At 44.6% G+C, this 52276-nt stretch overlaps 5 protein-coding genes and 3 non-coding genes across 11 annotated transcripts; 1 reads left to right on the forward strand and 7 right to left on the reverse strand.

The window, feature by feature from the left end:
• Positions 1-14875: 14875 nt before the first annotated feature.
• kansl2 (KAT8 regulatory NSL complex subunit 2) lies at positions 14876-21717 on the reverse strand. The gene is given in 10 exon segments (XM_053424887.1): positions 14876-15211; positions 16118-16246; positions 16248-16372; positions 17013-17109; positions 17276-17439; positions 17555-17718; positions 19314-19428; positions 19546-19718; positions 19810-20067; positions 21649-21717. Coding segments are annotated over 9 exon segments (1437 nt in total). The 5' UTR covers positions 20061-20067; positions 21649-21717; the 3' UTR covers positions 14876-14992.
• Positions 16814-16948, reverse strand: LOC128443228 (small nucleolar RNA SNORA2/SNORA34 family). Its single transcript, XR_008339014.1, has one exon. It is a non-coding gene; the product is annotated as a small nucleolar RNA SNORA2/SNORA34 family (small nucleolar RNA).
• Positions 18269-18403, reverse strand: LOC128443226 (small nucleolar RNA SNORA2/SNORA34 family). Its single transcript, XR_008339012.1, has one exon. It is a non-coding gene; the product is annotated as a small nucleolar RNA SNORA2/SNORA34 family (small nucleolar RNA).
• Positions 20299-20433, reverse strand: LOC128443227 (small nucleolar RNA SNORA2/SNORA34 family). The gene has a single exon (XR_008339013.1). It is a non-coding gene; the product is annotated as a small nucleolar RNA SNORA2/SNORA34 family (small nucleolar RNA).
• Positions 21718-21841: 124 nt separating the features above from the next.
• ccnt1 (cyclin T1) lies at positions 21842-29638 on the reverse strand. 4 transcript variants are annotated; one of them, XM_053424869.1, is made up of 9 exons: positions 29455-29638; positions 28749-28830; positions 28518-28646; positions 27792-27852; positions 27065-27127; positions 26895-26940; positions 26583-26746; positions 26379-26449; positions 21842-25856 (listed from the first exon to the last, which is right to left on the reverse strand). In XM_053424869.1, exons 1-9 carry the CDS (start codon positions 29625-29627, stop codon positions 24588-24590), a joined length of 2058 nt encoding a protein of 685 aa, XP_053280844.1. In that variant the 5' UTR covers positions 29628-29638; the 3' UTR covers positions 21842-24587. The 4 variants fall into 4 exon arrangements, with proteins under 4 accessions (XP_053280844.1, XP_053280843.1, XP_053280846.1 ...); XM_053424868.1 differs by having other exon boundaries at positions 26895-26949; XM_053424871.1 differs by lacking the exons at positions 27792-27852; positions 29455-29638.
• Positions 29639-30934: 1296 nt separating this feature from the next.
• Positions 30935-35670, reverse strand: sarnp (SAP domain containing ribonucleoprotein). The gene is made up of 11 exons (XM_053424938.1): positions 35565-35670; positions 34278-34377; positions 34087-34130; positions 33922-33992; positions 33734-33785; positions 32877-32950; positions 32656-32693; positions 32539-32564; positions 32380-32448; positions 32067-32153; positions 30935-31951 (listed from the first exon to the last, which is right to left on the reverse strand). The coding sequence occupies exons 1-11, from the start codon at positions 35595-35597 to the stop codon at positions 31910-31912; spliced, it is 636 nt and encodes a 211-aa protein (XP_053280913.1). The 5' UTR covers positions 35598-35670; the 3' UTR covers positions 30935-31909.
• Positions 35671-38604: 2934 nt separating this feature from the next.
• Positions 38605-44340, forward strand: pmelb (premelanosome protein b). Its single transcript, XM_053424877.1, has 12 exons — positions 38605-38662; positions 40114-40209; positions 40446-40592; positions 41348-41476; positions 41731-41892; positions 42044-42376; positions 42533-42781; positions 43247-43366; positions 43459-43561; positions 43639-43844; positions 43923-44013; positions 44178-44340. Exons 1-12 carry the CDS (start codon positions 38605-38607, stop codon positions 44338-44340), a joined length of 1857 nt encoding a protein of 618 aa, XP_053280852.1.
• Positions 44341-46377: 2037 nt separating this feature from the next.
• LOC128442438 (tubulin alpha chain) lies at positions 46378-49386 on the reverse strand. The gene is made up of 4 exons (XM_053424897.1): positions 49261-49386; positions 47874-48096; positions 47636-47784; positions 46378-47528 (listed from the first exon to the last, which is right to left on the reverse strand). Exons 1-4 carry the CDS (start codon positions 49261-49263, stop codon positions 46548-46550), a joined length of 1356 nt encoding a protein of 451 aa, XP_053280872.1. The 5' UTR covers positions 49264-49386; the 3' UTR covers positions 46378-46547.
• Between the last annotated feature and the right edge of the window lie 2890 nt (positions 49387-52276).

Raw genomic sequence — 52276 nt, forward strand, 5'->3', positions numbered from 1 at the left:
AGACAGAATCAGGCTGGAAGAGGCTCCCTCGCTGCCGCTTCCTGTCTGATGTTCGGCTGCAGGAGCCGAGACCAATCGTACACAAGCAATATTTGGGGATGAGGAGCGAGGGGAGGTGGGGGAGGGGACGTCCGAGGGGGGTGGGGGGGTGGGGGGGGGAGCTCCCCATTCCCAAAAGGCCTGAAAGGTTGGATGTGCGCCACGAACGTCTGGGAGCAAATCAAACACGACGCAGGGATCCTTCTGAAATCGGTGCCAGGCGGCCTCCACACCCAGGAAACACACCCCTGCCCCCCACCCCCCCCCCCCCCCCCTACCCAGCTGCAACACAAATTGTGTTCACGACCACAGAACAACATTCAGGCGGCGCTGAACCCACAACCAGCGTGTGACAGATTTATGACACTTTGTTTGGCTGCGACCGAAACAAGCCTCCGTGAAGCTGCGTGTGTTCGAGACCAAGATCCAGATGAGAACACGCGGAAACAGCCTGGTGATGAATGAGCCTTACGTGTGAAGATGTTAATGCTAACACACACACAGACACACACACAGACACACACACAGAGCAAGCACTGCCCTGAGAGGCACTACATCCATTCAAGTCAAAAGCATAAAACCAAAGCAAGCCTCCTCCTTCGCTGACACATCACTTCATTCTGAGAGAAGAGCTGCTTCAGTTTGTCACAGAGTCACAACACAGATCCAGAGGTAGAGGACAAATCAGTATTTACACCCCCCCATCAAACACACAGATCCTGGGTCAGCTCACCTTCCTGTTGCCTCAGTCATCCAGTGACCACATCACAGATCCCTCAGCTCAGGAAACGTAAGGCACCAGAGAGAGGAGGAAAAAGAGGGAGAGAGAGAGAGAGAGAGAGAGAGAGCGACACAGAGGCCACCACCTCACATTTCTGTTTTCCGGCGGCGGAGGAGATTATTTTCTCCGCTGGTAGAAGTGGCGTCACCCTGTGTGGCGAGGAAGCCGGTTTCCTCTCGGCTCCAGCTAGAAGAGGCCCGTCCTTGGGCATGTGCATTGTGTGTGTGTGTGTCTGCTGCCTGCAGAGGCTGCCATGTCTCCCATTGTTCCAGGGCGAGTGAGGCAGGCTTCCTCCTCCAATAGACCCTGCCTCCTACAACAGCTGTGGACCAGCCCCCACCTCCCTGCTGCACTCCTCCTCCTCCTCCTACAACTCCTGCCTCCCTGGCTGCATGCTCCTCTGCTGCTGCTGCTGAACATTAACCCTGCAGCTGCCGGCTCGGGCCGTAAAGAGGAGGCGAGGGGGGTTGTGTTTGAAAAGAGACCCAACCAGCAGCGGACAAAGGAACTTAACAGGGAGAGGATATCCGACAGCCAGGCTGAACTGACAGGACTTCTGCACTCAGCCATTCGGTGGCCTAGAAAGAAAACCGGCTCTGAGCTAAGAGGATTGTCTTCTCGATCACGTTGGCAGCGAGAGTTGGACCAGCTCCTGAGGAAAGTCCCTGCAGAGCAGGATCAGGTCACAACAGCAGAAATGCTCCAAAAGCATAAGCATTACTTTCCATGTGCAGATTATTCTCTAAATAAATCAACTCGGCTTGTCCTTAAAAAGCAAGAGATGAAAAAATGAAAACAACAGAACCAGAGAATCCACATGATCCCATGTGACAGGTTGAGCTACGTCCAGATATTAATGTTATATGTAATAATACTGAATTTACAGATAATTAAAAAGTAATTACAGGACTGAAGCGGCAAAGCAGTTACCCAGAGCACCTGATTCTTTAGTATATATAATACCACACTTAACACGACAATATGTGTGTGTTAAACAAATAAGTGATATGTATTTATTAATATGACAAATATTTAAAACTAACTGTTTAAAAATATTTTGTCTGTGTCAATAATCTAATGGGAGGCTCTGGTAGAACTGGTTTCACACATTCTTCTCATAGATCGTCTGGAAACCTTTATTTCAGCTCTTGGCCCCGCCTCCTGATAAGCCCACTCTGCTGTGATTGGCCGACCGCTTAGTGCATGAGTCAGAAATGTTACACCCCTTCATTCCAACACTACCATTAGGAAACAACTGCACCAGTGGCGTCGACTGGGATGGAACCACTCTGGCCAAACTGACTTTAGGTGAGTGTGTTGATGGATATATGACGTAGAAAAAAAACGTAACACAATATAAACATTTGTATATTTCCCAGAGCTTCACACCATTTATTTAAATGTGTAATAAAACAAAACCCCCAAATATTCAAGTCCCTGTTATAAGACAAAGAAAAGCAGCTTCTCTTCAAAGTTAAGAAACAGAGAATATTTAGCTTTTTGCTGAAAAGATTAAACTCAGTTCCTGTTCCACATTGAGTCTGTTGATGTCTGTTGATGTCTGTGAATCTCTCTCTCTCTCTATCTCTCTCTCACTGTGGTTTATCTGCAGGTTTTCACCCTGCGTGACTCATCAGCTCTTCTGGTTAATGAAGCCACATCATCCTCACCCCCCTGACATGCCAGACACGCTAAACCCCGTCTGGTGACAAAATGACTACTAACAAGAAAACACAGATTCCTTGGACAGAATGTGGAAAGTCAACTGGGCAGAGACCAGTGCGACCAGTAAGACCTCACAGCCACGGAATCTGCAAACTGTTGAACCCAGTAGAAAACATCCACATACATGAGCGAGTCCTTCTTTTTAGGTTTGACCCTAATTGAGTCGACAAGAGTCGTGACCTGAATCGACTTCGCCCCACACCAGACTTCCTCTGGTCGGAATCAGGTGCCCGGAGCGGGGGGGGGGGGGGGGGGGGGGGGGGGGGGGGAGCTATTGTCATTCAGATTTGACCACAACAGTCCAGCCAGTGTGGCGAGGACAGAGCTGCTCCAGACCCACGGCTGAATTTCAGGTTCTGTGAGCGATGAAAGAATTCAAACTATGCTTTCAAGATAAATATCAAACAGGAGGACGCCAGCATCAGAGGATGGACCGTGAGACACAATGTGAGACACCGTGAGACGAGCTCAGCCACCTGGAGACAAACTGCACAAGTCGTCAGGAATCAACCACAACAAAGAGGAAACACATCAAACAGAAACACACCCTGATCCAATGAGCCCGAGGCCAGTGAGTCACTCAGGTCTGTGTCCGCCTAGTGGTGAGAGAGGAGCACAACTGGTCATCAACTGGGATCTGAGGATATGAACAAATCAAATCTGATCAATCAATCAAACTAAACCTCATTTTAAAGTAGAACCTCATCCAGTGGAGCTCGAACCTCCACAGCTCCACACATCCACTTCACACACGCTGATGTGTTCTGCCATTAATATTCATCGATTCGCTTTTCATCCAGTTTTGAGAAACGTTTTAAAAATACAGTTTATATATCGTCTGATTTTCTAACCCTATCCCAAAATGATTAAATGTCGGTGGCAGCTCAGGTTCCTCCTCCAGGACGTCGTGTGTCGCAGAAACTACTCTGATCTGGAACCAGTAACGCTGAAGGAATCAAACCCACGGAGAAGCTGGGTGGTCGAGACTACAACTCCCATGATCCCACTGCTACTTCATGACGTCATCAAACTGCTTCTTCTGCTACTGTTTTGATTGAGAGGCTCAGCAACAGAAAATTACACATCAATATGTAACATGACATAAAGTTTATCTGAAGTTACCACCAAGCTTCAGCCGTCAAGTGAAGTGAAGCGAAGTCTGAGCAGAAATTAAAGGAATTAAAATGTTTTTATGTTTGATGAGGTGGCAAAGTGGCTTCATCGATAAAACCATGATGTGACCGAGTCCAACGAGCTGAACGAGGACGAACGTGAGACGAATCTGTCCCGTCTGCCTGGAGACACATTCACACACGAGGCCAAAACAAATAAATACAATGATTTAAATGTCATGAAAGCTTGTAGAGAATTAACGAGGTGAGATAAGTTGTTTGAAAAAAGGTTCGTTAACGTCAGAGCTTTTAAAAGTCGGGTACTTTGCCGACAGGGAATCGAACCCAGAACTTTAACGGGCCGTCTGGTCCAGTGAAACACAAAGACAAGAACCACAGGAGGGTTTTTTTAACGAACAGACTTTATCAAAGTAAACAAAGAGCAAACCGCTGGTGTCCCTGGAGGTCGTCCCCTCAGAGGACGGTCGTCCCCTCAGAGGACGGTCGTCCCTGTGGCTCTCTGGGACACGGACGCTCAGAGACGTCTCTGTGGGACGGACGGGACATTGAGGGAGAAGCTTCCCTCCTAAGAGGGTCAAAGGCTGAACAGGCCGACATGACCTGAATGAGCCGGTCACATGGTCCCCTTGGGCTAACACAAGGGAATGAGGATAACTCTGCACATAAAAGACCTATTGTCACCCCCCCCCCCCCCACACACACACACACACACACACTCCCCCCCGAGCGAGGAGCTTCCCTGAGTGCTGGAGAAACTCAACGTGAGGATAACGAGTCGGATGAAACGTGTCCTCACGAAGCTTCTCCCACAAACTGTCACGTGACTGAGTTTGAATTCAAAGGACATGTAAAGCAGGACGTGTCCCAGCGTCCCACAGACAATCAGTCTTCCTCTTCCTCTTCCTCTTCTTCTTCTTCTTCTTCTTCTTCACACACCCGCAGATCCACGTGCACCAGAGAGATGGAGTTCAGCAGGAAACACGTGACCGGAGATTGATCCAATGATCAGAAGAAATAAACAAATATATGAACCTGAACCTTAAACATCTAAAAACATCTGTCCCTCCATTAAGATCCATTATTCTCTATTCAAAATGTCCTACCACACAAACTAGTTAATGGGTTCCTCCCTGACCCGGGTCCCGTCCCTGGAGTTCCTGTTTCAGATGTGAAGAACACGGTAGGAGATCAGACTCCTTCACAACAACGTGTTGACCTGACGTAGAGCTTCTGCTTCTGGGATCACGTGACTCTGTCTCCAGAAGTTCTACGATCCTGCTGACTTCTAGATTTTGAATTCTTTGCTTTTCAGTCGAGCGTCTGTGGAGTGAAACGTCATCAACACCCCCGACCGCCTGCTCCTGCTGTCCTCACTCAGTCGGAGGTTCTCCAGAGCTTCAACACGTGGAACTACTTCACCTTCTGGATCATTCCAGAGCCGATCTAATAGAGAAGAAGGTTGAGACGTTCCTGGTTGCAGCTTCTCGACTTCTTCAGGTGGAAGAACCAGATTTAGCTCCAGAGTTTCCACTTTGTTTTCCAGGAGAAGTTAACTGACTTTCTGTTGCAGATCATAATAAAAGTCCAACCTCAGCTGTGGGATAATTTCCTCAGTTCTGACACTTTATGGACTTTTTAACGATTAATCAATAAACATTTGGACGATCACTCACAAATGATGGTCTGAGGCAGGAAGCTACAGACACACAGAGCGGGGAGCGGGGAGCAGATGGCGCTCTGTGACTGTTCACTGGTTCTCAGATGGCGGCGGCAGCGAGGGCCGTGTCGGAGCGATCCTGAATCCAGAGCAGTAAATCAGACTGGAGGACACAAACCCCCATTGAGGAGCGGACAGTTTAATGGGGGAGCAATGTGAACGGGTGAGGACGGAGGGCGTCCACCAGGAGGACGTGTGACGCTCGGGCCTCAGCGAGGGGACGTGAAGGGTCTGCAGCTGGAACCAGAACCCCCCCCCGCTCCACTGATTTGCATGAAGCCGTGGCTCATTAGGAAGTCAGGGGTTGTGGGCAGTGCTCCCATTACCAGCGGCTGCTACATACTGGTTCTGTGATAACTTGTGTGACCGACACGAAGCCGAGAGGAGGAACTCCCATCACTCCCAGTGCCGAACGCTGCATTCATCAAGCAAGAGGAAAACCACAAGCAAGGAAGAACCGGCTAATCAGAAAATTAAGCATTTATCAGTTACTGTTTTTAGTGATAATTCAAGATCTTCTCTGGTTTCAGCTTCTTAAATGTGACCATTTTCTTTTCTCATGTGAAAAACTAAAAGGTTTTGGGCCATTTTGTCTTTTTGTTTCTATGTTATTGTTATTTTTCATCAGTGTTGTTTTCAGACATCGACTCAGGAAAATAAAGGCTTGTTTACCTTTGTTTACCTTTTTAACTGTCATCTGTAAAGTGAATTTAAAATAGTTTTTTACTAAATGTAGTAAAACAATCACTGGTTTTCATCTCAGACTTGCTTTCGATGAAACTAAACTAAATTCATTGAGTTTTGCAACGTGTCAAATTGAGCTTTGTGAAATAATTTTTACTGTTTAAAAAGCCAATTAATGAATTATTAATAAAACAATCAGGAGATTCCTTGATGCTGGAATCACTCATTAGCACGTCTCACACCTTTAGAGGCTTTTCTCACGTCTCCCTGCAGAGCGGCCACGACCTAATAAATCCACAACACGTGAAAGAATTCAGATTTTGCTCCGAGGTTCATTCCTACGATCATAAAAGCTCCGTAATGAAAACCGTTTGTCACGGCGCCGGAGAAGACCGGTTTCATTCCACTGTAAATACTCCAAAGAGGGGCGGGGCCTCCGCAGCGGGGCGGGGCCTCCGCAGAGGGGCGGGGCCTCCTCCAGCCAGACGTTGAGGAGCAGCTGCGTTTCCCTGTGTGTCAGCAGAACCTCCACTACCGGATCCTCAGTGACTCATGTTCACACCAAACTGCTGAACCTGGACGTGACTGGAAAACATGTGGAGGCTGAACGAGGCGAGTTCCTCCAGAAGCTGCCATCGGGTCCAGTCCCCTGCCATGACAGCAGGAGAGTCATGTGGGAGGAAGGCTTCAGGATGATGGAATCAGGTTCTGATCCTTCAGACCCGAGCTGACAGATCCACAATAAAGTCACGTTCTTCGAATAAAATGTGATTATTCCCTGAAACTCGAGTTAAGAAATTAATTTGTTTTTGTCTCCTCTAGAGTCAAAGATGCAGAATCATCAGAAAACAAAAGAAAAGAGCAAAACGTTCGAGAAGCTTTGAGACTTTTGGGTAAATGTAAAGATTTACTTCTGGAATCTGAACTTTTCTGAAACTGTTCTATTCTTTCTGCTGCCGTAGTAAAATGTCTTCATCTCGAGGATTGTGTCACTTCCTGTCGTATTAAATACTCGACTCCGGCTTTTGAAGATGTTTCTTGAAATTAAAAACTCGTCTTTCAAATGACGCAGGACGTGTGAACCCCGGACTGGACAGAACCAGTCGACAACCAGCTGGATTACCCAGAATCCTTTGTGTTCTGTCACCCAGAGGACGGTACAGGAGAGAGGAGGAGGTTGAGGAGAAGTGGTGGAGCTACGGACATCTTCTCCACATCTGCTCACATCTGGCCTCCAGCCGCAGAGGCTCGAGCCCGAGGCGGCCGCACAACGCACACTCATCGTCCACTTCCTCTTCCCGAGGTCGGGCCAAGAGGAAGAACTATTTATGGTACAGAATAACAGATAATATGGGAGGGGGGGGGGGGGGGGTTATATATGGAGATCCTGGTCCGAGCCTCCAAACAATGTGCTCTCCGTCACGCTGACCAAAGAGACCTCCACGTTCCTCGGGGGTCAGAGGTCGCCCTGATGCAGAGGTTTGGAAACAGGAAGCTGGTGAGCACCTAGTGGGACAGGGCTCCGGGGCCGGAGGGGTCGGGGGTGGGGCTCGCAACGCGCCTCAATAACAAACTTATTTTAAGACAAATGAAAATAAACTGCAAGGCGTGCACAAAGACACAGTGTTCAACACAGCGTCCACGAGACACACAGGGTCCCAGTGTCCCCCCCGTCCGTCTCCGTCTTACTCCAGGTCATCACTCAGAGCAGAATCTGAACTGATCGTGTCGACACAAGAGAGAAAAGAGCAGAATCGAACACATTAAATTCCTTTTGTGGCCAAACCGGAGGCGGCTGCAGACCTGGTTCCACTGAATTGATTAAAGTTACATTCCAGGCGATATTTTCTCTGGCTGCTCCGATGAATCGAATGTTTGTTACAGCTGCAAAGAGGCTGAAGCTGTTTCACCAGCTTCAATGTTTGTGCGACCACAGATTCCTCTGCAGGGTGGATTCGACTGGGATTCCTCGACTCATTCACTGGTGTTCCAGAGGTCGTGTGTGAAGATGAGAAACACGACGCCGGCTGCGTCAGGTCCTGTTCCTGCTCAGGAGCAAACTAATCCTGGAGAAGACGGAGGGAAGACGGAGGAAACGCTGCAGGTGGAGATAACTCGTCTGGTGAAAAAATATCTCGACTGTGTGAGAGTAAACAGAGGAGATGATGATCTGCAGCCGAGGCCCCCCCCCAACCCCCCTCCTGCTGGGAGCTCTGTCCTATCGCAGCCGCTCTGTGGGGGAACTGATGAATATATTTTGCGATGCTAATGCGAAGCCTTTGGTGTATAAACCTTGTATCTACAGTACCTGCATGCATCAGATAGAGGGGGGGGGGGGGGGAACTGATAAGGAGACATCCCAGCTGCGGCCTATCTTCAAAGCAGGGTCGTCTATGCAGGGGGGTGGGGGGGGGGGGAGGTTGGGGGACAGAGATAGGCCCACTACAGGAGGTTCTGACCTGTCTGCCCCCCCCCCCCACCATATTGCATTATTGTCCCGTTGCTCCGTCCTCTTTGTAAAACTTGTTCAACCACGACCTTATGAAGTGAGTTTTCACCGCGGGGGGGGGGGGGGGGGGTCGACCTTGAGCGTCCGGCGGCTGCTCTGCTCTCTATTCAAAACGATGTAGAGTCAAAACTAAACCACCGGACTCATGTAGAGCAAAGTTAAATCTGTAAAACGAGCTCCAGTAATGTGAAGGTTGTTTATTATTATAAACTGATTATTTTAGAAATCGGATGAAAACAAGGCAGCACATTGGCAGCACATAATTTATAACTATATATTATTGGCACTATCACCAATCTCTGCACCTTAGAACCGCACGTGCCCATAACTCTCTTACTGTATATATTGTTGTTCTATTGTTGTTTTTATATTGTTGTTTGTACAGTGCACCAACCACACCAAGTCAATTTCCTGTATGTGCAAATATACATGGCAATAAAAATAATTCTGATTCTGATATTGATTGGACTCTGAGAACTCTAGAGGGACACGTTGTTCTGAAGCTCCATCCACATCACCACGTTTTCTTTAGAGAACACATTAGAGCTTCTGAAACGTTTAGAGATTGAGTTTGAGGCTAAAGTTTAAGTCTGGATTATTATAGATATATATATAAATTGAGATGATTGGATGTTTGAAAACTGTTATTTTCATTATAAATCAATTTGTTGACTCGTTCTTGATTCATTAACGATGGATCCTTGGAGCTTTGAGTGAAAGGAGTTGAGCCAAAGAGGCTGTTTGTTCATTTTCTGTCGATCAACTTTTCTAACTGGACTCAAGTTTCAGAGTGGAGTTAGTTAGTTAGTTAGTTAGTTAGTTAGTTAGTTAGTTAGTTAGTTAGTTAGTTAGTTAGTTAGTTAGTTAGTTAGTTAGTTAGTTAGTTAGTTGTGGGACAGTTTGTTGTTTGAATCAACTTCCTGAAGGAGCCGATGATTTATCTTCTCTCGTCCACAGAACCAATCAGTCGTCTAATTGGTTCAACTCTTTTACATTCTGTGGGTTTTTCACTGCAACGCCTAATAAACCATTTAATAACCAAACCCAGTTAACTGGGAACCAACGGCCAAATTACACACTCACTCCGCGCCACGTTTCCCTTCTATAATAAAGTCTGAACACCCCCGATGTGGCGTCTGTTACACGATGTGGGACACGGAGCCGTGCAGCACATCTGTGAGCGATTAGAGGCGCAGGGCGAGCGAGCACTTACTCTCCTCATTACACTGGAACCAGTCCCTGGCTCGGCTCCTCGTGATGTCATGCAGCTCGGATGTTCTTCTCAGGGCTGCTCTGGGCCCGAGCGCTCACTGAACTTCAAACATGCAGTTTCGTACGTGTAACGTGAAGAGCGCAGAGTGGAACCACATTTATCTGCTGCTCTGAGGTCAGTGCTCACGGCACCGACCGGGTCCTCGTGCTCCTGAACAAAACGTTGTTTCACGTTTATGATCAAATCTTTGTTTAAACTCTTTGATTTACGTGAAGCAACTGAAAATGATCCAGTGAGAAGAACCAGAGAGTCACAGCAGGTTGTTCCTCCGGCTGCTGTCGTCTGACCTCATGTTCTACATTCATCTGCTGAAGGAGGAGACTCAGTTCATATTAGATCTGTTCATTTCTATAATATCTCCTGTTTTGCATTTTGCATTTTACTTTTTATTTAAATCTTGTATATGTTTTTGTTTAGTTTTGTTTTATATATAGTTATTATTATTGTTATTTTTACTTATGTGAAATACTTATTGTGTTTTTATGTTTTATGTTCATTGTATGCACCTATATACCAAAGAAAATTCCAGGTAGGTGTAAACCTACTTGGCAATAAATACTTTCTGATTCTGATTCTGAGATGTATCTGACGGATATTTTCACATATTCCTCTTGACATAAGAAATACACTTCGAGTTTGTATTTTTATATATTTCTCAGATGTATTTTTCCACGTTTTTTTTCATTCACTTAACTGTTTATAGTTCAGTTTTACTATATTATGATTATTATCAAAAGCAGATTGTCTAGATTTGACAGTTTGGTCCATTTAGTATCTGCACGACGCTCGTTCTAGAGCGTCTTCTAGAATCTTCACGTTTCAGACGTTGATCTGGACGTTGATCTCAAATCCCTGAAAGACAAATCCCCTCGTCTGGAACCTCTCATCTGATTTCCTGATGAGTCTTTGTGCCGCTGAGGCTTCAAGAGTTTCTCACACAACGTTTGTCAGCAGAGGCCAAAAACAACAAGCTGCAGCGTGACATCAACAGAGGACTTGAGAAGGACACGATGGAGACGTCTTCTCCTTTTCGAGGCAGAAATTAGGAAACGCTGCCTGAAGACACTAAAAGATTCATCGAGTGCTTCAGAGGAGATCTTCAGTGAAACTTAAATATTTTACAGCCTGAGCGTCGGCCATCTCCTCGAGGCAGCGCTCCAGAAGACACCGAGCTCAAACCGTCCCTCCGTCCTCGTGTCCTCCGACCTAAAGCTGGGTGTCTGTCCAGAGGACGTTGAGACAATGAGAACAGCCTGAGCGTGGATATCTGGCCTCCAACCAACCGGCACGCATCGTTAACCGTGGGTGTTTCTGATAACCACACGAACATATCTGAGATGTTTTTAAATGTGAAATAGCTTTTCACAACTTATTCAGATCCCCGGCATGTGTTTTATTGCCAATAAAAATTCCTCCACAGAGTGAAAACCGACCAGAACCCATCCCGGTGACCACGGAGCCGCTCAGACGCTCTGGAGGGTTTCACGTCCACGGAGAAGCTGCTCTGGGAACTTTGGACCGATCACAAGTTCCTGCTGCCATCACAGCTTCTAATCCCTTTAGGTAATGTGGGCATTAATCAAATCCACCAAGTACACTGAGGTCATTGGGAGTAACCTCATTACAGCTGCAACCATTTATCAATTAGTCACTGGGCAGAAAATAATCCATGTGTTTTAATAACCGATTATTGGTTTTCCAACCGTCCGATGGGGGGGGGGGGAGCGGCTGGGATTCCTCGGGGGTTTGGGATTTAGAAAAGATTCTTTTTTGGGCTTTTTCAGATCAAACAAACTTATTCTAAGAAAAAACAACTTGAGGAAGTTTCACTTTAACAGAGCAGATGATGAACTGTCCCTGAGTTAATGTGAGAATCAGCCTCTGGTAGTTGAAGGTTTAGTTTATACAGTCACACACGTTTCCATCCAACACTGCAGCTTGTTGTGTTTTCTTTTCATCAACACACTGATTTCACCTTTTTGTTTAACAATCTCCATTCAGACCTTTTGTGCACTAGTAACGTAAAGTGTGCGTTAGAAGAACAGGTGGATGCTCTTATTGTGAAAAGGACAGATTACTTTACACCACCAGAAGCGACACAAGTTACATGTTTGAGGAGCTAAAAATATTCTGACATGTTTTCTAATCACTTTGTATAATAACTATATAAACGAGTAACTGCTGGACGTCCTCTTGAGCTTCATCATCACACTCTGAGGTTTAAAATGAGCTCAGATCACATTTCCTCTTTCAGGTGGAACATGTGGAACCTGGATTAAAGGTCACGCTGCTCAGTGAAGGTCAAACATCAGAAAACAACAAGATGGGGTTGGACTTTGAATCAGCTGATCAACAGGAAGCAGATTGAATTGAAACGAGGTGAACAACGAGTCATTGTGATTAAATCCTCTTAAATGTTTCTCAATGGTTTAGTGACATCTTAAAGACTCCTGGAATACAACGTGTTCCTCTCTGAGCCTGAACCACATCCGTCCACCAGGTTCAGATCAAATCCCTCTGAACCGTGGTGTTTGTGTAATCCTGCTAAATAACTAGCAAAGGAGAAGAACACTCAGAGGAGCAGGGACCTCCGAGGCTCAGCTGTCTCCATCCAGCTGCACAACACTGCAAACATCTCACAGACCTCAGACCAGCTGATGTTACCTGACTCTAAATCAAGTGGTGAACCAGAAGGTGGAAGCAGATTGAATTAAAACCAGATAAACTATGATTCATTGTGATTAAATCCTCGTTAATGTGTCTGAATAGCTTCACGTGACGCAGGAAGGTTCAGGCACATCTTCAGAATCACTGGATCCACAGAGAAGAAGAACAGTCAGAGGAGCAGGCAGCTCTGAAGACCTGAAGATCAACACTCACAGATCAGTGGGACGTTCTGAGACTTCCACTCAACAGGGAGGTCGATGCAGATTGACTGAATCTGGATCAGTGGCTCCACATGAGAGGAAGGTGGTCTACCCTCCATCTCTGCAGACACACATCCTCATCTTCATCTTCATCCTAGCACCATGACGGTGGAGCCTGAATTAAAGTGATGTTCTACTGCAGTAAACAATTCTCTCTCTCTCTCTCTCTCTCTCTCTCTCTCTCTCTCTCTCTCTCTCTCTCTCTCTCTCTCTCTCTCTCTCTCTCTCTCTCTCTCTCTCTCTCTCTCTCTCTCTCTCTCTCTCTCTCTCTCAGGAATGAAGAAGCAGCTCAGACTCACGTGTCACTTCCTCCTGCTGGTTCCCTTTTCTCTCTGCTGGCAAAACCATCAAACCCAGTTTCTCTGCAGCTGAATGTGAACAAGAGGATCAGGGCTGAGAGAGAGGAGGGGGGGGGGGGGCATCAGGGCCCTGTGCAAACCCCAAATCCCTGCGCCCCGTCGGCCGGTGTCGTTCCGCCCTTTGCGCACAGACGCGTGGAGGAACCACGCAGCAGAGAAACGCACTTTGAATCTGAAAACGCACAAAGACCGAAAAGAACGAACCGGAGCGTTCGAGGCTTCACGACACTTTCCTCCAGTAACACAACGAGCCGCGGTGTCGGTGTCGAGTTGCGGCGAAACACACCGAACCACACCGAGTCCCCCCCACCCATTTCCCCTGCGGGTGCTCCCCACTCACCTCATGTGGCCGTGAAGAGGAGAAGCTCCGCAGGAGGACGCGGGGGATGGAGGAGGTTCTTCTTCTCCTGGAGCTCCTTTCTCCGGCGGTGTCCTCCTCTCCGCTCGCCGCTGCAGCCTCCCTCTGTTTGGGTTCAGGAAAAGTGATGTCATTGTATGAAATTGCATTACCCGCCCCATTTTTTCCTCTGCTGGTCATAGGCTGCCCCACGCTGCCAAACATGACTTCAGCTCCCCCCCCCTCCCCTCGAGCTGCAGGCTGCACGTGAAGATGGATCCACGGGTCAGGACGAGAAACTGTTTATCTGTGGATGAGAGACCAGAGGTTCCTCTAAAGTGGGAATTACAGTTTTAGATAAATTTAATCCACAACAGAATAAATACAGCTCCAGGACGAAGTCGATCAAAGGTCAAATCAGTGTCTTGTGGGATTGTTCACGTTTCATAACACAACCTGCAAAGTTGTGTAGTTGTTTCTAACATCAGGGACCAACACAACACTCTCTGGTTCACTCAGTTACACAAAGAACAACTTAACACGTCCATTTTCCTCTTTCTGCATAAAAACACATTTCAAAGTCCAGGTTCATCTTGAACTCATCACATCAAATCAATCATTTCCCCAGAATTTAACTTTTTAAACAGTAAACTGCACTCTGTTGGATTCTGTAGCTCCTCAACAACTGAACAAAGACATTTCGAATCATATGTTTAAAGTGTTTTAATAAAAGCTTAACATAAGTGTTTTTAAATATGAATAAGTCAGAGACAACACAAAATACACATTTTTTTGTGCAATAAATATTTGATCCACTAATAAACACTATCTTCATGTCTCTTCGCTGCAGGTCTTAAAACAAAGAAACCCAAATAGAAGAAAAATGAACCCCTGGATTTGTCCTGTGCTTGTAGACCTCACACCTTTTTTCTACACAGTGAAATGACAGAACTGTTTTTTACATTATAACTAAATCCCCTTGTTCTCTAAGGATCCAACGAGAAGATATAAATCTGCAGGTTCCTCTGAAGTGTGTCATTGTGACTCCTGCTGCCACGAGCCTGTGATCCTCCTCCGAACCTGTAGGAGTCAGTGTTTTATTGGTGCCTGATGAAAAACCATCTAATGAATCTATTCACATTGGCAATAAGTGAACTTTATGAAGAGTTTGCATCTTCTTCACCTCCAACAACCTCTGACACCACCTGAGCATTATACGTTTAACAAGAGTGTGGAGACAGCAGAATATCTGGTTTCCTTATCTACTCGATTCAGCGACTTGTTTTCCAAACAAACAAACATCTGGATATTTATGACACTGAGTTTTGTGTTAATCGAGAGAGAAACAAGGCGAAACCTTAAATCAGGCCATGCAGAGTCCACAGTGCTACTCAAAGTGCAGAAGAGAACTTTATTTCAATGTTTTTGTTCAGTCTGACACAGAATTTATTGGACCAGATTATAACAGAGCGACAAACAAAGAAGATTTCATCATCCGAGGACCCAGATCACGAGTGAACCCGGTCGTCCATGATGGAATCCACATCTCTCTCTGAAAGCTCCTGTCCTGAGGCGTCCAGGTCCCCCTGGTCCGGGTCCTCTCCGGTCAGGATGTCCATCGGGGCCTCGGCGATGGCTCTGATCGACTGGTCCTCCAGGGCCAGGGCCGTGTCAAACTGAAGAGGCGACGGCGGGCCCTGCATCCCGTCCCCTTCCACATCCAGGTCCTGCATGACAGGGATATTTATGACATCTAAAGCTTCACAACACACTTGTCATAGGAGCCATGTGCAGTTCTGTGTATAAGCAGCCTTGTTCTGGGACAACAGATCTAGACGTACTGAGAGAGGGGGGGGGGGGGGTGCAACCAGCTTCAGGTGCCGTCACTTTGTGTTCGAGCCAAATTCACAGAACCAGAGAGAAACTAAATCTCACAGAAGCAGCACTTGAATTTGAAAAGCTGTGATAGACTGCAGCTCCGTCCTCAAGCCATCAGAATTCAGGCCTTTTCCAATCTGCATGTTTTTTAGTCTTGTTCAATCACAATCAGGTTTGGTGTCTGTGCTCATTTCAAAGTAAAAGCACTCCTGAGAATCTGTTGACTGATTTCAATCGTTTGTCAATCAAGTTTTTATTGTGGAATATTTGCAGGATGGCTTCAAAGCAGAGTCCTGGCATTTAGTTTAGTACATAGGTCTACTTTACTTTGAGGAAAACCAGAAACCTCACATCTGCACGGCCCAGGCTCTTTGTGGCTCGGCAGCAAGAACATTCACACATTCTGGAGCAGCTCATCTGTAGTAGAAACTTGATCCGAATCAACCACAAGGCGTATTCTGCAAACCTGAGCTTGACGGCTCCACACAGCCAGAGGTCATTTGATGCCCACGAGCCAATTGAACACTTTCTTGCAGCTTGACGATAACAAATGGAGATTTGACCCCAACTACCTGCTATGAGCACAAGCTCCTCTCCATGTATGAAGGACTGGACCATCTTCCTGTGTTTCACTCACTCCTGTCCCACACACGAGCATCGTCACATCTTTTACTGATTGTTGAGTATTTAATATTAAGCATCATGTTTGTTACAGAACAGCGTTAGAAGAGAGTAGCTGGGTAATAACTACGTACATCACTGAACTCTAAGGGAAGGCTCTCTGTGGGCTGGAGCTCTGCTGCACTCAGATACATGTCTCTGCTTGCGAGGGCGAGCTGGTCCTGTGGCGGCGTCTCCTGCTCCGGCTGGAACATGGGGGGGGGGCAGGGTGAGGTGGAGCGTGCAGCGGGGGTCGTCGGACTGACCCATGTGCACGGTGCGCTCACAGGGGACGTCCTTCAGGCCGGGACACATTTTGAAAAGCACCTGATTGCCGTCCTGGAAAATGTCTGCAGATGTCGGGGAGTCAAGGGAAATCACACCAACACAAAACAGACTTCAACTAAACAGATAAAGAAACGATACAATATTAAAGTTAGTCAAACCAAATGCTTACTGGGAAACTTTAAACTCAGTGTTTCTTAGTACCACAAACATTCTTATGAAAATAATCTCTGTTCTCAATATAAATCTCATGGTGTACTGTAGATGCACAAATCTAGACGGTTAATGTTACGGCTGATTAGTCTTGTAGAGTTACTGATTTTGCTCAGTACAAAAATACTTGTTTTTTACAGATTGGTCAGAATGCAACACGAGTATTTGGAGTTTAATCAGCGTCTGTCTGAGAAAATAACTGTGTTAATCTAGTTTAGAATTAATAACTTTAAAGCACACGGCTAGACATACAATATGTTGGGTTCATAAATAAAAGGCGGGTTGATAAAGGATTTTGTTCCTTCCAACTGAAGTGATGAACCCCATATTAACTCTGGGAGAAATCAACAGACCACAGGAGGGAGTTCATGTCGGCTCTATTTGAAACCAACAGCTACAACAAACTGGTGGTCTTGATTCAAAGCCTGAAGGACTGACCCAGTAGGGTCAGATCCTTGTGTAGAAACAGATCAATCTACTGGTTGAGGATACGTAAGACACAGTGCCGGGTCATCGGCAGGCAGGGGTTGATACACCGGCTTCCCTCCACGAACGAGATGCACTTCTCGTACACGGTTCTCGAGTGTGGCTACAACAGAGGAAACAAGGGTCAGATGAAGTCAATGCAGCAAACACAACAAGCATGTTGTCAGATAAACAATAAACATGAACAGACACAAGCACTAAGAGTGAGAATCTTTGTGCTTCAGTGACCTGACAGTAAGTTAATGTTTCCTCCTCTTGATGAGTCTCACCTGAAGACCCCCGTCTGTCACGGCCTGCCTCCGCTCCCTCAGCTGCCGGTGCAGCAGAGCTTCCACGCCGTACCGACGACGGTATCGACGCAGAGCTTTGAGCTTCTTCAGGTTCTCCCTCTCCTTCGCGGACAGCCCTTCAGGACCCGTCAGCAGACCGCTCCCTGTGAGCAACAGGAGTAGATATCAGTGAGGCTCTGAGAACATGAGTGGGAGTGAACAGAAACTGTTGAACACGGGTCAACAAAGTGAAAAGTGTTTATAGTCGTGTGTGTTTACCGAGAGATTCATGCTCCACTTTGCGGTTGTGCAGGTATCTGCGCTTCTTCTCCTTCAGCAGGTGCTGCAGGCGTTTGAACTGGTCGATGTAGAGAGACTGGAGCCTGATGAGCTTCTCCCGGGTGATGAGAGCCACCTCCTCTGCTGTGTAAACACCTGCATGTCTACAAGACAACAAATACTTTAGTTCACAAGTTCAACGACCAGTTAAAGATCAACAGCTCTGTGCAACTCGTCCTCCAACCAGCTCCTTGAGTCTGAAGACACCAACTGGGATAATGACTGTCCACTCAGGTGGCAGCAGTGTGAGTGTGCACGGCTGGGCTCAATCACCAATCAGGCCATGGTGGTTAAGAGGACAGTTAACCAACCCCCACTGGGACCAGTGGCAGCAATCAAGCTGCGTGTGATGGTGTTGATAACGTTACCATTTAGTTTCTTTAAGGTTGTGGTTTTGAGTAAAATTGTTACAGCTGCTACTCGGTGTCACTTTCCCTTTCAGAAAGTTTATTTTAGTTCATTGTTAATAACTTTGTATTGTTTGTCTAATCAAGTTGAGTTGTGGTTGTCAACCTGATACAAAATCAAACTGCTGATTAAATTTCACAATGAGAAAATGTTTTGAAATGTTAGTTTAACAAAAGCAGATATCTGATAATATCACCTTACGCACTGATAAAGTGGGTTCATAAATAAAAGGCGGGTTGATAAAGGATGTGTTCCTTCCAACTGAAGTGATGAGCCCCATATTAAGTCTGGGAGAAATCAACAGACCACAGGAAGGAGTTAATGTCGGCTCTATTTGAAACCAACAGCTACAACAAACTGGTGGTCTTGATTCAAAGCCTGAAGGAATATGACTCAATAGATAAAATACAATATACATTTTATAGACAAAGACATAACTCAGGTGGTGGAGCATGTTTACCAGATCTACGTCTTTTGAGACATTTTCAAATGTCAAACAATCCTTTCACGTTCTCAAATGTGAGGATCAAAACTAAACATTTAAAAAATATCCCTGTGGCATTAAGAAAATACAAAAGTTATTTGTGTCTTAGGTTCTGTGGCGAATCGAGGCAGCTACAACTACCACTGTGATAAGTTTCTGCCTGAATCTTTAATGATGTAGTTTAACAGCTAAAAACAATAATGGTTGTTGAGTTCAGTTACAGCTGCTACACTATGTCACTTTCCCTTTTAGAAAGTTGTTTTCAGTTCAAAGTTCATAAATTACTATTGTTTGTATATTCATCTGCTGCCCAGGATTCTTTTTCACTGGTTTATTTATATTATTACTCCCCTCAAATGTAACAGACCTTTTACATTTGATTATATGCAGCGTGTTCTATAGGCTTAATATTAATTATCTATCTCTCCAATTAATACAATAAATAAAACAAACATTTCAGTTTTATTTTTGATTTAAATGAAACTGCTGATTAAAGATTTATTATTCACGTTTGGTTTTCCCATGATCTGTTTGTAGCCATTTCACCAGCTGCGATTAATTTGAATTTTTGTAGGTTTCTTCCAGTTCCTCCATTTTGTGTTTCCTAGTTTGCATAATGCATTTTCATCTTCATTTATTCACCTACCAGCTGCGTACGTACTTGAAATCTGCTCAGAATGTTTTTACCATCAGCTGACAAATATTGCTTGATGCAGATAATTGAGGGTTTGAGCTGATGAACAGAAAGATGCTTGACAAAGTGAATTCACAGTAGAAGGTGATGGGCGCTTCGATGAGTCCACGTACTTTAGAGGATCCTCGTGATCACTGTCCACACTGTCAGCTTCACTGTCGGGGTCTCCTCTCCACGTCTGGTCCAGAACCAGGGGTCCCTGGTCCTCGTCGCTCAGACTGTCTTCATCTGAACAGAGAGGAAATCGTTAAACATCAGATTTACTTCTACACATCTCCCCTACCTGCACAAGATTCATGTCACAGAGTTGACAAAGTATTAATCGGACTGAACTTGACCATTTACCTACAACTCGACTTCCTTCTGAACGACCTCCATCAAGGCCGTGTGTCTCTGCGCGGTTGAAGCCACTGAGCTGAGTCAACAGTGATTCTGGGGAGGGAGCGGACGCCGACTTTCTGGTCTGAGCTCGCAGAGCCATGGCGTTCCTGCGAGCGTGTTCTGCACAGAGCATCACGCTGGAGAACAGACAGAAGTCAGAAAGCTGCTTGGCTTCTTCTCAGGTGTTAAATCAAGCAGGGGACATTTTAGACTCCATTTCCTACTCACCCTTCTTTCTTCTCTACCTTCGGTGCGGCGTTGGGACAGCGCTTGCCGTTCTTGGAGGAGACGTAGCTGCACTGCTTGTACGGGGCGGTCTTGTCCTCCAGGATGTGTTTGAGGCAAAAGTCCAGGCCTTCCAGACGGGGGTGGGAGCATGGTCGCTGGGTGAAGGAGCAGGCCTGGGGCTCCTGGGGTCGGGGGGCCTGGGCAACCCGGTTCCGACTTGACGGCAAAACGTGGATTCGAATCCTGTTCATTGTTAATCTACAAAAATTAAACCAGAAGGGATTTAGATTTTTTTGGAATGTCGAGCCATTTAAAACTCCCTTTTTCAAGCTTCTCTAATTTCAAGATTTGCTGCTTTTCTATCTTGAAAGACGCTCACTAACGCAAATGATGGGTTTGAAATGTTAGTTTAACAAAACAAGATATCTGAAATATCACCTTACGCACTGATAAAGTGGGTTCATAAATAAAAGGCGGGTTGATAAAGGATTGTGTTCCTTCCAACTGAAGTGATGAGCCCCATATTAACTCTGGGAGAAATCAACAGACCACAGGAAGGAGTTCATGTCGGCTCTATTTGAAACCAACAGCTACAACAAACTGGTGGTCTTGATTCAAAGCCTGAAGGAATATGACTCAATAGATAAAATACAATGTAAATTTTAAAGACAAAGACATAACCTCAAGTGGTGGAGCACGTTTACCAGATCTACGTCTTTTGACATATTTTCAAATGTCAAACAATCTTTTTACATTCTCAAATATGAGGATTCAAATCTAATCATTTTAAGAACTATCATTGTGGCATAATACAATATTTGTTTTTTTCTTGCTAGCTACATCTATCACAAGTGAACCCAACTATAGCTGATAACAAGTTTCTGCCTGAAACTTTAATTACGACGTTTGACAGATAAAAACAATAACGGTATAATATGTGAAGTGTGTTTTGATAAAGAGGTAAACGAGCTGCATCGTGCTAATAAGAGCTGGAGCTGAATTTCTCTGGCCTCGTGTGGACGAAGGCAGACACTTGAAAACATGGCCACGGGCCCTGAAAGTTTAAAGTACAATATCAACCGCAGCGGATCTGCATGAAAACACGTCATAATTCAAATCGAGATATTGCTGCTACGCAAGTTTTAAACGATTACATGGAATCTGCTGTGTGGCATTTGTCCAAATATTAATATAAAGAAAATTAAATGCAATACGCACGAGAGGGGGGGGGGGGGGGGGGAGAGATTGCGCAATGAATGAAAACCCACGTGGCTTTTATTTAGCCGTTAAACAAACTGCGTGCAAAGGTCACAGATGATAAAACTAAACTGTTATTAAAAGTGTGATTGCCCGATATTAATATGAAATAGTAGTTACGGTGTAATAACAGCTGGAGGAACATACCGCGTGTTATTTATCATAACTACATTAAAGTGCGCAGGTGGGTCACGTGAGCTAACGCGTCCTCGTCCACTCACGCGCATTAAAACAAACAGTTCCGAGTTTCAGAACCGGTTCGGTCCTGATGGAGACCCGGTGTCTCCAGGAGAGACCAACGACAGAGGGACATGTCCCCCCGAGTTTAACGCGTGTCTCCCGGCATCGAGCCGCGCGTCAGCCCGCCTCTCTTCGCTGCGTCACTCTCAGGCGATGGGGGACTCGCCATCTTGGTTTAGCCACAGCTAACGCTAGCAATCAGCTAATTCTCCCAATTCTGCGGACGGGAGGCGAGTTCTAACGGACCCGTGGCGGCTGAGGGTCCGGTGACTCTCCACCGTCAAAGCGGGCGGAGCAGCACGGACACAACCAGGGTGTAACTGACGGTTTCACGGCGCTTACCTCGCGTCGGTTGTTCGCCTTCGTCCCGCTGCTGCAGCTCTGCGTACACTGCGGCTTCGCCCCGCCTCCTCAGCGCGACAACTGGCGGAGCCGCCCCACCCCCAGGTGTGTGATTGGCTGAACGAGCCGCCACTCAAACCTGCAGCCTCCTCACCCGCAGCGGTTTGAAAACACGTGAAAAACAAAACCAACGGGCGTTTTTCTTAAAATATTTATTGACTTTAATTGGGAATAAAGCAATCACATGATATCAAAAAGACAGTGTTCACATACACTCCTGATCAAAAGCATTAAAACACCTCCACTGGTCCTGTTCCTATTGAGAACTGAGCCATTAGAAGTCAGCAAATAACCTTACATGCTGTAAATGTACGTAGTAAAGTGCCAGGGTGTGAATTTCCTGCAGCACTGAAGTAAAGCAATCCTCGAAAGTTGCTGCAGATGAAGCCAGCAACTTACAAATGTCTGTGCAGAACCAAACAGCCTCACTTGGATTATTAGTTCATTGCTCTCCTGCAGAAAGTTGTGTTGTGTATATCAGAATTGTGAGAGAAAGGGCAGGAAACCAAGGCAGACATGTTGTTTGGTCAGGGGTTCATCCTGCAGCAAAATGATGAGCACAAAACATGTGACGGGGCCTTCAAACTGTCAAAGAGCAGCAGAACAGCCTGCATGTTTAGATCCAGGTGATTTGGAATTAAAGCAAATAAATGCAACTTATTTGTGGGACTTTCTGCATCAAAACTTTCCAAACAATGATAAATGTCCATCGTAGAATGAACCCAGGGTCTCGACAACTTTCATAATTAAGATTAAAGGAGGACACAGGGTCAACTGAGTCAATTTCAGCAACAACTTGAGAAGTGGAGGTGTTCTAAAACGTCTGAACGGTGGAGTAAAACCTTTTAACTAAAACAAAACAAAAATCCCATAACGTTTCATTTCCAGACCTGAGTGTCACTGAAAACACCAAGACATGAAAAAACACAAAACTTATTGTAGCAATGTGGTTTTGCATTGATAGGTTGCATGAGTGTCTTCTGTTTTTCTCACATATGGATTTATTTTAGAAAATGTGTGTCCTTTTGTACGACCTTTTCACAGCATAAAGTTAATACTTAGACGGGAAGATTTGTCCGGATCCAAAACAGTAAAGTTATTAAATGGCAATGATATATTGGACATCCAGTCTAATAATAGTCTAACCACAACACATGTAACACATGGTCAGTTGCATTGTAGGCAATCCTACTGAGATAAATATTCAGTGCATTTACTGTTTCCCTGTTACAATAACTAATAAAACCTCTGCTGCCTGAGCAAAGAGCTGTACTCTTTCCGCACAATTTCCATTGAGCAAGGGAACAAAAATATTTTACAATTGTATGGCTGATTTGTTGTACTGCATTACTGTGAACTGCCTAAAAACAAATATGTTTTTCATTACAAACCGAAACAAACAGAACGCAGGTTAAAAGCAGTAATACTATACAATCAAAAACCATATAAAGCTTAATATGAATGAAATATACAGATGATACCCGATTTTCTTGCCAAAAAAGTAGCACCTCTTTCACTATTTTAGATCCAACACAAAATGTTAACATTGATTCAGATTAATTACAGTATTATGCTTCATGCAAATGACCGTACTGTAGTGGAGGTATGTCGAGAACCTGTCTGCCCGTGTATGATGTCACAACTGAAAGAACACATGTAAACATTCTGTTGACTCGTGGCGTGTGAAGGGATTAAATAGAAGATGCACGGTATGGAGTCAAAAGACTTTAACATGACTAATTTAGACCAGAATGAATTGACACTGCATACACTGTGGTTTACAAATGCAAATACATCCCAAAAAGGAAATGCATACACGAAGGACACCCATAAAGACAGACAGATGATCCATGATTAGTCTTTTATAATCTGTATTGTAAATACTTTGTTGTACACTGAACAATATGGTCACCACAAAGTTGGTTGCTGGTAGCTTCTTTATTGTGACCATACTGGGTAGATATGTCTGAACTCTGAACGCTTTGATAAACCATAAATGTATATTCTTGGTATGAACGTTTGTCCATTAGTGTAATCAGTAAAGAGCTGAATGTGAATATTTTACAACCATTTAAAACAATGACTGCAACACTGGATATCTAAAAACCAAAGTACAAGCTTCCTTAATTTACATCTCTTTTTTTTGCAATTTTTATAACAAAATGTAAAAAATAATTCATGTTTGTTTAAAACATTTTTACAATCTTTGTACAAGTTGACGAAATAATGAAGAAAATAAAATAAACACCAGGGGTAAAATACCATTTTTTAGGTTATGGCTGTTAAAAAAAAAGAAAAATATTAAAAAAAGACAAAAATATTGAAAAGATGGCTTTGGAGACATGCACTCTCAAACTAGCCTGTACAGTCTTGATAAGGAATTATCCCTCTACCCAAAATAACATCGAGGGAAAGCCTTAAAAAAAAAAAAAGGTAGAAAAGGGGAACATGTTTTTTTTAAGTATTCAATTAATAAATAACATACTATAAAAACATTATAAAAAAGACAATCGGTAAGAAGATGGGATGGAAATCTTTCAATTTCCTTATGATTTCAAGACGATGACTTCCTCTACAACAGTAATCAGGTCCCATCATAGCATTTCCTTTGAGTTAATAAAAGAAAGAAAAAAAAATATCTACACCTTCCTCTCATTTGATCACATTTTGCTTTTCAAGCCTTATTATTGCCCCAGAAGTGAACTGTAAAAAAACCTAATTTGTCTCACAATAACATTTCTCTGCTGTCACACTGAAGCCCAATAAGAAAAACATGGTTGAGTCCAAAAAAAAAAAGAAAAAAAATGCAATACTTGATGTAACAAGATGGATGTTTGTGATGCGAAGCATAATGTCCATAACATCTCTTGATCAGGAACTCATTTGGGCAGTGGGGGCAGTGGTGGGGGTGGGTCTGAAGGCAGTGGAGGTGGTCTGGAGTTGTTCCCTCGGGAGCCACCGCTGTACCGATACTCCCCAAATTGGGATCTGTAGTCAAACATGGACGGCTGGGAGGGCTGGACCCCTTGTGCGCTCAGAAGAGAGTTTAGCATTTCAAAAGTGTCCTGGTACTCGTTCGACTGGGCTCCGCCTGCTGTGCCGTGCCCGTTAGTGTCCGTCTTGTCACCTTTGGTGTGTGGGTAGCTCCCTGGAAGGAGGGGCAGGCCCAGGGCAGGGAGAATGTCAGGGCCGTGCCCAAGAGTTTGTCCGGAGGAGGAAGACAGGGACGGTAGCTGGTAGGGATTCCTAGAGGCCTTGCTGACTTTTGTGGTGGGGTGAGCGACTGGTGCGCCGTCCTGGGAGTGTGTCCTCTTGCGTGACGTGGAGGAGGAGGAAGAGCTTGTTCTAGAGGAGTCGCTGGGGACTTTTTTGCTGTTACCTACTGCTCCGCTAGAGCTGGATGAATGTTTATGTGAAGAGGAAATTGAGGCAGTGCCAGAAGAGGAATGATGGTGGTGGTGATGATGGTGATGGTTAGACCGGTCCCTATGCTTTTCCCTGCTCTTTCCCTCCTCCCCCGAACTCCCCTTTTGCTTCTCAGGCACTCGAATTCTGACTTTAATATCCTGATCCCGGGTGCCGCTGCCTCCTCCCCCGGCTACAGGGATCCGCATTTTCAGAGAACCCCTTTCATGTCTTTCCTTCTCCAGGGGGATTTTAAGAATAATGGGCGAAGGACTGGACATGTCAGAAGAGGATGAGCTGGTCTGCTGCTGGTGATGATGATGATGATGCTTCTCTTTCCTCTGCTGCTGACCAATGAGAGCCTGGGCAGCATTAGCGTAGTCCCTCTTCACACTCGCCTCCATGTTCTCCAGCTTCCTCTTCTGGGCGGCCAGGACGTCAGCATTCTTGGCCCGGTACTCACTCAGCGACACCCTTGCCGGGACATGGATGTCGTTGTTAGCCAGCTGCAGCTGTTCAGCCGCAGCCTGACCTTTTCCACTCCAAGTCGCCGCACTGCCAGACCCGCCCCTCTCCTTTTCACCCGTGGATGAAGAAGATGAGGCCGATGGCGGAGCGGAGAGGCTCATCAAACCGGCAACAGTACTCTCGGATGAAGCCATAGAGATCATGCTCATCATGGTATCCCTCTGGTCACCCTCCTCCTGGACTTTGGGCTTGGCTTTCGGGGTCTGACCTCCAGCCTGGGACATCAAGGAAACAGATAGTTGTGGTTAAGTGAGGCAACTAAAAAAGTTTTCATGATTCTCAAACCGAGACCTAAGTCGCGGCCAAAACGATTCCAGAAGACAGAACCGCGACACGTCTCTGTGCCCAAACCCACACGGAACGGCTACCAGGTAGACCGTAAGCACCTGGGATCATTCAATAGAAAGTTTTCAAATTTTATTTGGTTAATTTATAAATACATAAAACTTCCTGGTGTTGAGTGACGGCCAAATAAAAGTGAACGTAGGTCACTTCTGTGTAAGTAAAGCCCTTTATGGCTTCACCCGTTAGTGTCGGCACAGAGCTACTGTGGACAGAGTTGTGGGTGCGAAACCTAAAACATCTCTGCATCAATGCAAAAGGCACGAAAGCTGCCACAGTCATTTAATACACAACACATTTTATAACCGTGGATTTGGAGAATGGTTACAGCCCTAATGGATGACTGGGTTGTGCACTGCAGTTCATAAAGGATCAACGGGGGAATAAAGCGTTACCTTCCAGTTTCGAATCCGTTTCAACCTGCTGGGTGTTTTCTCCAGAATTTGCAGGAACTCATGTGTGAGCTCTGAGAGAAGATACAGGTAACAGTTCAATTATAATAGTCCCAAAAACTCAGATAATTTGCTTGGGGCTGCATTACTTGTCCTTCATAGACACATCATTCCTGCTTGTAATATGACGTCATTTATGGCACATACCATCCAGCAGTTCCAGGGTGACTGTGGGATCAACATACTCCCACCAGTGTTTGCCATCTGTGGACACAGGGATCTCCCAGTTGGACCATTTGCAAGCGAGGTGGATGCACACACAGGCCACAACTGGCGGACTGTACTGCAGGCAGAACGTGGTTAAGTGCAGACTACGTGGCAGGATACGTCCCCGGAAGGCAGCGAATAATCAAAAAAGAAAGGGAGAGAGAGAGAGAGAACAGACATTCAGTATATTGAGTTTGAGGATTACACTTAGAAACTGGCATGCCTATGTTTTACAGGAAACTGTGACTATACCTGTTCGTAGCCATAAAGTAAGATGTTTGGGCCAGATCCTTACTCGCTGGAACAACAACAGATCAAACAAATACAATTAAAACCTGAAGTTTCAAAAAAAGGATTTGCCACTTTACAAATCGTGCTGACATTTCTAAACAGAAATTCACAACTTAGGAATTGATTCTCACCTCTGACGAGCTGAGTGCACTTGACAACATGAGTATGTGGATGGTCAATGGTGATTTCAAAAGCTGTAATAAAAGGAGGACAAGGAGAAAGAGCTTAAGAACTAATATATGCACCAGGCGATAGAGCTAAACCTAATTTCCATGCCAATTTCCCCATTCAGATGTAATCATTAATCCCTGGAAATAAGAAAGTCGATAGCATTACACCAAAGTAAGTTTTGCAAAGATTAATGTGGGATGTCCCTTTGCATAGTCTTCTCATAACATCCTGGACAACATCAGAAAAATCAGCTGTTGAATGTGAAGATCATTAATGACAAGTCTGTTGGGTTTTAAATGTATTTCTCGCCTCATATTCTGTCGCTTGACGGGGAATTAAATCAAAGAGTGTTATTTTGAACATGGCATGAGATCAAACAGTCTACAATGGACATACTAAGAACCATTGATCTGATGATAATGCAGCACGTCATCACACAGACCTACAAAAAAAGGCTAAAAAACATGAAGAGGAAGATGTGAGATTTAACCAAACCAAAAGGAAATGATGGGTTATGAACCGGTGGGTTACGTGAATGCTAAAATGAAGCATGAACATCACTTTCAAATCGCTTCTAACAGCATATAGAGCTTCTGTGGACAAAAGTAAACCAAATGTTAGCACTATTTTACAATCACATGTTTCTGGAGGGGAATCAAGGGACCCAGTTCTTCCTTCCAAACTTACCCAAGGTCTGGAGTATTATGCTCTCAAGAATGACCAGGTCTTGGGCTTGTTGCAGGTAGGCCTGAGGTTGAGAGGACAGGCACGTTACTCACTGGGCGCCCTCTATCCATTGTCGAACAAGAGCAACTGCACATGCTTTGTGATTTTGGATACCATACATCTTATTGCATCCATAACAAAATGAAAAGGTTGGGTGTGTAATACGGTCCAACATATATTAAACCTACCTTTCATGTGGGGCTGATTAAAGCTGTGCAGACTGTACAGATGCTCTTGTTTTACAAATAACAGACATCACATTACCTGGATGACTGAAAACCAACAGACAGTGGGATGCATTTTGTCTTTTTTGTCTGTCAAAGAATGTTTCATGCAACCCCCTCATCTGAAGTACCAACAGCTCATACTAAAACACCCGGTTTAAAATGCAATGTGAAACGCAAGGATAAAGACGAGAGTTAAAATAGCTGATGGCCTTAATCAAAGAGATTGTATCAGGAGCAGGGAGATGTGATGAGGGGGGGGGATTCACTTGGAACAATGATAACGTTAACGGCCCACTGCTGTGAATAAAAGATTAATGCCAATTTGTTGTTCAGTAGAACCAATAAAACAAAAAGACGTCTCTTAATTTAAACAGATTATCTTTAAGCCAATATTGCCACAAATCCTCTATCAGGTAAACTCAGGAGGAGTCGAAGGAAAGTGCAGAAAACTTTCACTTACTTCGCTGCGTACATCTGGTGAAGGGTCCTGAGGGTTGAGGCATGCATGGGCCACTTTGATAACATGCTCCAGCTTCCGGGGCTGCTCCTCCACCTTAGCTGCGAGGAAGAGAGCTGCAGGAGAAATGACCTGGGGACAGAAGAAAAACACAAACCACCATGAAGTGATGAATGCTTCCTCACTGACAGCTGCATGTGGGACCTGAGGTGCAGACGACAAAACAATACTTACATTTCTGTGAAACCTGGTGAAAGACTGGACCATGTAGAATCGGTGCATGTACACAATGGCTGTATTAATTGTAAGTTGGGACCTGACACATGGAGGTTAAGGACAATATCAACACTGTACCACACGTGATAGTTTAAAAGGGACTATAAAGGTGTTTGCATGTGAAACAACACATGTTAGGAGTTTAACATTAACTAATATAAAGTCCTGATATTGCCCCAGCAGCTCCTGAGCAGTGAAGTTGAAGCCCTGCTAGCTGCACAGCTCCTGAGGTTAACCGGAAGATGTTCTAAATAAACAACACCGTTAGCCCAACACAAACAGTGTGTATGACAAGTTCACTAGAATACACAAGCGCCTGTACACACAACGCGGTGTACAACTTTGCACAATCTCCCCACAAACATTTACAGCTAGCAGCGATGCTAATGCTAACGTCCTGGAGGCCCGGGCCGACCGCACAGGCCTCCGCGGCCCCGGCTCAGCCTGCTGCGCCGCTCGGTGGGATAACCGCAGTCGGGTTCCGATAACACGCAGCGACCGCGGCTGGAAACGGACAAGAAACACAAACACCAACCGGGGGGGCTTCGAAACGAGCCCGCGGAGCGAGCACCGGCGGCGCCCTCCGCCGCACCGGCATCATGAGGAGCTGCACCTCGCTTAGCTAGCGTGCTAACAGCGGCTAGTGGCCCCCGACAAAAGATACACATTGAGCCGCTGGCCCATGTCCTGGAGCAGGTTGGCCGCCTGTTGCCTGTAGGACAGCTCCTTGTCCGGGTCGAGGCCCGCCCGCCGAGATGGGTTGTTGTCGATCTGCTGCCGGTTGTAGTACCATTTGTTGTTACAGGTATCGGGGAGAGAACGAAACGAAGCCGCCATCACTGAGAAGGACGAGAGTTTAAAATTTCCCTGCGTCACAGGAACATACGTCACAGTGAGGGGGCGGGGCCGAGATCAAGGCTGCTCGACCTCGATAACATGTTTTTTTTTGGAGGGGGGGGGGCAGATAGAGAGGGAGAGATATAGATGGAAATATAGAGAGGGAGAGATAGAGGGAGAGACAGAGAGAGAGAGATGGACATTAAGAGATGGACATATAGAGATGGAGAGACAGAGGGAGAAACAGAGAGAGAGACAGAGAGGGAGAGATAGAGAGAGAGAGATGGAGAGAGACATATAGAGATGGAGAGACAGAGAGAGAGAGATAGAGATGGAGAGACAAGGGAAATATAGAGATAGAGAAACAGAGAGAGAGAGAGACAGAGATGGGGAGACAGAGAGAGAGAGACAGACACACACAGAGAGATAGAGGGAGAGAGAGAGAGAGAGATAAAGATGGAGAGAGAGAGAGAGGGAGACAGAGATGGAGAGATAGAGATGGAGGGACAGAGGGAAATATAGAGATGGAGAGACAGAGAGAGAGAGAGACAGAGAGAGACACACACACACACACACACAGAGAGAGAGAGACAGAGAGAAAAAAGAGAGTTAGAGAATCTGACATGACAACAAAGTACGAATACTTAATGCAGAGGAGCCACATGAGTCAGTGTCTGTTATCTGGAGTAAATAATATTTATAAACCTACTTGAATATTTCATATTCTTATTTGGCCCATCTTCCTAAATCACACTTCACCTCCACGGTGCAACAAAAACACATAAATATTTGTTATACAACTTGCAGCCTCTCCATTGCACTTTTGTATTGTATATTGTATATTTATCATATATTTAAACTTTTCTTGTGTCATGTTTGTACTTCTGCTGTTTTTGGAATAAGCTAGAGACTATTTTCTAAATGTGTGGACAGTAATGTGTCTGTCTGTCTGTCTACCATCCGTCCATCAAAGCTTTGTCTCAACGCCTTGAGGGACATTCTTCAAAATTCAACGTTTAGTCCGACTGATTCTATTTTAGAGGTCAAAGGTCGTAGTGCATCATGTAAACTTCACTGGTTGGTGGAGGAGTTTAATGTGAGTCCATGTTTCAATCAGTGACCAGATAATGACATAACTGCAGGTGTGTGATTGATCAAGGTTTAAATAATACTCTTAAAAGATTGTTTATCAGATGTGGAAACAATCAAAAGAATCAATATGAGAGAAAGAACCCTGAGATGTTACGTGAGGATTTCTCAACAATACAAACATTCAGAGTCAAAATGAGAAACAAACGAAGCAGATGTCAAAAAAATCGAAAACAATTTATTTTAAAATCACAAAAATGTTAGAAAATGGACAGATAACTGAAGCGGTGTATGAATGGAACCCCAGAAAGAAAACAAGAAATCACCAGTTCATGGACAAACCAAAAGTACAATTGAATACAAACAAGCGAGTTGTATCATTTAAATTGAATTAAACTCTGATAAAAACACACATTTGCAAATATCGTCATTTTTAATTATTCAGCTTCACTTTGTTTAGGTTTCACAAGCGTTACATTTCAATAAATCCTGTTTCTGCAGCTGATTGTTTTTAATTTTTCTCGTGTGGTTCCAGGACATGTTGGTAGAAGCATGTGCACAAAGCAAGCGATGCTAGTTTTTAATCATTTTCTTGATGAACTGGTAAACTCATCCCTCGTTTCTGATCTGCTGGTCTTAACTGGACTGATCTCACAAACATCTTGATTTAATCTTTTTGCCGTTGGCAGCTGAACCCGTCACCGTCACTTCCTGTCTCCTTTTCGCCTCAGATCTTCTGCTTGTGTCGTGAAACCACGAGAATTATAGATTTGGATCATAAAGTAACTGATTACCTGAGATTTGGAGAATATACTACTTTTTTGTCGTAGTTGTTAGATGGCTTGAAAAAAAAAAAACTTAAAACAACTTCTACATCACACAGGAACTCACACCCACGACTCCAACATGAAAAACATTGAACATAACTGACCACCAGGACAAGATATGTTGCTCCATTACGTAATGAATGTGAAAAACAGAAAACAATTCATAATATCCCACTGACTTGATGCTCGTTAACATTTTCTGTTTGTTTCCCAAACCATTTAAATGATCTAACTCACCCAATAGCCTTTGTATTTAACTATACTTTTGATTCACAGGATTCCTGTTAGTGACATGTGTCGTCTTTGGGAGTCTCTGTTGTACAGCCATGAAAATGCTTCACAAAAAAGCCAACTCTAACACATTATTTACACTTTCCCGAATCGTTCACCACGCTTCAATTTCTTAGCCTGTGGGAAAAACAAAGAGAAGAAACATTTACATTAATTATTATACGTTTCTTTTTCATTCCCTCGGTGCTTTGTACTTAAAAATGTCAGCGGGTTAAATGAAAGATGAAGTTACCTCAGCTTCTTCTCCGCCGACTGTAGCTGCAGTGGCTGAGATCCCGAACCTCTCCTTCCGTTTCTTCAGCTTCTCATCCTCTTCCAACTAGAAAAACAAGTTGGTTTCAGTCCCATGTCAACTTCAGACGTTTTATATTACAAGTCCCTTCATTTCCATGTATGGAAACATGGAAGTTTTTAAGAAGAAACTTTTAATTAATGCCAAAATGCAAATTATACAAGAAAAAATACATGCAAGTAGAAAAATTATAAATCTGAAAGTGTAGTTGCACCATGAATCTCTGAGCTCAACTATGCAAGATCATGTTCACCTTTTGTGAGATGGAGGAAACGTTCCCGCCAAATCTCTCCGCTCTCTTCTTCAGTTGGTCAGCGCTCACCTGTGAGAGACACAAGAATGATCCACTTAACGTTGTGTCATTTAATGAAGGAATAAATAAATGTCTAAATACTTTTATGACAACACTTACAGGAGCTTTACTGTTGGCGACGGCACCTGTTTGGGAGAAAGACGAATGGATTGAGTGAGAAACAGCAGATCAGATATTTAAAAGTTAAACATTGCAGCTGTGAGTGAGTTTAGTGACCTGGAGTGGGACTGGACTCCTCTGTGGACGATCCAAACCTGAAGAGAAGGAGCACAACAAATTCCACCATCATATTTAGGGTAAAAACCAAGCCCATAATAACCTGAGATTTGAATTCAGATATTTGGTTATTCTTTCTATCAGTTAGGACGACACTGGTCAAACTGATTTATGAACAGAATCTTGATGGGCAAGATGCATGAACGTTGTGGGAGTCTTACCTCGCAGCACGTATGGCCTTCTTGCTCTCAGCGGTCGCAGGCATCTTGAAACGTTCAGCTCTCTTCTGTAGCCTCTGCTCAACAGAAGGTAACATTTTAAAATATGAACTGGTTCTGCTGACGAATGATTGCAACTAGTTAGACAGATCTTGACTATTTGAATCTATAATACATCTGTGGTTTCACCCTGGATTTTAGTTTGAGATCTATATGAAGCAACACTGTGAAACTTTTGCTGAGCAGCAGTTTTTAACTTGAACTCCAGATTGGGTGCAAAGTTTGTCTTTCACATCTGAAGAAGCAGCAGGAGACTGTCCTGCTGAGACTCATTCACAACCACTGGAACATTCAGAGGAGGGGGGAAGTCTGGGTTGAGCAACAGGAGGCAGAACATGACGTATGAATTTTGCTGCAAAAATTGTGTTTTGGTTTTCAGCACATCGACCTCGGCACTTATCACCGGAGGCTCTCGTATCTTGTCGTCTTTCCAAGTTGACGTCTTCGTCTACATCTAATCCTAATATATTTGATTTCTTCCAGTTTTACATCCACCCCGAGTTAGAAACGTCATCAACAAATCCACATTTCCTGAACTGAGTGGCTGAAAAACATCTGGAAAATATCCGGCGCATCTGAAACGCATATTTCACTCTTACATAGAACAGGATTAGAGGTTCTGGGTGAGGAGTGGAAATGACAGAGGAAACATTCTCCTTGTTCCAAGTCAGTTAACCATCAGAATCATTTTGAAGCTGTTGTTTTAAAGTTGCACAGTGTTGCTCTAACTTCGACATGTGACAATCTTTATATAAAAATATACAATCTATGACATCCAATCACATAAGTGTCATACATACTTCGCCGGAGGTTGTTGGCGGAGCTATTTTCACCACCTTCTTTTCAGCAGGTCTGAAAGAAAACATGTAAAGAAGTGAAATAAGCAAAGACTGAATTTGGCAGTTAAAAAAAAAAACAATGATAAAAGACGGTAATTGCCAAGAGCAAATATTTTTGTTTGTTTGTTAAGAAGTAAAATAAAACTCACGTCTCGGAATCAACAGATTCGGCGTCCTTGTCGACGCTCACATCGTTGGCAGGCTCAGGTTTAGTGAACTCCTAAAAAAATAAAACAGAAACTTTAACCACAAGGTTCAAAAACAGTCTGTGAGGGAGGAGGGAGCACACAACTTAAAAGAATGAATCCTGTTACCTCCGTGTCCTCTGCCAGCACTTCATCTACGTCTACGTCGTCCTCTGTGGTTTGAAATACGAGATGAAGGGATTCCAAAGAGAAAGATGGAGCAGATGATGAGATCAGTTAAGTTATCACATGAAGGACGGCAACAAAAAATGTTTTTTACCACGTATGAGTAACAAAGTGCAGCAGAGAAACGTCCTCACCATGTTCCTCCAGGAAGGCCTGAAGTCGAGCGATGAGCTCCCCTTTGTTCCCCTTGGTGTCCAGACCTCGGGCCTCACACTCCAACCTCAGCTCAGCCAGCTACAGCAGCAGGAGAACCAGGAAGAGCACTTTCAATCAAACAAGCAGCAACGAGCAGGTTCTCCTTCCTGTCAACACTTTGTTTAAAACGGTTTCTTCGGTACAAGGAGGTCTGATATAAACTGTTCGTAGTGTTGCCTGCATATTAAACTACATCCTCAGAATATTCTCCATAAACGATCCAGTCAGCTCTTTGATTTCTCAAATTTAGCAAACAGTTTATCGAAATATTTTACTGTAAACAAATACTAGAAACTCTTGCTTCATATATTCTTAATGTTCATGGAATTCAAAGACTAAATTCTCACGTGTTGGTAAATGAAAAGGTTATGAAGTTCTTGATGTCGCCTACTGCAGTCAATGGGACTGCATCAGTGTATCTTTCTAACCATAAATCACAGGCATCTCGTCACTGTTTGGATTAAATATAGTGTAATATGTATGTAATTGTAATATAATAAATATATATTTTTACAGTAGGGACGTCAGCAGCCCTGCACACTGATTGGTCAGAGTGTGAAGTTAGATCCGTAGTGAGGTGAAGTCACCAGGTGGCTGACCACAGCCACTGGTCTTTAGAGGCTAAGGTTGCGAGTTCAAAACCCCAAGATGAAGCTCAATAACACGCCTCACGTCTATTTAGGCTAAATGCGTCATGACACCCTTATTTCCTCTTCCTCCTCTTTATTTCCCTCTTCCTCCTTCACCCCCCCCCCCCCCCCCCGACAGGCCCCGGCCCCTCGTTGCTTCTCTCATCTACAGATAAAGTCTTTTCCCCTCGAGCTGCTGCAGCACGTGTGTCTGATCAACAAAGTTTTTTTCAAATGAGGTCAAATAATCACCGGCAGCGTGCAATTGAAATTGAAAGAAGTGGCGGGAAGCCTTGTAACAAACAGGAAATACAAATAAAGTTTGATTGAATCCCCACAGGATGTGTTTATCCTCGTGAACACCCGCTTCCTGGGCGCTAAGTCCTTTTTTAACCCAGTTAGCTGTTAGCTCCGCGGCTGAATGAACAGCGTGAACATCCGCCGGCTGCTACGCGTCAACGCGTCTCACGCGCCTCACGTGACGTTCAGCCGCAACTTCGCCCTCGCGCTAAACCGCGAACAACGTCCACGACACGTTCCCCGCGGACACACGCGCCCGCTGGACGGGATTTAACGCAAATTCGAGTCGGTACGAACCTTCAGCTTCTGCAGCTCGCTCACTTCGGCCATCTTTCTTTGTTGTGGTGTCACTTCCTCCAATCAAAGAGCAGCCGCGCGCCTTCTGAGCGCCTTGTGACCGCCGGCCGCGCCCCACAGCGCCGCCCGCAGGTCAGAAGGAAACACTGCAGGCCCCACACTGAGGTGACCCAGAAACTCTGGGGAACATTTTCTGTTGCGACCTCAAACTTATTTAAAACAACTGCGTTACAACATGTCGGCGGATACTGATCATAGATACATTTCAGTTTTATTTATAAAGCACATCTCATATGCAGAAGTAGATTCAATGTGCTGTGCAGGGACGTAGAGACAAAAGGAAAAGACAGTGACGTTTACATCTGAATGAATTTGTATAAAAGATTAAAATAAAGTTGAAAAGAAATAGACAAAGTCGATAGAATTGTGTCTATCTATCTATCTATCTATCTGTCTATCTATCTATCTATCTATCTATCTATCTATCTATCTATCTATCTATCTATCTATCTCTCTCTCTCTCTCTCTCTCTCTCTCTCTCTCTCTCTCTCTCTCTCTGTCTCTCTGTCTGCCTGTCTTAAAGCAAACTTGCCTTTAAATGTACTAATAAAGTCTTGATATCGTGTGATTCCTGTTTGTGGGAGTAACTTCCTCTCCAGTAGAAAGTGAAGAGGAACAACAGGACGAGGCCTCCCTGAGGCTTCAGAGCCTCGGAGGTGTTTCCATCTTCTGTTCAGCCTGAATGATCCAGAGCCTCTCACATGAAAAAGACCTGGATGATCCAGAGGCTCATTAGCAGGTCGGCTGTCGAACACAAGGTCATGAGGTGAACAGAGGTCACAGAGGTCAACTTATTTCCATGGGAACTCTTTGATGTATCATAATGCACATTTTGACCTATATTTTCTACTTAGTAATAATAATAATATCTTTGCAGCGGGTGAATGTGGTTAAGGGGTCGATCGGGTCGTCCACTAAACATATGGTCGGCAGTTCAATCCCCATCTCCCCCGTTATGATGAAAGTCCATTTTAATGTTTGAGATAAAGGAACTGACTGAGAAAGTTCCAGAGCCAACTTCTACTCATTGGGATTTTCTTGGTCTGTTTTTATTTCTATTCTTGGCTTAAGCGACTGTATTGACAAAACTACTCATACTAATACTAATACTAATACTTATACTACTAAAACTAATACTTGTAATAATAATAATAAAGTTTATTTGTCAGGCACTGTTCAAAACAAAGGTTACAAGGTTCTTTACAAGTTAAAAATGGAAAATCGAAGAGAAACAATAGGAAACACATGAAAGCAATTTGAAGATCACACAGCGATAGATCACTGATACAGAAATAAATAAATAAAATGTTACAGATGCGAAAACAGTAAAAAAAAACAAGATAAAATGACTAAGATAGACGGAGAGATTGGAGAAAGTATTTTAGATTCAGATCCTGACGAAAATAAGGACTGATAGAGGAATGATATTTATGATTGTGTGAATTGGTGCCTCTAGATTTAATTTACTAGTTTCACATGTGAACACAGCGTGTGAGGTCATACAGTACATGTTGGAGATGAGGCCCGAGGCGAGGGAGCAGGTTCACGGTCCAACGCTGATGAATCAGGCCTGAGCAGGATTTCCCCTGTGAATGCTGACATTGTTGTAAAAAGAGGTTTAAACAGTGTCACAGTTTGGCATATGATATGGAGACAAAAAATTTAAACTTTCCACAAAGTGACTCTGTGGGTGGAGGGACAAAGCCGGATGAATTTAGGGAGTCACAAGTGCTTCAATAATCCTCATTAACGCTGCATTCCTCCAGGTCTTTCCCTCCCGAGCTCAGAGTCTCTGTGTGACCGATTGTTGAAATGACACAGAAACCAACAACGGCCTGTTACATGTTGATATTTCAAATACTTCCACACTTAAGCTCGCTGTATTTGCAGATAATATATTTCTGTCTGGATTTGACAGCGGGGAATGAGCACTTCAGAGTAAATCCACAAATAATTGGGAATAATTAGAGACGCAGCCCAAAACGTGTCAGGTGACTTGAGCGGAGAATCAGGTGACCTCTCATGTTGTAGCTGAGAGCAGACGCCCGGTGAATGAAGGATTCAGATGTGATACTTTTGTGTGGCAGGAGCTTTAAGTCATTTATTTCCCATTTTTATCTGTTGCACCAGAAGAAACTAAATATTATGTAATATGTGGACTCAAACTCATCTTTTATATAATGATGTAAAAATTATCAATAGCACAATTTAACACTCTTACATGCAAAATGAAGTTAAATATAGTGAACGTACCTGTTGTGGGTAAATTCTGCATATTAGTTTTACATATTTACAATTTTTTTTACATTGTATATCTATATATAATCTTGTCTAATTATTAAAGATCCAATGATAAACTATATAATAATATATCAGTCATATGAGGAAGAATGTTCACTAATTAATTCACTGTGATGAAGGATCCGTGAATCTAAACAACATAATATGACATTTGTAAATCCAGGTGCAGCTTTTGTCTGAATCTTCTTAATTTGAATTTTAAAGGAGATTTCTGTTTTCGTATCGGTCTGAAAAACTAAATTCACATGTTCATACAGAACATGTACAGTGTTGTAGATACTGGTCATTGTACTGAACCTGTACTTAATACGTGAGATTACACCTTGACCCGTGCAGGATGTTGATTTAAATGTAGTTATTTGGATCAGGGCCTGCACACCCCTGCAGGACTTGTGATCTGCTTCATGCAAAAGTCCACGAGGAATTTGTTTGAGTGTGATTAAGTTTGGAGCTTTCTCTAATGTATGAACAGCTGTAATCTCCAAGACGTGCTTTTACAGTAAATACACCATCTATGCAGGTTGCCCTAAATCTGAGTTCCGGGGGGGGGGGGGGGGGGGGGGCTGCAGGGCGCCTCCCCTGCTGCTGCACCATGTGAGGTCGAACCCCAGAGAGTTTATAAAGACACGTCTCCTGCCGCCCTCAGCTCACCGACAGGACTTCTCACAGGCACCTGACGATGTGGACGCTCACCGGACTGTTGCTGCTTCTGGCAGCAGCTTCTCACACTGAGGCCAGTAAGTACAGACTCAACAGAAAGTCAGGTGATGAGAACAATCCAGATGCTGTCGTTAATCGTTAAAGAGAACGTGTTTGAAATCTTTAAACTTTTAGACCAAATCCAACAAAGTGTTTCACCTTCAACACTTTTCTTTCTACACAAAGGAATCGAGCAGACGTTTCATCAGAGGAGGAAACACAAGAGATGAATTACAGATTCTATTATAACTTTGTAACTTGGAGTCTAACAAACTTTAAAATGGAAGGAGATTGATAAATCCAACATTCCAGCAGCGGTGCAGGAAATATTCACAATCTTTTAATTAAGTTCAAGCAGCAATTCTACAATATAAAGATAATTTCTTATCATTAAAGAGATTCAGATTAAGTATACAAATTAAAAGGACTCATTTTAATTTGAGATTTTAACTTAAGACTCACTTATTATAATATACTATATTGTTGGATTTATTATAAATTTAATTGAAGCTGACGCAAAGGAATAAATGTACGGATCAATACAAAGAGAAAGAGATGTGTTCAGGTTCATAATGTCTGTGTCCAGTTTAAAACCAGTTTGGTTTCCCATGACCTTCCTACTCAACCATGCATGAGAATCAACGTGCAGCTTTTTGTCTTAATCCTTTTATTTTGAATTTAAAGGTGATAATCTCTCTGGAAATCCGGCTAAAAAACTAAACTCACATGTTCAACGCAATAATGCAATAAATCCACCGGCTGCTTTTTAATATTCTGGGGCATGTGAGATTAAAACCAAATTTACATTTAAGGAAACCTTTTAATTTCGTCTCTGTAATATTTCAAAATCCATAATCGATAATCACGTTCAAAATCTGCTTTAGCAAATAGCTTTGTGATCTGCCAACACATGTGATCTGCAACTTTAACGATGTTTAATCCAAACTCAGGCCTTTGATAATGTTAATCTGTGATAAAAGACGCACACATGCACACACACACATACACACACACACACACACACACACACACACACACACACACACACACAAACACACACTCAGCTGAGCATCACATGAGGGGGATTGTGGGGATTTAAGATTATTATTGGTAATAAAAATCCCTCATTTGGACTCTGACACTCACCTTTACCTTTCATCAGATTACTGACGTAAGAAGTTAATATGACACGGAAATATAATTGTGTAACGTGTTCACATGTTCCAGTTTGTTGTAACTGTTAAACCAACAGAATTCATGTGTTATAATAAATATCAAGTATTGTCTTTTACAGCAGAAGAAAAAATAAAAACTCTTGTTGCTGATAAATACATTTTAGTGGAATCGTTTTTATACTGTAGACAATAGGAATAATAAGTTATAAAGGTAAGTTAGGACCTTTTTTAACTGATATACTGTATTAAAGAAATGTTTTCAGCTGTGTGTATTTTCTGTATTCAACACAATATTTGTCATTGTGATATTTTAGAGCCCAAAAACCGTTTCACTCGTTATCCTTCATGGAACACGAAGATGTACCCGATCTGGAAAGATGCAGACCCCCGATACAGAGACTCCTGGAAAGGTATGTGTGTTGAAATGATAATTAAAATGTTCTTATTTCACTTTGTGCGTTATTTGTTAAAGTTTTCTTGGCTCTTCTATGAGGTATCAGTGGTTTTGGAGATGATGTTGTTACACCTCCTGACCACCAGGACGCCCCGTTACTTTAAAACATTTGTGAACAAAACCAAAACAGTTTTTGTTAACGTGAGGGTTCACAGTCCGGTGAGTTCTCTGTTGACCTGTCGGCTCCTGCAGGAGGAAGAGTGAGCTTCAATGTCGCCAACGACTCACCGACTCTCACCGGAGCCAAAGTGACCTTCAGCATCGACCTGGAGTTCCCTCACAGCCAGAGGGTGCAGCCCGACGGAGACGTGGTTTGGGCCGAAGACTGCACAGTCAACGGTAACACAACTTGCACACACAATACAGGCGCGGAGTGAGCTCAGGTTCACCTGGTACAGCTGTTCCTGGTCCTCAGAGGAGGAACCTTTTTGATTCTGGTGATCACCTGACTTTTCCTCTGAGGTTCACATCTGTGGTTTTGACTGAAATGTCTCAATAAACATTGGATCTGCTGCCATGTGATCGTGTCTAACACGTGCTCATGGTTCCCAGAGGACGAACGCTCATGACTCTGGTGAGCCCCGCACTTTACCTCTATAGCGCCACCAGCAGGTCAAACCTTTCACCTACACAATCAAACATCTCATCTACAAGACATCCAGGTTCCTAGAGAAAGACTCTGAGTGACTCTGGTGATCTGTTGACTTGTGCTCTAGCGCCACCAAGAGGTTGAGAGATGAGTTTTTAAATAAAATATAAACATCTGGATTTACTGATATATGATTTGTATTTGGTGGCAGTAGCACAAGGACATAAATATATACGTAGGCGTATATGTAAAATAAGAAAATACAATAATACAAAAACAATGAAATTACAGACACAAAATTAACGTTATGATATAATAACTAAGTTCTGAGATGTGTTTGATGGCAGCATAATGTTAAACTGGTACATAAGAGTAATACGATGGCCAATAAACACCATCATTTTATAAAATGAACTAATGCTACAGCTTATAGTATTAAAATTATATAAATATCTATGAATCTCATTTAAATCTATATTTGTCCTCGTCTGTAACGCTGCTGCAGGAACGAAGCACCACGAGTCGGAGCCCGTGTTCCCAGCACAGGGCACGGACTGGGAGGCGGTTTTCCCTGATGGGACGCCAGTGAAGAAGGACAAGAAGCCGGACTACGTGTTTGTGTGGAAGACCTGGGGTGAGTGGAGCTGTCCTCTCGTCTCAGCGTCTCTTCTCAGGGTCAGAGGGTTTGACCTGGGACGGATTCCACATGAGCTTCACATCACATGAGCAGATTATAATAGAAGACAAACTTACTTGGAAACCACTTATATTTAAAGACAAGTGAAAAGTTTTGTATTCTCACCTGACACATTGACTCATTTAGATAATTCACCTGTAGTGATGCAGTGGAGTGAGTCTCAGGTGTGTCTCTGGATGCTCATTGGACAGGTCAGTACTGGCAGGTGGCAGATGGCCCCTCCTCCTCTCTGACCATCGCCACAGACGACATCCCACTGGGCTCCTACACCATGGACATCGTGATCTACCACTACCGGAGCAAAGAGAGGTTCATTCCACTGGGATACGCCTCCACCCAGTTCTCCATCACTGGTGAGTTGGTTTCACTTGTTGATAACAGACATGGCCATCCCCAGGATTCTCCTCTACAATGAAAGGATTGTTTCCTTCCCTCCTCCACCCGTACAGGCCTTAGACCTTTAGATATAATGTCCATCTGTTGCCCGTCCATTGTTCCACTCAGATCAAATCCCTTTCGCCGTCTCCCTGGACCAAGTCAACGACGCCGTGGCCGGGGACCTGCGCTTCATCCTGAACCGGGCGATCGCCTTCACCATCACCCTCCACGACCCCAGCCAGTACCTCCGGGACGCGGACATCACCTTCAACTGGGACTTCGGGGATGAGAGTGGAGCCCTCATCTCCAGGGAGCTCTCCGTCACCCACACCTACATCCGCTCCGGCCCCTTCAAGCCTCAGGTGGTGATCCAGGCTGTCATCCCGGACAAGGCCTGCGATCCACCAGTCGATACCCCGACCAGGGCCCCTGGTCCACAGCCTGAACTGGGTTCCACAGGTGAGGTGCAGATATTCACATACAGCCCAGTTTAAAAGCTCATCCCCTTTCTTTGCTCTTCGAAAATGTATATTTCACAAATTGTCACAAGCTAAAATCTTTCATGATATTAATAATATAAGCAAGGACCTAACTCAACCTCCTCTATACGAGCAGTGAGAGCTCCTGCACTGGCATCTGCTCTCCCTCTACTGGTTTCCACCAAGGCCACTGGTCTGCGTGTCAACATTGGGCCTTCAGACTCAGAGGAGGACAACACCGAGGACGAGGCCTCCACTGCCTCCGTCACTCAGCCGGCACAGGAAGCACCTGCACTGACAAAGACCCCCTCCCCCACCAACCGCCAGGCGCCGGCTGACTCTGACAGGGGGCGTGGCCTCGCAGCAGGTGAGCTTCTCTGGGTCTGTGTGTGTCTTCACCACAACAACACATCACAGCAACGTGTCCTCATGGAGAAACACTGACTCACTCCAGCTCATCCAGTTCTCTGAGATGCAAATATGATGCAAATCTTTAAAGAGACATTTTACTATGAGGCACAAACAGGCCGAGCTCACGAGGAGTTATCATTTGGTTTCTGATTTACATGTTAGCACCATGATCTCTTTTCAAAGTACTAAGGGACTGAGAAGCAGAAAGGAAATATTGTTGTTATTAAATATAATAACTGGGGTGATGATATATCTGACTCTGTAATTCTATAAAGGATGTGATGTGATCTCCCCTGACTCCCATCACATCCTTCCACTGTCTCCTCCAGTTGTTCTTGTGTAGTTCTGCTCCCAATCAATCGCAGATGAAAACTCGTTGGAGGTTATAAATATAATAAATATGCTTTTCGCTGATTTTCCTCTTCAGTTGCAAAACGAGCCCTGACAGGCCGAGCCTCAGCGGTGGTGGTGGCAAAGAGACAAGCCGCTGATAAACCCTCTGAGGGCGACTGTGTGATCTATCGCTACGGATCCTTCTGCACCGGCATCGAGGTGTTCGGTGAGTCACCGTCCACCAGCGTCCATCATGGAGTAAAATGAAACAAGTGTCCGTCCTCAAGCCCTGTGACCCTTGTGTCTCTTTGTGTCCAGAGGGCATTGGAAAGGTAGAGATAACACAAATGAGCAATGCTGTGATGGAAACACCGGAAGTGGAGAAAAAGGTGTTGGACATCACCGTCACCTGCCAGGGAAGGTGAGCGCCCCCGCTCTGCACGTCTTCAAGTAACAGTCCACTTCCTGTTGGACTCACTGGTCTACCCCCCCCCACAGCTTCCCTAAAGAGGTGTGCAGTGTGATCCTGGACGCCGAGTGCCTGAAGCCAATCCACTCGGAGTGCAACACGGTGGAGCCTTCGAAGGAGTGTCAGCTGGTGCTGCGGCACTTCTTCAACGACTCCGGTGTCTACTGCATCAACGTGTCCGTGGCCAACGACGTCAGCTTAGCCGTCACCAGCGCCAGGTTCAACGTGGAGATGGGTGAGCGGCAGGACCAGCTCCCAGCGGCCCACAGGTCTAGTGTTGGCCTGCACCCTGACTGGGATCTTTGTGTTTCAGGTCCCACTGTGTCCTCCTCTGGTGCAGTTGCCATGATGCTGGGTGTGCTGGTGCTGGTTCTGGCAGCAGGAATAGTGGCTTATTCCTACAAGTGAGTTACCTGGTGTTTTCTTGTGGTTTCACTCTTCTACTCAATAAGCTGTCGTGCCTGTCATGAGGCAAACTCCTCCACTGCCAATGGGAAGGGAGTAAATCAGCAGTTTTTTGCAGGTTTACCAGTTTTTCAAAAAGATATTTGTGCTTCTCCTTCACCAGGCGCTTCAAGTCCTACCGACCTCTGAAGGAAGACTCGCTCACGTCTGAAGGTCGGCAGCTCGACGCGACTCCGAGCGGCTCCGGAGCCTCCATCTTCTGGAACCTCCTGAACAGACGAGGAGCCGCGGACAACTGTCCCCTGCTGCAGGACCGGCCGGTGTGAACCTTCAACCCCCCCCCCCCCCCCCCCTTAACCACACAGCCACACCAAGCAGCAGCTGATTCACAGCGTACAGATAACTGGAATGCCTTTTTATTTATACTTTTTTTTAAAACATGTTTTCTAAAATGATAAAACTTCACGAGCGTGAAACATTTAGCTTTGAATCATAGATGAACTGGAGTTGTACTCAAGACCTGCTGTGATCTTTGGTAATAAAAGTGTCTGCTTCGATTTGGAACAAACTGAGTTCTTTGTTCAAATCATGTTTTGTTCATGTTCCATTTCTCACTGTGTGAAATGTTTTCACAAAGTGTGTTGCCTCAGTGTTTTTAGATCTTTTTATCAGATGTTACTATGGTATACTGAAGTATAATTACAAGCATTTAATAAGTGTCCAAGGATTTTATTGACAATTACATTAAGTTTATGCAAAGAGTCAATATTTGCAGTGTTGACCCTTCTTTTTCAAGACCTCTGCAATTCGCCCTGGCATGCTGTCAATTAACTTCTGGGCCACATCCTGACTGATGGCTGCTCATTCTTCATAATCGATGCTTGGACTTTGTCAGAATTTGTGGGTTTTTGTTTGTCCACCCGCCTCTTGAGGATTGATCACAAGTTCTGAATGGGATTAAGGTCTGGGGAGTTTCCTGGCCATGGACCCAAAATGTCGATGTTTTGTTCCCAGAGCCTCTTAGTTATCACTTTTGCCTCATGGCAAGGTGCTTCCATCGTGCTGGAAAAGGCATTGTTCATCACCAGACTGTTCTTGGATGGTTGAGAGAAGTTGCTCTCGGAGGAAGTTTTGGTACCATTCTTTATTCATGGCTATGTTCTTAGGCAAAATTGTTGGTGGGCCCACTCCCTTGGCTGAGAAGCAACCCCACACATGAATGGTCTCAGGATGCTTTACTGTTGGTATGACACAGGACTGATGGTAGCCCTCACCTTTTCTTCTCCAGACAAGCTTTTTTCCAGATACCCCAAACAATCTGAAAGGGGATTCATCAGAGAAAATGACTTTACCCCAGTCCTCATCAGTAGAATCCCTGTACCTTTGGCAGAATATCAGTCTGTCCCTGATGTCTTTCCTGGAGAGAAGTGGCTTCTTTGCGGCCCTTCTTGACACCAGGCCATCCTCCCAAAGTCTTCACCTCACTGTACTTGCAGATGCACTCACACCTGCCTGCTGCCATTCCTGAGCAAGCTCTGCACTAGTGGTGCCCCGATCCTGCAGCTGGATCAACTTTGGGAGACGGTCCTGGCGCTTGCTGGACTCTGTTGGGCGCCCTGACGCCTTCTTCACAACAATTGAACCTCTCTCCTTGAAGTTCTTGATGATCCGATAAATGGAAGATTTAGGTGCAATCTTACTATGATTATGATTTCAAGCACCACCCTCCTTTTAAAGCTTGCAGTCTGCCAATCTGTCTCAATCAGTTGACAGAGTGATCTCCAGACTTGTCCCGGTAAACTCTCTCCCCTGTGTTAATAAGAGAATCACTGACATGATGTCAGCTAGTCCTTCTGTGGCATGGCTGAAATGCAGTGGAAATGTTTTCTGGGGGATTAAGTTCATTTTCGTGGCAAAGAGGGACTTTGCAATTAATTGCAATTCATCTGATCACGCTTCATAACATTCTTGAGTATATGCAAATTGCCTTTATAAAAACTGAGGCAGCAGACTTTGTGAAAATGTATATTTGTGTCCTCCTCAAAACTTTTGGCCACGGCTGTAAACACAGTTTGACTTCAAATGAAATAGAAAAGCATCCGACTGGTTTTAACGTATATAAAGGTCTTTATTTATATAGTGCTTTTCTAGTCTTGATGACCAAGACACACACACATTCATACAGAGGGAAGACTGGGATCGAGCCCCGACCTTCTGGCTGGAGGACGACCGCTCTACCCCCTCAGCCACAACTGTTATCATCTGTTAAATGTCTGAGGATGGAAGCAGATTTTCAACAGATTTCATTATGATTTGTTCAAACACACAGTTTATTTCGTTTGAATGAACAAAAGCAAAACAACTTCACGTGTGACAGGAACTTTATTTTGAGCAGAGCCAAATTTGACATTTTCAAGACTTTGAAACTGAGCAGCCAAAACTGGTGATTGATCAAACATTTCTGATTGGAAGGATTCCAGGAACTCATTTTAATCAATTTACGTTCTGTTGAACTAATGCCTGTGTGTCCCTTTTAATATTCTTCTCCTTCCTCCTCTCCCTCTCCCTCGATGGAGTCGACTCCGACCTCCTCGTAATCCTTCTCCAGAGCTGCCATGTCCTCCCTGGCCTCGGAGAACTCCCCCTCCTCCATACCCTCACCCACATACCAGTGCACGAAGGCCCTCTTGGCGTACATCAGGTCAAACTTGTGGTCGAGCCGAGCCCAGGCCTCAGCGATGGCGGTGGTGTTGCTCAGCATGCACACGGCCCTCTGGACCTTGGCCAGGTCTCCACCAGGAACCACAGTGGGCGGCTGGTAGTTGATGCCGACCTTGAATCCAGTGGGACACCAGTCCACAAACTGGATGGAGCGTTTGGTCTTGATGGTGGCGATGGCGGCGTTCACATCTTTGGGCACCACATCTCCACGGAACAGGAGGCAGCAGGCCATGTACTTACCGTGGCGAGGGTCACATTTCACCATCTGGTTGGCCGGCTCGAAGCAGGCGTTTGTGATCTCAGACACGGAGAGCTGCTCGTGGTAGGCCTTCTCTGCAGAGATGACGGGGGCGTAGGTGGCCAGAGGGAAGTGGATACGGGGATATGGCACCAAGTTGGTCTGGAACTCGGTCAGGTCCACGTTGAGGGCGCCATCGAAACGGAGGGAAGCAGTGATGGAGGACACAATCTGACTGATCAGCCTGTTCAGGTTGGTGTAGGAGGGACGATCGATGTCCAGGTTCCTGCGGCAGATATCATAGATGGCTTCGTTATCTACCATGAAGGCGCAGTCAGAGTGCTCCAGGGTGGTGTGGGTGGTCAGGATGGAGTTGTAGGGCTCCACCACTGCAGTGGACACCTGGGGGGCGGGGTAGATGGAGAACTCCAGCTTGGACTTCTTGCCGTAGTCGACGGACAGACGCTCCATCAGCAGGGAGGTGAAGCCAGAGCCGGTGCCACCGCCGAAGCTGTGGAAGACCAGGAAGCCCTGAAGACCAGTGCACTGGTCGGCCTGAAGACATGAGAGGGAAAGAGATTAAATATGAGACACAATATTATGATTTAGTTTGAGGTTTTCTGTCAAAATTAAGACCTAATACCTGATGCAATGATACTCACCAGTTTGCGGATCCTGTCCAGCACAATGTCAATGATCTCTTTGCCGATGGTGTAGTGTCCACGGGCGTAGTTGTTGGCAGCATCTTCCTTCCCAGTGATCAGCTGCTCAGGGTGGAACAGCTGGCGGTAGATTCCAGAGCGAACTTCATCTGAAGAGACAGAGTCAGTCAGAGATGACTCAACAGTTTGATTTAATAAATCAGAGTACCCGTGGTCTCTACATTTCATGGCAGCTTACCGATGACAGTGGGCTCCAGGTCCACGAAGACGGCTCTGGGGACGTGCTTCCCTGCTCCGGTCTCACTGAAGAAGGTGTTGAAGGAGTCGTCTCCTCCTCCCAGAGTCTTGTCGCTGGGCATCTGTCCGTCCGGCTGGATCCCATGTTCCAGGCAGTACAGCTCCCAGCAGGCGTTACCGATCTGGACTCCGGCCTGACCAACGTGGATAGAGATGCACTCACGCTGTGGAAAGAGAGAACAAGAACATATCTCATCTGTGTTCACTTCAATTCATTTAAATTACACTGTTGGTGATTTCATGCTATCTACAATTACTGCAACATAGAAGCATCTAGAAATACTCAGTGGCGCCCCCTATGTGAGACTGACTGTGGTGCAGGGAGGTGCACTAGGAGGCACCTCCCTGCACCACAGTCATCTGGGGACAGAGGCTGACTCCCCTCTCCTCCTCTCCTCCTCTCCTCCTCTCTCCTCTACTCGTTTTTGTCCTCCTGTAATTTCCCCCCCTCTCGTGCCACCCGAGCTCCTCTTTAGCAAACATAGGCACGAATTCAAATTCTTATGCACGCACGAGCGCTGGTGGGCGCGTGCACGTCAACAGCCTGTAATATTCCACTTGCTCCAGTGCAGAGAGGATGTGCACGATCAGGAATAACTCATCAATCTGATCCATGAGAGTTTGGTTCACTGTTTAAATCTGTTTATCTTCCTGATTGACTTATCAACTCGGATTGAAAACAATGAAAATGTGTTTTGTTTATTTCGGATTCTTCCTGTCATGTTTAAAAGCAGAAGCTTTGCGATGCATCATGTTGTGATTTTTATAATCATGGATGAGGACGAGATGAAATGAGATGAACAATAAAGCCACTGCTGTGTGCTATGAATTAAAAATGACAGCTGCAGCACCATGTCTCACCCATCCCCACCCAGCCTGCCCCCCCCCCCCCCCCTCCTCCCCCCACACGCCTTGAAACAAGGGAGGGCTTTTATTAATTGATATTTTTATTTAATTAACACATTCAATTTGAAAAATTTCGGAATCAAAAAGATAAACAATGGAACCACATATGAAGGAAACGTCAGATTTGTCCTGAGTGGAGCTGCAGCCTGACGCCGCCACTCAGTGCATTGTTCTCCTCTCTGCACAATGACAGTCACACCATGTCACTGCAGCGCTAATATGCAGCCACATTATTGATCCACCTTTCTCCCTGAATATAAACACACACAACGCACCTTCGCATCACGTTACTGTGGCTGTAAAGGCAAAGAGGCTGTGTGATGATTATCTGCCGACGTCCAGCAACGAGGCTCTGCAGCAGCTTCGCCTCCTTCTCTTTTCTGCCTCACACACAGAGTCCGAGAATAAAAGCTGAGACTCACCATGTTTCCAGGAGGAAGAGGAGAGGTGGAGAAAGAGGACTTTTACAAACGGTGGGTCTGCGTTGCGTGTTGTACCCAACGGGGTCGATGCAACAACTGCTGAACGCGAGGGCGGCGCTTCCTGATTTATACACGGGATCTGCTCCTGTGCACTGAGAGGGGGGGCGGACAGTACCACTGTTCAGTGTTCAGTGGGAAAAGTACATTCTTGTTGTTATCATTGTGAAAAATCTGCTCATAGAAATTAATTTCACTATTCAATATTCAAGATTCAAGATTCGAGATGAGATGAGATGGAATAATCCTTTATTAGTCTGTATTAGTGGGGACATCTGCTGTGTGACAGCTGCAAAGACAAGTAGAGACATCAGTAGAAGTAAACATGCAATATTAACTCAGAGAAATATGAAAATATGTACACAAAGGCAGTATATGTACAGTGCAAACAGAATATATATACTGTTTATTAAAACACATATCACATGAACCATTTTATTGCACTGGCAGAAATGTTATGGGTTATATTTAGAATATTAAAGATCTGTTTGTAAATTGTGTTTCCTTTTAGATTTCAGTCTTGATATAATGTCATTTTTCATACTGATATTTTGAAGGTATGAAAGATAAGGTCAAGCTCATTGAATAAAGATGTTTTATCTCCACCTGACAGCTCCTCTCACAGTGCTTCACTATGACTAAGACCAATTGTATAACTTATAAACAAATTTTGGACTTGATACACTCTTTTTTCTCCTGAACTTTATTACATTTAATAATTACATAACAACCCCCATGTCTTGTTCCTTTCTAATTTTCTTGCAAAGTGTATATATTGTATTGTATATTGTGTATATAGAATATAAATAAAATCTGTGTGCAGATTATATTTTTATCTGGATTTCATCCTTGTAATTAATTGTAATTTTTGTCATTGTGTGATGTAATTCTCTGTCTGAGGTCACGCTCAGTGAATTAAGGTCTCACTCAAACACAGCTAATTTATTTTGCGTGCGGAGCAATGAGCCCAGATGACCTATTTCTGTAGAAATGTAAACCTGCAGATCAGTAGAACAAATCCGTGTTTGTGTTCTGAGTATATGAGCAAAATTCTGTTTAAAAATAAATAAAAAATTGTGTCTCGTCTGCAAGTGCTCGGTGCGGCCGACACGTAACAAATGATGCAAGATGGCTGAATGCTTCTGTTACACAAGATGCTTCCATCTCACTGGAGCAGCCAGGCGGCCATGTTGCTGAGGCCTGCCATGGTCTCCGCCCGGCATGCCAGCTCTCCTCCTCTCCTCCTCTCCTCCCTCTTTGTCCTAGATTCACTGCAATGATGTCATTCAGTGGGCCGATCACGTGACTGCCTGCCTGTGTGTGTGTGTGTGTGTGTGTGTGTGTGTGTGTGTGTGCTGGGGATGGGCTGTGCCTCCTTGGATCCTGTGCTGATTGAGGGACTTGAATTGCCTGAAAGCAGTTTATGTGACATCGAGGTGAAGGTCTCTGCAGTTTGGCTTCTGCAGCTACAACATGAACACATGACCCTTTAAGCTGAACTCTCAAACTCTGCAAAGCATGGGAGTAAGTTGAAAAGAGGCTTGTGACATAATCAATATTCATATTCTACAGTAAGTCTGCAAAATAACTCACCGCAGAACGGACCAGACACTGAAGGTTTTTGTCTGAACAGCCGCCGCAATGTGGGAATAACCATTATTTATTCAGGGAGGTCAGGATGTGATTTACAACCGGCCGTTGGTGAGTGCTGTGCTCAGTGTGAACTGCAGGGGAAGAAAGAGAGGAAGCGACCATGGCCCTCAGCCAGGATTTCATGAGAGAACGTTCTCCACTGCTCCTCCTCCTCCTCCTCCTCGTCTTCCTCCTCCTCCTCCTCCCCAGCAGCTGTGACACAGGGAGGGTCTGAGCAGCTGCTCACCAAGAGGAGAGACGAGGGATGGGAATGCTGGAGACAAGGGAGTGGTCCTTTGTGGCTGGATAAGGGAGCACTGCCTCCTGCAACCAGAGAATCTGATAACCAACCAAGTGACTGAGCACATTTTCCATCAGTCACAGGTTTTATTACAGGTGCAGTTCACTCAATGGGACGTGAGATATAAGAGAGAGGTTGGGGTTTATTAATAATGATGAGCTGAGACACTGAAGGACGTGCCGGAGCCTCAGCATGTTGATGGACTGGTGTGAGGTTGGAAAGGTGAAGCTCTTAGTCTGGAGGAAATAAATCTATTTTATATATTGATATACTTACGATGACAAATATAAATGTCATTTAAAACATTCAGCAGCCATTTTGATGTCATCGAGGCACAAATACATGACATTTTTTTATAAACAACATTTATTATGATCTATTAATCACTTTCCATGATCATCAAGTTGAATGGTGAGAGGAAACTGCACAGACGAGAGGTGGAAGGATAAAGAAAGTGAAAACATGTAATGATCACATTATTCATATATCAAACATAATCGAGAATAAACTGAGGAATAAGAGGGAGAGACTCAGATGAAAACTTTTCATGCAAAGAAATCACAGGTAGCATTAGCTTCCTCCTCTTCTTGGGGTTCTCACCGGTAGCATTAGCTTCCTCCTCTTCTTGGGGTTCTCACAGGTAGCATTAGCTTCCTCCTCTTCTTGGGGTTCTCACAGGTAGCATTAGCTTCCTCCTCTTCTTGGGGTTCTCACCGGTAGCATTAGCTTCCTCCTCTTCTTGGGGTTCTCACCGGTAGCATTAGCTTCCTCCTCTTCTTGGGGTTCTCACAGGTAGCATTAGCTTCCTCCTCTTCTTGGGGTTCTCACAGGTAGCATTAGCTTCCTCCTCTCCCCTGACTTGATCATGTAGCTACGTTTTGCTGAGGTGTTTGTATCGTGGTGTTGCTGCAGGTTCTGCTGTTAGTTGTTGATTCTGATGTTTAGCAGCTGTTTACAGGGGATCATCATGTGATGAGACCTAAACATAACTTCCTATTTCAAATCCTTCCATCAAGTTTACTGATA

Source organism: Pleuronectes platessa, chromosome 6, assembly GCF_947347685.1.
Source record: "Pleuronectes platessa chromosome 6, fPlePla1.1, whole genome shotgun sequence".
Classification (NCBI taxonomy): domain Eukaryota; kingdom Metazoa; phylum Chordata; class Actinopteri; order Pleuronectiformes; family Pleuronectidae; genus Pleuronectes; species Pleuronectes platessa.

What these genes read in the sequence shown, in the direction of transcription:
- sarnp (XM_053424938.1), bottom strand. Translation starts at nt 35,597, where the DNA reads ATGGCCGAAGTGAGCGAGCTGCAGAAGCTGAAG. An exon ending in GCGAGCTGCAGAAGCTGAAG is followed by an intron (nt 34,378 to 35,564) that starts GTTCGTACCGAC and finishes CTGCTGCTGTAG; the next exon opens with CTGGCTGAGCTGAGGTTGGA. An exon ending in AAGGCCATACGTGCTGCGAG is followed by an intron (nt 32,694 to 32,876) that starts GTAAGACTCCCA and finishes CCTTCTCTTCAG; the next exon opens with GTTTGGATCGTCCACAGAGG.
- pmelb (XM_053424877.1), top strand. Translation starts at nt 38,605, where the DNA reads ATGTGGACGCTCACCGGACTGTTGCTGCTTCTGGCAGCAGCTTCTCAC. An exon ending in AGCTTCTCACACTGAGGCCA is followed by an intron (nt 38,663 to 40,113) that starts GTAAGTACAGAC and finishes GTGATATTTTAG; the next exon opens with AGCCCAAAAACCGTTTCACT. An exon ending in CACCCAGTTCTCCATCACTG is followed by an intron (nt 41,893 to 42,043) that starts GTGAGTTGGTTT and finishes TGTTCCACTCAG; the next exon opens with ATCAAATCCCTTTCGCCGTC.
- ccnt1 (XM_053424868.1), bottom strand. Translation starts at nt 29,627, where the DNA reads ATGGCGGCTTCGTTTCGTTCTCTCCCCGATACCTGTAACAACAAATGG. An exon ending in ATGGGCCAGCGGCTCAATGT is followed by an intron (nt 28,831 to 29,454) that starts GTATCTTTTGTC and finishes TCCATGTGTCAG; the next exon opens with GTCCCAACTTACAATTAATA. An exon ending in AACGGATTCGAAACTGGAAG is followed by an intron (nt 25,857 to 26,378) that starts GTAACGCTTTAT and finishes TTGATGTCCCAG; the next exon opens with GCTGGAGGTCAGACCCCGAA.
- LOC128442438 (XM_053424897.1), bottom strand. An exon ending in CCTGGAGCCCACTGTCATCG is followed by an intron (nt 47,785 to 47,873) that starts GTAAGCTGCCAT and finishes CTGTCTCTTCAG; the next exon opens with ATGAAGTTCGCTCTGGAATC. An exon ending in TGGACAGGATCCGCAAACTG is followed by an intron (nt 47,529 to 47,635) that starts GTGAGTATCATT and finishes TCATGTCTTCAG; the next exon opens with GCCGACCAGTGCACTGGTCT.